Raw genomic sequence first — 72,089 nt, 5'->3', positions numbered from 1 at the left:
GTCGCCAGGTGTACAGTATTTCCTCCGACACATTGGTGTGTCTGGATTCCGGGATAAACAGGCATTGTGCCAAGAAGCAGTGCGGCTTGGTTGGATCGTGTTTCGGAGGACGCATGGCTCTTGACCTTCGTCCGTACTGGAGTTGCAGCGATTAGACAAGACTGTAACTACCAATTGGAGAGACAAAAACTATATATTTTTTAAAGAGAATGCTCTTCATTGCCTACAGCTCAGCGTTCAACACCGTAGTGCCCACAAAGCTCAACTCTAAGCTAAGGACCCTGGGACTAAACACTTCCCTTTGCAACTGGATCCTGGACTTCCTGATGGGCGGTAAGGGTAGGAATCTGCCACGCAGATCCTCAACACTAGGGCCCCTCAGCGGTGCGTGCTTAGTCCCCTCCTGTACTCCCAGTTCATCCACGACTGCGTGGCCAAGCACAACTCCCACACCATCATTAAGTTTGCTGATGACACAACAGTGGTAGGCCTGAACACAGACAGCGTTGAGACAGCCTATAGGGAGGAGGTCAGAGACCTGTCAGTGTGGTGCCAGGATAACAACCTCTCCCTCAATATGAGCAATAAAAAAGGAGCTGATTGTGGACTACAGGAAAAGGCCCCCATTGACATTGACGGGGCTGTAGTGGAGCGGGTCGAGAGTTTCAAGTTCCTTGTTGTCCACATCAACAACAAACTATCATGGTCCAAACACATCAAGACAGTCGTTAAGAGGGCACAACAACACATTTTCCCCCTCAGGAGATTTAAAAGATTTGGCATGGGTCCTCAGATACTCCAAAAGTTCTACAGCTGCACCATCGAGAGCATCCTGACCAGTTGCATCACCGCCTGGTATGGTAACTGCTCGGCATCTGACCGTAAGGCGCTACAGAGGCCCAGTACATCACTGTGGCCAAGCTTCCTTCCGTCCAGGACCTATATACTTGGCATGTCAGAGGAAGGGTCAAATAATTGTCAGACTCCAGTCAGCCAAGTCATAGCGTTGGGCCAGTAGCCAGAAGGTTGCTGGGTCGAATCCCCGAGCTGACAAGGTTAACAATCTGTTGTTCTGCCCCTGAGCAAGGCAGTTAACCCACTGTTCCCCGGGCGCTGAAGACGTGGATGTTGATTAAGGCAGCCCCCCGCAACTCTCTGATTCAGAGGGGTTGGGTTAAATGCAGAATAAACATTTCAGTTGAAGGCATTCAGTTGTACAACTGACTAGGTATCCCCCTTTCCCTTTCATGGACTGTTCTCCCTGCTACCGCACGGCAAGTGGTACCGGATCGCCAAGTCTAGGACCAAAAGGCTCCTTAACAGCTTCAAACCCCAAGCCAGAAGACTGCTGAACAACTAATCAAATGGCAAACCGGACTATTTACATTGACCCCCCCCCCTGTTTTTACACTGCTGCTACTCTCTGTTTATTATTTATGCGTAGTGCAAATGACCTCGACTAACCTGTACCCCTGCACATTGACTCGGTACCGGTACCCATTTGATATACAGTTGAAGTCGGAAGTTTACATACACTTAGGTTGGAGTCATTAAAACTTGTTTTTCAACCACTCCACAAATTTCTTGTTTTGGCAAGTCGGTTAGGACATCTACTTTGTAGTCATTTTTCCAACAATAGTTTACAGACAGATTATTTAACTTATAATTCACTGTATCACAATTCCAATGGGTCAGAAGTTTATATACACTTAGTTGACTGTGCCTTTAAACAGCTTGGAAAATTCCAGAAAATGATGTCATGGCTTTAGAAGCTTCTGAAAAGCTAATTGACATCATTTGAGTCAATTGGAGGTGTACCTGTGGATGTATTTCAAGGCCTACCTTCAAACTCAGTGTCTCTTTGCTTGACATCATGGAAAATCTAAAGAAATCTTTCAAGACCTCCACAAGTCTGGTTCATCCTTGGGAGCAATTTCCAAATGCCTGAAGGTACCAAATTCATCTGTACAAACAATAGTAACAATAAACACCATGGGACCACGCAGCCGTCATACCGGTCAGGAAGGAGGCGCGTTCTGTCTCCTAGAGATGAACATACTTTGGTGCAAAAAGTGCAAATCAATCCCAGAACAACAGCAAAGGACCTTGTGAAGATGCTGGAGGAAACAGGTACAAAAGTATCTATATCCACAGTAAAACGAGTCCTATATCAACATAATCTGAAAGGCCGCTCAGCAAGGAAGAAGCCACTGCTCCATAAAAAAAGACAGACTACGGTTTGCTCCTGCACATGGGGACGAAGATCGTACTTTTTGGAGAAAAGTCCTCTGGTCTGATGAAACAAAAATAGAACGGTCTGCCCATAATGACCATCGTTATGTTTGGAAGAAAAAGGGGGAGGCTTGCAAGCCAAAGAACACCATCCAACCGTGAAACACGGGGGTGGCAGCATCATGTTGTGGGGGACTGGTGCACTTCACAAAGATGGCATCATGAGGTAGGGAAAATGATGTGGATATATTGAAGCAACATCTCAAGACATCAGTCAGGAAGTTAAAGCTTGGTCGCAAATGGGTCTTCCAAATGGACAATGACCCCAAGCATACTTCCAACATTGTGGCAAAATGGCTTAAGGACAACAAAGTCAAGGTATTGGAGCTGCCATCACAAAGCCCTGACCTCAATCCTATAGAAAATTTGTGGGCAGACCTGAAAAAGCGTTTGCGAGCTAGGAGGCCTACAAACCTGACTCAGTTACACCAGCTCTCTCAGGAGGAATTGGCCAAAATTCACCCAACTTATTGTGGGAAGCTTGTGGAAGGCTACCCAAAACGTTTGATCCAAGTTAAACAATTTAAAGGCAATGCTACCAAATACTAATTGAGTGTATGTTAACTTCTGACCCACTGGGAATGTGATGAAAGAAATAAAAGCTCAAATAAATCATTCTCACTATTATTATTCTGACATTTCACATTGTTAAAATAAAGTGGTGATCCTAACTGACCTAAAACAGGGAATTTTTACTTTGATTAAATGCCAAGAATTGTGAAGAACTGAGTTTAAATGTATTTGGCTAAGGTGTATGTAAACTTCCGACATCTGCTGTAGCCTTGTTATTGTTATGTCATTTTCTTGTGTTACTTTTTGATTTGTTTATTTAGTAAATATTTTCTTAACTCTATTTCTTGAACTACATTGTTGGTTTAGGGCTAATAAGCATTTCCCAGTAAGGTCTACACGCTTTGTCTTTGGTGAATGTGACAAATATTTGATTTGATTTGACATTGTTTCGTGACAAGAGTCAGAGCACAAAATAAGAGCATGGTTTCTTCAATTCCTCCTATGTGATTGTTGGCACTTGTATTTCCTACTGCCACTGACTTTGCTGATAACTTCTTTATTGAGGGAAAATGTACAGTACTTACTACGACTGTGATATGTGGCTGTCTCACCTATCTATCTTAGCCCATAAGAGTCTAAGCCGGGGGGGGGGTTCTACTAAGCTATATGGAATTGTTTTAAGAAGGTCATACCAAGGATCATTTAGCTATTTGACTTTGAATTCTAAGACCTCTTGAAGTATCCTAATAATATTTTGTCCTTACTGCTATTAGCCCATACAAACGCATTGAATAACAGATTCACTACATGGAACAACAGGTAGTCCCAAAACAATATCATAACAAGGTTTGTTCTGAAGTGTCTGTCGTATATCTGAGAGATATAAGATCAGGATCATCCAAAAAGAAGATAAAAAAATAATGCACTAACTAAGTCACTCTGGGTACGAGCTTCTGCTAAATTAATTAAATGTCAATGTAAATGCTGGCTATATTTTGTGCTTCTCTCTCCAGTCCAGACACTGATGGAAAAAAAGCAAGACTTATTTCTGTAACCTGACGATGTGTAAAAAGTCAAGCAACAAGAGTGCTCTGAGAAGCTAGTCCTCTGGGAAACCATATGAATTGGCCATTACAGAGAACGCTTGAGTGAGGTTGATTGGCCAAAATGGCCTCTCTAGTTGGGTAACCCTTGAACTGATTCAGAGTACAAACTCTGATTTTGAGTACAGACTCAGTGTACAAATTCAAAGTACAAACTTGGTGCACTAAAAGCCACCCTCGGTTGACAACAAGATTATAATGTCATGTAATATATTTTCCATAAACCAAAATCACAATGTTTAGGGAATAAATACTGTGTAAATAAAGACCTTCCTCAATTGATAGTATACTGTATTCAGAACAGAGAGCAGTGAGATTATATAGGATCTTATAGTGACTTTACCTTATACCGTCTCTCTCTCTGTGTGTGTGTGTGTGTGTGTGTGTGTGTGTGTGTGTGTGTGTGTGTGTGTGTGTGTGTGTGTGTGTGTGTGTGTGTGTGTGTGTGTGTGTGTGTGTGTGTGTGTGTGTGTGTGTGTGTGTGTGTGTGTGTGTGTGTGTGTGTGTGTGTGTGTGTGTGTGTGTGTGTGTCTGCATGTGTGTGTCGTATACGCGTAACCTATCTCTCCAGAACAGCACTAACCCAGCCGCCCCCCCAAAGCTCTTTCCTCAGACTAATCTCTCTCTCTCAATCACCCCAAGCTATTATTGATAACAATCCCTCCCTCTCTGATAGTCGCTGCCATTGACGTCTGACCCCTTTAGTATTTTCCCTCTATTCAGTATCACTGATGCTATAACTGCCCTACACTTATGCCTCTGCAGATAGAGTCCTGCATTGATTGGCTGAGTGACTGAGAGCCGATAAGATAGCTGCAGGGAACACAGTGCATAACATATAATAGATGTGATATTTTCAAGCCATTTAAGAATAGACTACTTCACAGTTAAAATCAGTTCAACACTGAAGATCTTCCATGAAAAAGGAGGTCAATATGTATTTTGTGTAATTTGAGACACAGTTAGTTTTCCCAGCAAAATGAAAGGCACATGGTAATTGATGGCGCTCAGCTAAAGGTATGAATTGTTACAGCGAGGGCTTGTTGTGTACCTTCCTTTTTTAGGGGAGTATTTGTGTCTTAACTAATGAGTGAGCTTTGCATCAACATTTGACTGTATGTTTGTTTACTCCATGTGTAACTCTGTGTTATTGACTGTATGTTTGTTTTACTCCATGTGTAACTCTGTGTCGTTGACTGTATGTTTGTTTTACTCCATGTGTAACTCTGTGTTATTGACTGTATGTTTGTTTTACTCCATGTGTAACTCTGTGTTATTGACTGTATGTTTGTTTTACTCCATGTGTAACTCTGTGTTATTGACTGTATGTTTGTTTTACTCCATGTGTAACTCTGTGTTATTGACTGTATGTTTGTTTACTCCATGTGTAACTCTGTGTTGTTGTATGTGCCGAACTGCTTTGCTTTATCTTGACCAGGTCGCAATTGTAAATGAGAACTTGTTCTCAACTAGCCTACCTGGTTAAATAAAGGTGTTCTCAACTAGCCTACCTGGTTAAATAAAGGTGTTCTCAACTGGCCTACCTGGTTAAATAAAGGTGTTCTCAACTAGCCTACCTGGTTAAATAAAGGTGTTCTCAACTGGCCTACCTGGTTAAATAAAGGTGTTCTCAACTGGCCTACCTGGTTAAATAAAGGTGTTCTCAACTGGCCTACCTGGTTAAATAAAGGTGTTCTCAACTGGCCTACCTGGTTAAATAAATGTGTTCTCAACTGGCCACCTGGTTAAATAAAGGTGTTCTCAACTACCCTACCTGGTTAAATAAAGGTGTTCTCAACTGGCCTACCTGGTTAAATAAAGGTGTTCTCAACTGACCTACCTGGTTAAATAAAGGTGTTCTCAACTGGCCACCTGGTTAAATAAAGGTGTTCTCAACTGGCCTACCTGGTTAAATAAAGGTGTTCTCAACTGGCCTACCTGGTTAAATAAAGGTGTTCTCAACTGGCCTACCTGGTTAAATAAAGGTGTTCTCAACTGGCCTACCTGGTTAAATAAAGGTGTTCTCAACTAGCCTACCTGGTTAAATAAAGGTGTTCTCAACTGGCCTACCTGGTTAAATAAAGGTGTTCTCAACTGGCCTACCTGGTTAAATAAAGGTGTTCTCAACTAGCCTACCTGGTTAAATAAAGGTGTTCTCAACTGGCCTACCTGGTTAAATAAAGGTGTTCTCAACTGGCCTACCTGGTTAAATAAAGGTGTTCTCAACTGGCCTACCTGGTTAAATAAAGGTGTTCTCAACTGGCCTACCTGGTTAAATAAATGTGTTCTCAACTGGCCACCTGGTTAAATAAAGGTGTTCTCAACTGGCCTACCTGGTTAAATAAAGGTGTTCTCAACTAGCCTACCTGGTTAAATAAAGGTGTTCTCAACTGGCCTACCTGGTTAAATAAAGGTGTTCTCAACTAGCCTACCTGGTTAAATAAAGGTGTTCTCAACTAGCCTACCTGGTTAAATAAAGGTGTTCTCAACTGGCCTACCTGGTTAAATAAAGGTGTTCTCAACTACCCTACCTGGTTAAATAAAGGTGTTCTCAACTGGCCTACCTGGTTAAATAAAGGTGTTCTCAACTGACCTACCTGGTTAAATAAAGGTGTTCTCAACTGGCCACCTGGTTAAATAAAGGTGTTCTCAACTGGCCTACCTGGTTAAATAAAGGTGTTCTCAACTAGCCTACCTGGTTAAATAAAGGTGTTCTCAACTGGCCTACCTGGTTAAATAAAGGTGTTCTCAACTAGCCTACCTGGTTAAATAAAGGTGTTCTCAACTGGCCTACCTGGTTAAATAAAGGTGTTCTCAACTGGCCTACCTGGTTAAATAAAGGTGTTCTCAACTGGCCACCTGGTTAAATAAAGGTGTTCTCAACTGGCCTACCTGGTTAAATAAAGGTGTTCTCAACTGGCCTACCTGGTTAAATAAAGGTGTTCTCAACTGGCCTACCTGGTTAAATAAAGGTGTTCTCAACTAGCCTACCTGGTTAAATAAAGGTGTTCTCAACTGGCCTACCTGGTTAAATAAAGGTGTTCTCAACTAGCCTACCTGGTTAAATAAAGGTGTTCTCAACTAGCCACCTGGTTAAATAAAGGTGTTCTCAACTGGCCTACCTGGTTAAATAAAGGTGTTCTCAACTGGCCTACCTGGTTAAATAAAGGTGTTCTCAACTAGCCTACCTGGTTAAATAAAGGTGTTCTCAACTAGCCTACCTGGTTAAATAAAGGTGTTCTCAACTGGCCTACCTGGTTAAATAAAGGTGTTCTCAACTGGCCTACCTGGTTAAATAAAGGTGTTCTCAACTAGCCTACCTGGTTAAATAAAGGTGTTCTCAACTAGCCTACCTGGTTAAATAAAGGTGTTCTCAACTAGCCTACCTGGTTAAATAAAGGTGTTCTCAACTGGCCTACCTGGTTAAATAAAGGTGTTCTCAACTGGCCTACCTGGTTAAATAAAGGTGTTCTCAACTAGCCTACCTGGTTAAATAAAGGTGTTCTCAACTGGCCTACCTGGTTAAATAAAGGTGTTCTCAACTGGCCTACCTGGTTAAATAAAGGTGTTCTCAACTGGCCTACCTGGTTAAATAAAGGTGTTCTCAACTAGCCACCTGGTTAAATAAAGGTATTCTCAACTAGCCTACCTGGTTAAATAAAGGTGTTCTCAACTGGCCTACCTGGTTAAATAAAGGTGTTCTCAACTAGCCTACCTGGTTAAATAAAGGTGTTCTCAACTGGCCTACCTGGTTAAATAAAGGTGTTCTCAACTACCCTACCTGGTTAAATAAAGGTGTTCTCAACTAGCCTACCTGGTTAAATAAAGGTGTTCTCAACTGGCCACCTGGTTAAATAAAGGTGTTCTCAACTAGCCTACCTGGTTAAATAAAGGTGTTCTCAACTGGCCACCTGGTTAAATAAAGGTGTTCTCAACTGGCCACCTGGTTAAATAAAGGTGTTCTCAACTTGTTATGGTGCGTGAATGAGGACCCAAAAGCGAATTAACAAAACAGAGTTACTTTAATGACGAAACACACGTAGGCTCAGATGGACAGGCAGATTCCGACAGGACAGGACAAGGTTAGATGAACAGGCAGATTCCGACAGGACAGGACAAGGTTGCAGCAAACACGACGATAGTCTGGTTCAGGCATGAGTAACACAAACGAGAATCCGACAAAGACAGGAACAAAAACAGAGAGAGATATAGAGGACTAATCAGAGGGAAAAAGGGAACAGGTGGGAAAAGGGGTGACGAGGTAGTTAGGAGGAGACAAGGAACAGCTGGGGGAAAGAGGGGGAGAAAAGGTAACCTAATAACGACCAGCAGAGGGAGACAGGGTGAAGGGAAAGGACAGAAACAAGACACAACATGACAATACATGACAGTACCCCCCCACTCACCGAGCGCCTCCTGGCGCAGTCGAGGAGGAAACCTGGCGGCAACGGAGGAAATCATCGATCAGCGCACGGTCCAGCACGTCCCGAGAGGGAACCCAACTCCTCTCCTCAGGACCGTACCCCTCCCAATCTACTAGGTACTGATGACCACGGCCCCGAGGACGCATGTCCAAAATCCTACGGACCCTGTAGATGGGTGCGCCCTCGACAAGGATGGGGGGGGGGGGGGGGGGAAGACGAGCGGGGGCGCGAAGAACGGGCTTGACACAGGAGACATGGAAGACCGGGTGGACGCGACGAAGATATCGCGGAAGAAGAAGTCGAACTGCGACAGGATTGATGATCTGGGAAATACGGAACGGACCAATGAACCGCGGGGTCAACTTGCGAGAAGCGGTCTTAAGGGGAAGGTTCTGAGTGGAGAGCCAAACTCTCTGACCGCGACAATATCTAGGACTCTTAGTTCTATGCTTATTAGCAGCCCTCACAGTCTGCGCCCTATAACGGCAAAGTGCAGACCTGACCCTCTTCCAGGTGCGCTCGCAACGTTGGACAAAAGCCTGAGCGGAGGGAACGCTGGACTCGGCGAACTGAGATGAGAACAGCGGAGGCTGGTACCCGAGGCTACTCTGAAAAGGAGATAGCCCGGTCGCAGACGAAGGAAGCGAGTTGTGGGCGTATTCTGCCCAGGGGAGCTGTTCTGACCAAGACGCAGGGTTGCGAAAAGAAAGACTGCGTAAGATGCGACCAATAGTCTGATTGGCCCGTTCTGCTTGACCGTTAGACTGGGGGTGAAAGCCGGAAGAGAGACTGACGGAAGCCCCAATCAAACGGCAAAACTCCCTCCAAAATTGAGACGTGAATTGCGGACCTCTGTCCGAAACGACGTCTGACGGAAGGCCATGAATTCTGAAAACATTCTCGATGATGATTTGTGCCGTCTCTTTAGCAGAAGGAAGCTTAGCAAGGGGAATAAAATGAGCCGCCTTAGAGAACCTGTCGACAACCGTAAGAATAACAGTCTTCCCCGCTGACGAAGGCAGTCCGGTGACAAAATCTAAGGCGATGTGAGACCACGGTCGAGAGGGAATGGGAAGCGGCCTGAGACGGCCGGCAGGAGGGGAGTTACCGGACTTAGTCTGCGCGCAGACCGAACAAGCAGCCACGAAGCGACGCGTGTCATGCTCCCGGGTGGGCCACCAAAAACGCTGGCGAATGGAAGCAAGCGTACCCCGAACGCCAGGGTGGCCGGCTAACTTGGCAGAGTGAGCCCACTGAAGAACGGCCAGACGAGTAGGAACGGGAACGAAAAGAAGGTTCCTGGGACAAGCGCGCGGCGACGGAGTTTGAGTGAGTGCTTGCTTTACCTGCCTCTCAATTCCCCAGACAGTCAACCCGACAACACGCCCCTCAGGGAGAATCCCCTCGGGGTCAGTGGAGGCTACTGAAGAACTGAAGAGACGAGATAAAGCATCAGGCTTGGTGTTCTTAGAGCCCGGACGATAAGAAATCACGAACTCGAAACGAGCGAAAAACAGCGCCCAGCGCGCCTGACGCGCATTAAGTCGTTTGGCAGAACGGATGTACTCAAGGTTCCTATGGTCAGTCCAAACGACAAAAGGAACGGTCGCCCCCTCCAACCACTGTCGCCATTCGCCTAGGGCTAAGCGGATGGCGAGCAGTTCGCGGTTTCCCACATCATAGTTACGTTCCGACGGCGACAGGCGATGAGAAAAATACGCGCAAGGGTGGACCTTGTCGTCAGAGAGGGAGCGCTGAGAAAGAATGGCTCCCACGCCCACCTCTGACGCGTCAACCTCGACCACGAACTGTCTAGAGACGTCAGGTGTAACAAGGATAGGAGCGGATGTAAAACGATTCTTGAGGAGATCAAAAGCTCCCTGGGCGGAAACGGACCACTTAAAGCACGTCTTGACAGAAGTAAGGGCTGTGAGAGGAGCTGCCACCTGACCGAAATTACGGATGAAACGACGATAGAAGTTCGCGAAGCCGAGAAAGCGCTGCAGCTCGACGCGTGACTTAGGGACGGGCCAATCAATGACAGCCTGGACCTTAGCGGGATCCATCTTAATGCCTTCAGCGGAAATAACAGAACCGAGAAATGTGACGGAGGAGGCATGAAAAGTGCACTTCTCAGCCTTCACAAAAAGACAATTCTCTAAAAGGCGCTGGAGGACACGTCGAACGTGCTGAACATGAATCTGGAGTGACGGTGAAAAAATCAGGATATCGTCAAGGTAAACGAAAACAAAGATGTTCAGCATGTCTCTCAGGACATCATTGACTAATGCCTGAAAGACAGCTGGAGCGTTAGCGAGGCCGAAAGGAAGAACCCGGTATTCAAAGTGCCCTAACGGAGTGTTAAACGCCGTCTTCCACTCGTCCCCCTCCCTGATGCGCACGAGATGGTAAGCGTTACGAAGGTCCAACTTAGTGAAAAACCTGGCTCCCTGCAGGATCTCGAAGGCTGAAGACATAAGAGGAAGCGGATAACGATTCTTCACTGTTATGTCATTCAGCCCTCGATAATCTATGCAGGGGCGCAGGGACCCGTCCTTCTTCTTAACAAAAAAAAACCCCGCTCCGGCGGGAGAGGAGGAGGGGACTATGGTACCGGCGGCAAGAGCTACAGACAAATAATCTTCGAGAGCCTTACGTTCGGGAGCCGACAGAGAGTATAGTCTACCCCGGGGGGGAGTGGTTCCCGGAAGGAGATCAATACTACAATCATACGACCGGTGTGGAGGAAGAGAGGTGGCCCTGGACCGACTGAACACCGTGCGCAGATCGTGATATTCCTCCGGCACCCCTGTCAAATCACCAGGCTCCTCCTGTGAAGAAGAGACAGAGGAAACAGGAGGGATAGCAGACATTAAACATTTCACATGACAAGAGACGTTCCAGGAGAGGATAGAATTACTAGACCAATTAATAGAAGGATTATGACAAACTAGCCAGGGATGGCCCAAAACAACAGGTGTAAAAGGTGAACGAAAAATTAAAAAAGAAATGGTTTCGCTATGATTACCAGAGACAGTGAGGGTTAAAGGTAGCGTCTCACGCTGAATCCTGGGGAGAGGACTACCATCCAAGGCGAACAAGGCCGTGGGCTCCCTTAACTGTCTGAGAGGAATGTCATGTTCCCGAGCCCAGGTCTCGTCCATAAAACAGCCCTCCGCCCCAGAGTCTATTAAGGCACTGCAGGAAGCTGACGAACCGGTCCAGCGTAGATGGACCGACAAGGTAGTGCAGGATCTTGAAGGAGAGACAGGAGTAGTAGCGCTCACCAGTAGCCCTCCGCTTACTGATGAGCTCTGGCTTTTACTGGACAAGAAGTGACAAAATGACCAGCAGAACCGCAATAGAGACAGAGGCGGTTGGTGATTCTCCGTTCCCTCTCCTTAGTCGAGATGTGGATACCTCCCAGCTGCATAGGCTCAGCACCCGAGCCGGCAGAGGAAGATGGTAGTGATGCGGAGAGGGGGGCAACGGAGAACGCGAGCTCCTTTCCACGAGCTCGGTGACGAAGATCAACCCGTCGCTCAATGCGAATAGCGAGTTCAATCAAGGAATCCACGCTGGAAGGAACCTCCCGGGAGAGAATCTCATCCTTTACCTCTGCGCGGAGACCCTCCAGAAAACGAGCGAGCAAAGCCGGCTCGTTCCAGCCACTGGAGGCAGCAAGAGTGCGAAACTCAATAGAGTAGTCTGTTATGGATCGATTACCTTGACATAGGGAAGACAGGGCCCTGGAAGCCTCCTCCCCAAAAACAGATCGATCAAAAACCCGTATCATCTCCTCCTTAAAGTCCTGATACTGGTTAGTACACTCAGCCCTTGCCTCCCAGATTGCCGTGCCCCACTCACGAGCCCGTCCAGTAAGGAGAGATATGACGTAGGCGACACGAGCAGTGCTCCTGGAGTAAGTGTTGGGCTGGAGAGAAAACACAATATCACACTGGGTGAGGAACGAGCGGCATTCAGTGGGCTCCCCAGAGTAACACGGCGGGTTATTGATTCTGGGCTCCGGAGATTCGAAAGCCCTGGAAGTGGCCAGTGGATCGAGGCGGAGATGGTGAACCTGTTCTGTGAGGTTGGAGACTTGGGTGGCCAGGGTCTCAACGGCATGTCGAGCAGCAGACAATTCCTGCTCGTGTCTGCCTAGCATCGCTCCCTGGATCTCGACGGCAGAGTGGAGAGGATCCGAAGTCGCTGGGTCCATTCTTGGTCGGATTCTTCTGTTATGGTGCGTGAATGAGGACCCAAAAGCGAATTAACAAAACAGAGTTACTTTAATGACGAAACACACGTAGGCTCAGATGGACAGGCAGATTCCGACAGGACAGGACAAGGTTAGATGAACAGGCAGATTCCGACAGGACAGGACAAGGTTGCAGCAAACACGACGATAGTCTGGTTCAGGCATGAGTAACACAAACGAGAATCCGACAAAGACAGGAACAAAAACAGAGAGAGATATAGAGGACTAATCAGAGGGAAAAAGGGAACAGGTGGGAAAAGGGGTGACGAGGTAGTTAGGAGGAGACAAGGAACAGCTGGGGGAAAGAGGGGGAGAAAAGGTAACCTAATAACGACCAGCAGAGGGAGACAGGGTGAAGGGAAAGGACAGAAACAAGACACAACATGACAATACATGACACAACTGGCCTACCTGGTTAAATAAAGGTGTTCTCAACTAGCCTACCTGGTTAAATAAAGGTGTTCTCAACTAGCCTACCTGGTTAAATAAAGGTGTTCTCAACTGGCCTACCTGGTTAAATAAAGGTGTTCTCAACTAGCCTACCTGGTTAAATAAAGGTGTTCTCAACTGGCCTACCTGGTTAAATAAAGGTGTTCTCAACTAGCCTACCTGGTTAAATAAAGGTGTTCTCAACTAGCCTACCTGGTTAAATAAAGGTGTTCTCAACTGGCCTACCTGGTTAAATAAAGGTGTTCTCAACTGGCCTACCTGGTTAAATAAAGGTGTTCTCAACTAGCCTACCTGGTTAAATAAAGGTGTTCTCAACTAGCCTACCTGGTTAAATAAAGGTGTTCTCAACTAGCCTACCTGGTTAAATAAAGGTGTTCTCAACTGGCCTACCTGGTTAAATAAAGGTGTTCTCAACTGGCCTACCTGGTTAAATAAAGGTGTTCTCAACTAGCCTACCTGGTTAAATAAAGGTGTTCTCAACTAGCCTACCTGGTTAAATAAAGGTGTTCTCAACTAGCCTACCTGGTTAAATAAAGGTGTTCTCAACTAGCCTACCTGGTTAAATAAAGGTGAGAAAAAAACTAAAAAAACAAAACAACATGTGCAACACATTCATACTGTCAACAGGTAGACAGACACTAGCACATAGTTCACACTGTCAAACAACAGGCCTGATGAAAATCACTGCTACTCAGCTAAAAAGATATCATTGCCGGTCAGTGTACATTTACCATATAGTATATAGATGTTCTAAAGAAAACATTTCATTGAATGGACAAGTTATGATTTGAACTCAAATTACATAAATAATAACATTTTCTTCCTTTCAAAAATGATCTATTTTCTCAAAGAGTTCCCAAAGTTGACGACCACAAAGTAAGATGAAGAAAACATAGCAGCGACAGAGACATGGAGTGTAAATCCTTCGATACATGAAAATAACGGACCGACCGTCTTTTAGTCGGTCCGTTATTAAATGTAATAAATGCTATGTGTAGGTTGAGGTTAGTCACTGTCTGACCAACTTCACTGGGCCTCAGGGTTCACAAGCTGTAACAGGTGATTGCTCATACTAACAGCTCATTGTGAGAGGCAGGGAGACGTTCATATTTGATGAATGATTCATTTGCGTTTTAATTTCTTCTGCCCTCTGACCTGTAAGGCAGGCTAATGTCTTTGGGGTCAGTACACACACACACACACACACACACAGACACACACACACACACGCACAAACACCCCACAGAGTGAGCGAGAGAGAGAGGGGAGGGGGGGGGGAGTCACATTTAATGGGATTACCGGGGCAGAGCAGGGCCGTTCCTAACCTCCCAGCCCACCCCTCCCCTCCCTCCCAAGTCCCAGTGTGCCAATCAGCCCCAGCAGTTCAGGGATCGCCACCTCTCTCTACTCTCTATCGCATCATGGAGAGTGCTTGTGTTAGCCCGGTGTGGGGACCCGCTGCTCTCTAACCTCTTCACCACAGCAGCACTATGACTGGAGTGACCTCCGTTAGCAGAGAGAGCAGAGCTAACCGCTACCCCCCCCAGAGGAGACTTAAACACGGCACCCTACTGGGTCATAGGCTAGTGATCTAACTATTAACCCAAACCTCTCAGCTCAGTCTGGACTCAATATGAACTGCCTTGTTCAGACATCCCTCCTACCGCAATCACACTACCATCAGAGTCCTTTGGCTTGACCCCAAGATATGAATTACTCTGACGTCTGCAGGAAGCAGTAGGTGCAGACAGTAGATTTGTGACAGGAAGGTCAAAGGTTGACTTCTCTAATGGGCTCTGGACTTATAGCGTGTCGTGATCCAGGCCGTGGTTGACTAAAACGGCAGCTTTTTCCCCTGCTGTTTTGATACGTTCAACAACACAGCCTGGCCGGTAGGCTGGTCCTATAACACATTCCTTCCACCCTTCTCTCCTTTTCCGGATTCCCCCCGTCGCTGATCCCTCGGCGACGGCTTTGAAACGAAGCGGAAAATGGAAGCGATTTATTAACGAGACATTAGGGGCACTTTTTTTAATAACCTTCCCATCCTGCCCAGCGGGGTGCTGGGGGATTACACCACACAGGTTTCGGTGACACCAGAAAGGAAGTATCCCGCCAGGCGTGTGAAGAGTGCGGAGCAGGGCACAATGGCCGGCCCGGGGTTCTCACATCCCGCGCTGGGCCCTCACCCCGGGGGAAGGACAATGGGCTAAAAAGGCATGAATGTCCCTGCCCTTCCAGGACATAATGTAGGTGCTGCCACCAGGCTGAATGGGCTGACAGAGCAGCAGAGGAGGGAGAGAGAGGCACAAAGAAGGGCCATAATAAAGGAGATTCCTCGGGTCAGTAAAGCATTGCATTCACCTCTCCTCTAGGCCTCTACAGCTAGCTCTCTCTTCTGTTGGCTCTCTCTTTCTCCCTCTCTCTTTCTCTCCTGTCTTCGCTTTCTCTTTCTCACTCTCTCTCTTTACTGTCAGCTCTCTCGCTCACCTCTTTCTCGCTCACCTTTCTCTCTCACCTCTCTCTCTCTCTCTCTCTCTCTCACCTCTCTCTCTCTCTCTCTCTCTCACCTCTCTCTCTCTCTCCCTCTCGCTTTCTCCCTCTCTCTTTCTCTCCTGTCTTCGCTTTCTCTTTCTCACTCTCTCTCTTTACTGTCAGCTCTTGCTCACCTCTTTCTCGCTCACCTCTTTCTCGCTCACCTTTCTCTCTCACCTCTCTCTCTCTCTCTCTCTCTCCTCTCTCACACACACTAGGCTGCACTCTAAAGCTACTAGGTAGATGCTGGATAGAGACAGAGCCAATGAGGTGGACTTGCTGCCCTGAGATCAGTGGGCATGAGGATAAGTTATGGGCAGCAGTAAGATAAGTATGAGGGTAAACTACAGACAGAATTAGTCCTAATACATGTCAAATATCTCAGCCTTTGACTCCTGTTTATGACTTACCAAATATTTGTGATTCAGTCTGAATTTTGTTCACAGATTTGTTCGGATGTACATAACAGGCTAGTCAAGGAAAATCTATTTGTCATGAAATTGAACAGGAATTAGGTTGAAATCAAAAGTCTGTCTAGTGTTTCTGACAGATTATGGTCAGTCTCTGGAGAGAGGGTGTTTGACAAAGCACAGTTAGAGAGCTGCTCCACTCCCTTCAAAGCAGGAGGAAGGATTAGAGACATTCCTTCCTGGGTATCAGATGGCATATGTTCGTGCAGAGGTGTGAGAAATGAACAGCTTTACAACAACACATTACTTCCCCTGTTAGAGGCCTGTGCTTATTCACAACACTGTAATTACTAAGCCTTTGTCCGTGTCCATCTGTAGCTTACAGTTCAGTCAGTAGGTTATAGAATTCCCTATCAAAACTAAGTTGATTACATTTCAGTCAGTAGGTTATAGAATTCCCTATCAAAACTAAGTTGATTACATTTCAGTCAGGAGGTTATAGAATTCCCTATCAAAACTAAGTTGATTACATTTGCTTTACCTAGTTCAAAAATAGTACTGAACGTGTTATAACTTATAAATTATGCTTATAACTTTGTATATTTAAAAAAAAAAACAGCAATATGTTTATTATTTTCATTCTTCAACGTATTGAAAACATCAACCTAACCCTTGAATGGCATTGACCACCAATACGTGTCACTGAGACTGAGTGCGTAATCTTTCAAATGTTTAGCCATTGTCTGATTCACTGGCCGGATGGATCAGATAATGGAAGGAGACAAGGGAGCTGTTCTCAGACAGACGCATGCCTTTAGCTCACTTTAATCTAACTAAAGGAAATAAACTTACAACTGATCACCTTAGTGACAAAACGCTGCTGAGAAAGCTCATTTGCTTCCTCCCAATGGCTCCTGCAACAGATAATACAGTTTTATTACACAAAGGTCACTGGGGAAATTAACTTCTGGGCCAGCAAATAAAAGAAAGGCCCTGGCACTCAGAATAACAAGTATATACTGATTACATTGAATCAGGAGAATCCCAGTTCGATTGCGACACTGACCTTTCTGCCAACTCCAGAGAAGATCAGATACGTAGAAGGACAGGACAGCAGGATAGACCACAGCCACATTACGACCATATGTGTTGTATTGTGGGAATAATCAACCAGGGCAGCGACTACAAGGTAGATTCTACAAGTTATCAGTTTGAAAGTGGCTCGATTGTAATGCTTGGATTGAAAATGTGTGGTTTTTGGAGAGTCTTGAGAACACTAAATTGGATTAAGGATCATCAGTTGAATTCACAACAGGGAAAGTACAAAAAAGTGTACATTTTTGGTTGCTGTTTTTTGTTTTAAGTGTCGGTTGCATTGGACATGTTGCTGTTCCTGTTTTTCCAACAGTAATATCATGTATTTGACCACTACAACCAGGCTACCAAATTCATTATTTTTGATTAAGTGCAGTTTGTTTTTTAAACTTGAAACTAATACATCCCAGAATCATAGCACCCTTTAATTTAATCTTCTGGCTTTCATCGTGCAGATAGCAGTCAATCAATGTCTCCTTTGGTGTCTGTGATTCATGCTAACAGGTCATTGTAATACTCTTCACTCATTAGTTCGAAAGTAACAGAGGAGAGCACTTGCTGCAGTGAGGTATGGCTTGAAATAAAGGGAGTGATTTCACTGGAGAGAGAGGGGGAGAAAGAGAGTGAGAGGAGGGGGGAAAGAGAGAGAGAGGAGGCGGGGTGAGAGACGAAGGGGGGGAGGGGGAGAAAGAGAGAGAGAGAGGAGGATGGAGAGAGCGAGGGGGGGAGAGAGGGGGAGAAAGAGAGGGAGAGGAGGGGGGGAAGAGCGAGAGAGGAGGGGGGGAAAGAGAGAGAGAGGAGGCGGGGTGAGAGACGAAGTGGGGGAGAGGGGGGAGAAAGAGAGGAGGGGGAAAGAGAGAGGGGGGAGAAAGAGAGAGCGAGGGGGAGAGAGAGAGGGGGGAGGAAAAGAGAGAGAGAGAGGAGGATGGAGAGAGCGAGGGGGGGGGAGAGAGAGAGAGAGAGAGAGAGAGAGAAACGTAGCATCAGTGTGATAATAGCCCTCTGAACTATTGCATGTTTCAATCAATGGAGACAGAAGTGAATAAAAAAGCCGGGAGGGAAGATTCACAGACATCGATCCCGTCTCAACACAGAGAGAGCCGGCTGACAATCTAAGATCTGGCCCTGTTAATGCTCCCAGTCATCCACAAAATCAATAGAAACTCATCCTTTCAATAGCATCCAATTATTAGCACAAAGTAAAGGCAGGCTACCACAATAAATCAGCAAACTTTATTGAAAAGAGACACAGACAAGATAAATGTTGATTGGAATGCAAATAATGCACAATACTGTGCTAAAAGATACAGCCTCCGATTTATTACTTACCATTTATTTGAGATGGTTATGTTTGATGAGATGGTAGTACAATTCAGTGACAAGTAGTTCAAGATAAATGAACAGAATGAATATGATTGTTCATCAATCTCTCCAACTCTAAGTCATAAACTTAATGTCAACAAATGATTTAAAAAGGGAACAGGTTTACTCTAACACCATCTCCATGATACTGTACTGTCAGTGTGTCTTTAGAGGCTTCTCTAACACCATCTCCATGATACTGTACTGTCAGTGTGTCTTTAGAGGCTTCTCTAACACCATCTCCATGATACTGTACTGTCAGTGTGTCTTTAGAGGCTTCTCTAACACCATCTCCATGATACTGTACTGTCAGTGTGTCTTTAGAGACTTCTCTAACACCATCTCCATGATACTGCACTGTCAGTGTGTCTTTAGAGGCTTCTCTAACACCATCTCCATGATACTGTACTGTCAGTGTGTCTTTAGAGGCTTCTCTAACACCATCTCCATGATACTGTACTGTCAGTGTGTCTTTAGAGGCTTCTCTAACACCATCTCCATGATACTGTACTGTCAGTGTGTCTTTAGAGGCTTCTCTAACACCATCTCCATGATACTGTACTGTCAGTGTGTCTTTAGAGGCTTCTCTAACACCATCTCCATGATACTGTACTGTCAGTGTGTCTTTAGAGGCTTCTCTAACACCATCTCCATGATACTGCACTGTCAGTGTGTCTTTAGAGGCTTCTCTAACACCATCTCCATGATACTGTACTGTCAGTGTGTCTTTAGAGGCTTCTCTAACACCATCTCCATGATACTGTACTGTCAGTGTGTCTTTAGAGGCTTCTCTAACACCATCTCCATGATACTGTACTGTCAGTGTGTCTTTAGAGGCTTCTCTAACACCATCTCCATGATACTGCACTGTCAGTGTGTCTTTAGAGGCTTCTCTAACACCATCTCCATGATACTGTACTGTCAGTGTGTCTTTAGAGGCTTCTCTAACACCATCTCCATGATACTGCACTGTCAGTGTGTCTTTAGAGGCTTCTCTAACACCATCTCCATGATACTGCACTGTCAGTGTGTCTTTAGAGACTTCTCTAACACCATCTCCATGATACTGTACTGTCAGTGTGTCTTTAGAGGCTTCTCTAACACCATCTCCATGATACTGTACTGTCAGTGTGTCTTTAGAGGCTTCTCTAACACCATCTCCATGATACTGTACTGTCAGTGTGTCTTTAGAGGCTTCTCTAACACCATCTCCATGATACTGTACTGTCCTCTCTTTAAGTTGCTAATCATTCTCTCAGCGGATTGGACCTAAACAGATGACTGGATGCACATGAGTGGCTCTCGTCTGATTGGTCCCCAACAGCTATGAATTGAGGGAAAACGACAGTTATTCATGTTCACAGTATAGGCTTTGTAGTCATGGAGATGGATAATTACATTAAAGGTGGCCATTTGAAGTTGTCATAGAGAACTCTCACAAAGGATGGGACTAAATATGACACTATTAAATTATGTATGTTTGGATTTGCACACGCTCTCTTTGTCCTGTATGGGGGGTGGTGGGGTATAGGGGGAGGGGGGGGTGTCAACCCTTTGCTGCCCCCCCCTCTAATAATCATTAATATCTCATCATAGTTTGTGTTAATTAAAAAAGCTGCAAAGTGAATTGGCGTTAAATGTAATCATGTTGGATCTAATGTTCCTTTGTGAGGATCCCATCTATCATGGCTCTGGTTATTGAGACTTGGTTTAATCAAATAGAGAGGGAAGTCTTCTCCCCCTTTATGTGGAATGATCAGTTCTACTTCATCATCTCATCTCACGCCGAGACACAACACACCACAACACACCACTTTTCTACCATCGGCTAAGAGCTAAAGAAATGATTTAAGTTGACACCAACGAACACATCGTAGGTAGTAGACATTGGATGGGAGTTTAGCAGCCATGTTTTGCATATTGGGAATCTTGGTTTGTTTGCCAGTGAGGTATTGTTCATCAGGATATGTGTTTGAGTAGTTTTATTAGGATGTGTATGAGTTTGGAAGTTATAATGGTTTGGACAATTGTAGAGTGCATTCGGAAAGTATTCAGACACCTTGACTTTTTACACATTTTGTTATGTTACATCCTTATTCTAAAACTGATTATTAAATTAAATAAAAATCCTTACCAACACACAATACCCCATAGTGACAAAGCAAAAACAGTTTTTTAGACATTTTTGCAAATGTATTACAAACAAAAAATGGAAGTATCACATTTATATAAGTATTCAGACCCTTTACTCAGTACTTTGTTGAAGCATCTTTGTCACTGATTACAGCCTCAAGTCTTCTTGTGTATGATGCTACAAGCTTGGCACACCTGTATTTGGGGAGTTTCTCCCATTCTTGTCTGCAGATACTTTCAAGCTCTGCCAGGTTGGATGGGGAGCTTCGATGCACAGCTATTTTCAGGTCTCCCCAGAGATATTCGATTGGTCCAGGTTCTGGCTGGGCCACTCAAGTACATTCGGGGACTTGTCACGAAGCCACTCCTGCGTTGTCTTGGCTGTGTGCCCTGGGTCATTGTCCTTTTGTGCCAGGTTTCCTCCAGACGTGACGTTTGGCATTATGGCCAAAGAGTTCAATCTTGGTTTCATCAGACTAGAGAATCTTGTTTCTTATGGTCCGAGAGTCCGTTAGGTGCGTTTTGGCAAACTCCAAACGGGCTGTCATGTGCCTTTTACTGAGGAGTGGCTTCCGTTTGGCTACTCTACTATAAATCCCTGATTAGTGGAGTGCTGCAGAGATTGTCCTTCTGGAAGGTTCACCCATCTCCACAGATGAACTCTGGAGCTCTGTCAGTGTGACCATCGGGTTCTTGGTCACCTCCCTGACCAAGGCCCCGATTGCTCAGTTTGGCCGGGCGGCCAGCGATAGGAAGAGTCTTGGTGGTTCAAAACTTCTGCCATTTAAGAATGATGGAGGCCACGGTGTTCTTGGGGACCTTCAATGCTGCAGAAATGTTTTGGTCCCTTCCCCAGATCTGTGCCTCGACACAATCCTGTCTCGGAGCTCTACGGACAATTTCTTCAACCTCATGGCTTGGTTTTTGCTCTGATATGCAATGTCAGCTGTGGGACCTTGTATAGACAGGTATGTTTCTTTCAAAATCATGTCCAATCAAGTTGTAGAAACATCTCAAGGGTGATCAATGGAAACATGATGCACCTGAGCTAAATTTAGAGTCTCATAGCAACGGGTCTGAATACTTGTGTAAGTATGGTATATGTTTTTTACTTTTTTTTAAATTTGCTCAAATTTCTAAAAATGTGTTTTTTTTTGGCATTATTTAAGACATTTTTGAATAAGGCTGTAACGTAACAAAATGTGGAAAAAGTCAAGGGGTCTGAATACTTTCCAACTGCACTTTGTGCCAGACCATTTTTAATAAAGAGTAGGGAAGGGTTATCCCCAAGGGGTTCAGGAGTGTTTGGTCTAACAATAATGGCTCCCACTGTAGGATGGTCAGCCTACCAGCAACCAGCCAGCCACTCACTCTCTTTGATCCCCTACTGTCAGAGCTCCAGATAGATATGTATATATTGGCCTGGGTGGGACACAGTAATGTTGAGAAGCAACCAGATGAAGAGTGACAACTCCCAAATAAGTCAATTGAGTCATCTGGACACTCATCACAAGGTAACAAATGGTTATGTTATCGTAGCCTTGTAAAAAGTAAAGACATTGGACTGACACTGCATAATGACATTGGCAATGTGCAAGATTGATGCTCATAGCATAACGTGCTTGGTGCTTTTTTCATATACATCATTTGGCTATTTTAATGATGTAATGTGTTTTCAAACTAAGTTTGTTGCTCGTTTGTTCCTATGTCCTTCACTTACTGTATGTCAATCAAGTCAATCATCGGCCTACTCCAGAATATTAGGCTAGCAAGCTAACAGAGATGCTAAGTGACTATACTAAGTGGCTATGCTACTATTATGATTAATCTGGTTCTTCTGGCTAATGGGGCGTTCACATGCTGTCGGGGTTAACGGAAGTTCGGAGTTCTCCACTGGGAAGTTTCACTTGATCAACCTTCATAGTCGTAACTACAAGTGGGACACCCTGAGAAAATGTTGTTACTGGAGTTGCCGAGTTGTGATGTTTTCACCACTGACCTTTCATCTTTTCAATGTGGATAATTTCGCTAGTTTAACCATATTGTCAATGTTAAGTAAGCTAGCTAACTTTATTATTAGCAATGTTAGCTAGCTTATCAAGCTAGCTAAAATCGTATTGGTTGAAGAATTGGTCCGACTTCAAAAGCACTTGAACACAATCAAGTCATACTAATGACTTCCCAATTCCAAGTTTCCCACTTCCCAAAAGCACACGAATGCAACATACAGGCTATAGCTCTGTAATAATGAGGTGTCTTCTCAATACCCACTCTCGTGGCATAGCATGAAATATATCAGAAATATATCCATTGTCCTTCATCCTCAATAACCAGGTGTCAAATCCCATATTCTTAGTGTTTTCAAGTCCTGTATTTATCAAAACAACAGTCCTGAGGGTTTCTGTACTTACTACCCAGACGATAAAGATCATGTCATTCACTTATAGGATAGAAGGAGAATGCTGTAATACTGTATACCATAGAATCTCTATGACCCATATACTGTATGGGTAGAGTTGACATGATTGCCAACATCCCTTCACAACATAGCCTAGTCTCTGTTGTGGTAGCCTAGTCTCCGTTGTGATAGCCTAGTCTCCGTCCTAATATTTTTGGTTAATGAGCCATAAAATGTGTTCCTTTACTGTAATGTTGACCCCTTAATTATAAAGTATTGCTGCTATTAAAAACCAGTATATGTCATTCAGACAAAATAGTGGAGGAGGGGAGGAGGAGGGGATTAACATTGTTCATTTATAAGCCTTCTCTCAATGCGATAAATCAACTACAGATGTAGGATCTAAATTTGATCAGTCTTTTCTTACTGATCTTTTTTTTTTAGATAAGAAAATGGGATGATTATACAGTGCATTAGGGAACTATTCAGACCCCTTGACTTTTTCCACATTTTATTACGTTACAGCCTTATTCTAAAATTAATTAAATAAAAAAAAATCTTTATCAATCTATACACAACACCCCACAATGACAACGGAAAAACAGACTTTTAGAAATTTGTGCAAATAAAAAATTACAAATAAATGAAAAACCACATTTACTTAACTATTCAGACCCTTTGCAGTGAGACTCAATATTGAGCTCAGGTGCATCCTGTTTCCAGTATTCATCCATGAGATGTTTCTAGAACCTGATTGGAGTCCACTTGTGCTACATTCAATTGATTGGACATGATTTGGAAAGGCACACACCTGTCTGTACAAGGTCCCACAGTTGACAGTACATGTCAGAGCAAAAACCAAGCCATGAGGTCAAAGGAATTGTTTGTAGAGCACAGAGACAGGATTGTGTCGAGGCACAGATCTAGGGAAGGGTACCAAAACATTTCTGCAGCATTGAAGGTCCTCAAGAACACAGTGGCCTCCATCATTCTTAAATGGAAGAAGTTTTGAACCACCAAGACTCTTCTTAGAGCTGGCCGCCCAGCCTAACTGAGCAATAGGGAGAGAAAGGCCTTGGTCAGGGAGGTGACCAACAACCCGATGGTCACTCTGACAGAGCTCCAGAGTTTCTCTGTGGAGATGGAAGACACTTCCAGAAGGACAACCATCTCTGCAGCACTCCACCAATCAGAGCTTTATGGTAGAGTGGCCAGATGGAAGCCACTCCTCAGTAAAACTGCCCGCTTGGAGTTTGCCAAAAGTTTGCCAAAAGGTACCTAAAGGCCTCAGACAATGAGAAAAAATGTCTGGTCTGATGAAACCAAGATTGAACTCTTTGGCCTGAATGCCAAGTTTCACATCTGGAGGAAACATAGCACCATCCCTACGGTGAAGCATGGGGGTGGCAGCATCATGCTTTGGGGATGTTTTTCAGCAGCAGGGACTGGGAGACTAGTCAGGATCGAGGGAAAGATGAAAGAAGCAAAGTACAGAGAGATCCTTGATGAAAACCTGCTTCAGAGCGCTCAGGACCTCAGACTGGGGCGAAGGTTCACCTTCCAACAGGACAACAACCCTAAGCACACAGCCAAGACAACGCAGGAGTTGCCCGGAATTGAAACCCATCGAACATCTCTGGAGAGTCCTGAAAATAGCCGTGCAGCTACGCTCCTCATCCAACCTGACAGAGCTTGAAAGTATCTGCAGATAAGAATGGGAGAAACTCCCCAAATACAGGTGTGCCAAGCCTGTAGCATCATACCAAGGAAGACTTGAGGCTGTAATCGCTGAATAAAGGGTCTGAATACTTAGGTAAATGTCATATTTTAGTTTTTTATTTAGAATAAATTAGCAAACATTTTTTATTTTTTAAAATTGTACCCCTTTTTCTCCCCAATTTCGTGGTATCCAATTGTTTTTTAGTAGCTACTATCTTGTCTCATCGCTACAACTCCCGTACGGGCTCGGGAGAGACGAAGGTTGAAAGTCATGCGTCCTCCGATACACAACCCAACCAAGCCGCACTGCTTCTTAACACAGCGCGCATCCAACCCGGAAGCCAGCCGCACCAATGTGTCGGCGGAAACACCGTGCACCTGGCAACCTTGGTTAGCGCACGCTGCGCCCGGCCCGCCACAGGAGTCACTGGTGCGCGATGAGACAAGGACATCCCTACCGGCCAAGCCCTCCCTAACCCGGACGACGCTAAGCCAATTGTGCATCACCCCACGGACCTCCCGGTTGCGGCCGGTTACGACAGAGCCTGGGCGCGAACCCAGTCTCTCTGATGGCACAGCTGGCGCTGCAGTACAGAGCCCTTAACCACTGTGCCACCCAGGAGTAGCAAACATTTCTAAATACCTGTTTTTGCTTTGTCATTATGGGCTATTATGTGTAGATTGATGAGAGGGGAAAAACTATTTCATACATTATAGAATGAGGCTGTGATGTAACAAAATGTGGAAAAAGTCAAGGGGTCTGAATACTTTCCGAATGAACAGTACATCATGATCTGATCCACCTTCTATCTCACTCACCCCCCCCCCCCCCCAAAACACCACCTATCATCATAACACAGTGATTGTGTCCCAAATTGCACCCTATTCCCTATATAGTGCACTACTTTTGACAAGAAACTTGACAAAATAGGTGCATAATATAGGGAATAGGGTTCCCCACTGTGTGAGCCTCTGCTGTATTCATGCACAGTGCTGTGGATGAGTGCACAAGAGAGTGGCCTGACTTTTAGTTAACGGTGTTGTGAGGGGGAAAAAATCAGATTAAACAATTAGTGTCAATTAGCCGGCGGCCAAATCATTCTGCAAACAATTGGTCTCTAGTGCCCTGCTTAATTACGGACGACTTTCAGCTCCTTATCATGAGGCGCGTCGCCCCGTGATTCATGTCCAACTCACGCCTGTCCCTCAAGCACCATCAATTATCCGCCAGTAAACAAATCCCCCAGAAGAAAAAATCACAACCACACCGGGTGGGAGGCCTGATTAGCATAGCACCGTTTGCATCCTAAATGGCACCCTATTCCCTGGAGACCCTGGTCAAAAGTAGTGCACTATATGGGGAATATGGAGCAATTAGGGACCTAACCTCTGTTATTTATGCAGGTCTGGCTGTCCTGTCTCCTGGCTGTCCTGTCTCCTGGCTGTCCTGTCTCCTGCCTGTCCTGTCTCCTGACTGTCCTGTCTCCTGGCTGTCCTGTCTCATGCCTGTCCTGTCTCCTGGCTGTCCTGTCTTCTGCCTGTCCTGTCTCCTGCCTGTCCTCTCTCCTGCCTGTCCTGTCTCCTGGCTGTCCTGTCTCCTGCATGTCCTGACTCCTGCCTGTCCTGTCTCCTGCCTGTCCTGTCTCCTGCCTGTCCTGTCTCCTGCCTGTCCTGTCTCCTGCCTGTCCTGTCTCCTGCCTGTCCTGTCTCCTGGCTTTCCTGTCTCCTGACTGTCCTGTCTCCTGGCTGTCCTGTCTCCTGGCTGTCCTGTCTCCTGGCTGTCCTGTCTCCTGCCTGTCCTGTCTCCTGGTAGTCCTGTCTCCTGGCTGTCCTGTCTCCTGCCTGTCCTGTCTCCTGCAGCTACAGTAGAGAAAACCCAAGTGATCAAAACCCTACCTGCCCTGATGACAGAGATGGACAGTATATGTAGTTAGGGACCATCCTGCCCTGATGACAGAGATGGACAGTGAATGTAGTTAGAGTCCATCCTGCCCTGATGACAGAGATGGACAGTGGATGTAGTTAGAGTCCATCCTGCCCTGATGACAGAGATGGACAGTGGATGTAGTTAGAGTCCATCCTGCCCTGATGACAGAGATGGACAGTGGATGTAGTTAGAGTCCATCCTGCCCTGATGACAGAGATGGACAGTGGATGTAGTTAGAGTCCATCCTGCCCTGATGACAGAGATGGACAGTGGATGTAGTTAGAGACCATGACAGATAAGAAAGGAGTCCATGACACGGAGGAGGAATGTGGCCTGGTTCTGGTTCTGGTTCTGGTTCTGAATATGTATTGTACCGTGTGCATTTAGTCTGGGTTACAGCAATAAAGATGCACCTTAAATGGAGTTAATTACTGTTTAATCAAGTGTCCCAAAATGTTATGCATTTGGCATTGCATCTGAAAATGTGTGAACGTAATGGAAAATAACATGTCAAACCAAATCACATTTGATTTATCACATGTGCCGAATACAACCTTACCGTGAAATGCTTACTTACAAGCCCTAAACCAACCATGCAGTTAAAAAAATAAATAAGAGTTAAGACAAATATTTACTGGATAAACAATAATGTAAAAAATTAAATAACAACAATAAAATAACAATAACGAGGCTATATACAGGAGGTACCGGTACCGAGTCAGTGTGTGGGGTAGAGGTTAGTAGAGGTAATTGAGGTAATATGTACATGTAGGTACAGTTGGGGTAAAGTGACTATGCATAGACAATAAAATAATAAACAGCGAGTAGCAGCAGCGTAAAAAGGGGGTCGGGGGTTAATGCATATAGTCCGGGTAGCCATTTGGTTTGCTGTCCTACAGTCTTATGGCTTGGTAGTAGAAGCTAAGTAGCCTTTTGGACCTAGACTTGGGGCTCCGGTACCGCTTGCCGTGCGGTAGTAGAGAGATCCGTCTATGACTGGGGTGGCTGGAGTCTTTTTGGGGTGGCTGGAGTCTTTTTAGGGCCCTCCTCTGACACCGCCTGGTATAGAGGTCCTGGATGGCAGGAAGCTTGGCCCCAGTGATGTACTGGGCCAGTATGCACTACCCTCTGTAGCGCTTTGTGGTCGGAGGCCGAGCAGTTGCCATACCAGGCACTGATGCAACCATGCTCTCGATGGTGCAGCTGTATAACTTTGAGGATCTGAGGACCCATGCCAAATAATTTCAGTCTTGTGAGAGGGAATAGGCGTTGTCGTGCCCTCTTTACGACTGTCTTGGTGTGTTTGGACCATGATAGTTTGTTGGTGATGTGGACACCAAGGAACTTGAAGCTCTCAACCTGCTCCACTACAGCCCTGTCGATGAGAATGGGGGCGTGGTTGGCCCTCCTTTTCCTGTAATCCACGATCATCTCCTTTGTCTTGATCACGTTGAGGGAGAGGTTGTTGTCCTGGCACCACACTGCCAGGTCTGTGACCTCCTCCCTATAGGCTGTCTCATTGTTATTTGTGATCAGGCCTACCACAATTGTGTTGTCTGCAAACTTAATGATGGTGTGGTGACTTATGACTATAATACTATCTCTGTCTTCTATATTGATATGCACTGCACTAAGTTATGTGTATTTCTGCACTAAGCTATGTGCATTACTGCACTAATTCATGTGTATTGCTTCACTAAGTCATATGTATTTCTTCACTAAGTCATGTATATTACTTCACTAAGTCATGTGTATTACTGCACCAAGTCATGTGTACTACTGCCATATACAGTATAAATAAAGTTTCTGATATGTTATTCTGTAATGCTGCCGTCAGACTCTAGTCTTTATCCCAGTAGTTGTCAACATTGATAACTGGGGGTTAGGTTGGTTTGGAGATTATACAGACTGTCACAAAGGGGGGCGACGGGCCGCATCCTCGTCCATACCCTCTGAGACTGTGGCTGCATGTGTCATCTGTTGCAAACGACCATGGGGTGCACCTCAGACACACACACACACCACACACACGCGCAAAACATGTTGCGGGAAGAGACCGCAGCAGGCGTGATGACATGTTAAATTACCCCGGTGATGTATAGCTTAATGAACCCCTTGTGTTGATCAGGCTCCACATTAATCAACAGCCATGAACAGATTCCCTTATTTTCTCAACGCTGCCTTGATAAACTGCAATTTCATTTAACCTTGGACAGCAACTTTAATAGCTTCCACAGGACAACTGTCAATACTTTCCTGGGTGTACAGTGATTAAATTGCAGGGCGAGAAGTGGGTCCCAGCTTCCTCCTCATACTCATCCCTCTATCCTCTTCCCTTCCTCGCTCCCCACCCCCCTTTACTTCAAATCACAGTTTGTACTTCCACACTTGCACAGTCTGCATGTGTAGGTGCCACGTGAAGTGAAAACAGAAAACAGACATTTCGTGAAATCATCAAAATAATCCAAAGATATGCATTGTGGGTTTCTCTTTGACACATAAATGACGTTGTCATTCTAGCAACAGCCCATGAACATGACATGAATGTATTGCGCCCAAAGGAGTGAAAGAAAGCCAGCGAAACCTGTTAATGTTTTGGCAACCTACAAGACTGTGTTGCTGGGGTTACAAACCAACCTCACAGTTTATGTTTCTCTCAGCAAAGCAAAACATTGCTCCAAAATACCCCACACCACTTTGCTATTCTTCAAAGACGAAACAACACCAGAGACGTATTGGCTGCCACGGCAACACATATCCTTGTAGAGAAAATATAGATGTGCACCAGGATATGCTGTTTAAAAAGCACTGAAGCCAAAGATATTGACGCCAGTGGCCTTAGCCCAGTGGCCTTACCCCAGTAGCCTAAGCCCAGTAGCCTTAGCCCAGTGGCCTTAGCCCAGTGGCCTTAGCCCAGTAGCCTTAGCCCAGTGGCCTTAGCCCAGTGGCCTTAGCCCAGTAGCCTTAGCCCAGTGGCCTTAGCCCAGTGGCCTTAGCCCAGTAGCCTTAGCCCAGTGGCCTTAGCCCAGTAGCCTTAGCCCAGTGGCCTTAGCACAGTAGCCTTAGCACAGTAGCCTTAGCCCAGTGGCCTTAGCCCAGTGGCCTTAGCCCAGTAGCCTTAGCCCAGTGGCCTTAGCCCAGTGGCCTTAGCCCAGTGGCCTTAGCCCAGTAGCCTTAGCCCAGTGGCCTTAGCCCAGTAGCCTTAGCCCAGTGGCCTTAGCCCAGTAGCCTTAGCCCAGTGACCTTAGCCCAGTGGCCTTAGCCCTGTCATAGTGATTTTCAGAGGCATCCACCACCCTTGTCAATTGAGCAGAAATGATCAGCCTGGAGAGGCATGCTAGCTGATTAAAACCAATTGTCAGGGAAGGGAAGGACAAGGCAACCTCTTTACTGCATGATGAACTAACTACATGGAAGCAGACAATCTCCCCCCTCAGGGAAATCACTCCAGGTCTTAATTAAAGCATTGTGTTTTCGCTCAGCTTTCTGTATTATCACCACGTGTACGTACTTGAGAGAAGAATAAGGACGTTACCAGGAAACTAAGACATCAGATGAAGAGAGATGACAGCAGAGGACCGGCCATGTTGTCTGTCAATGTAGGATAATAGAGAGGTGAAATGTTTAGTACACATTCAGTAACTAAAACTGAATAATGTTCTCCAAATGTGATAATTGTGTCACTGCTCACTCCCTCATACTAGAATATGTTCACAGGTTGTAACAATTGATCCTCCGTCACAATAGAATATGTTCACAGATTGGAAACTTTCATCCAATGTTCTGGAAAGATTGACTTACCTGAAACGTGTGTGACATGGCGTTTCACAAGTCTATTATCACGTCCACAACATTGTTTCCCTGCCGTGCTGCAGCTCTAAAGTCACCACTAAGGCAATGTGAACATCACTGTTTCCCTGCCGTGCTGCAGCTCTAAAGTCACCACTAAGGCAATGTGAACATCACTGTTTCCCTGCCGTGCTGCAGCTCTAAAGTCACCACTAAGGCAATGTGAACATCACTGTTTCCCTGCCGTGCTGCAGCTCTAAAGTCACCACTAAGGCAATGTGAACATCACTGTTTCCCTGCCGTGCTGCAGCTCTAAAGTCACCACTAAGGCAATGTGAACATCACTGTTTCCCTGCCGTGCTGCAGCTCTAAAGTCACCACTAAGGCAATGTGAACATCACTGTTTCCCTGCCGTGCTGCAGCTCTAAAGTCACCACTAAGGCAATGTGAACATCACTGTTTCCCTGCCGTGCTGCAGCTCTAAAGTCACCACTAAGGCAATGTGAACATCACTGTTTCCCTGCCGTGCTGCAGCTCTAAAGTCACCACTAAGGCAATGTGAACATCACTGTTTCCCTGCCGTGCTGCAGCTCTAAAGTCACCACTAAGGCAATGTGAACATCACTGTTTCCCTGCCGTGCTGCAGCTCTAAAGTCACCACTAAGGCAATGTGAACACTACTGTTTCCCTGCCGTGCTGCAGCTCTAAAGTCACCACTAAGGCAATGTGAACATCACTGTTTCCCTGCCGTGCTGCAGCTCTAAAGTCACCACTAAGGCAATGTGAACATCACTGTTTCCCTGCCGTGCTGCAGCTCTAAAGTCACCACTAAGGCAATGTGAACATCACTGTTTCCCTGCCGTGCTGCAGCTCTAAAGTCACCACTAAGGCAATGTGAACATCACTGTTTCCCTGCCTTTTGTAGCTCTAAAGTCACCACTAAGGCAATGTGAACATCACTGTTTCCCTGCCGTGCTGCAGCTCTAAAGTCACCACTAAGGCAATGTGAACATCACTGTTTCCCTGCCTTTTGTAGCTCTAAAGTCACCACTAAGGCAATGTGAACATCACTGTTTCCCTGCCGTGCTGCAGCTCTAAAGTCACCACTAAGGCAATGTGAACATCACTGTTTCCCTGCCGTGCTGCAGCTCTAAAGTCACCACTAAGGCAATGTGAACATCACTGTTTCCCTGCCGTGCTGCAGCTCTAAAGTCACCACTAAGGCAATGTGAACATCACTGTTGATATCGATTCATTGGCTACAGTTCACAAGTATAAAGAACCTACCCATTGGGGCAAAAACTGGTTGAATCAATGTTGTTTCCACATCATTTCAACAAACATTTTATGTGATGACGTAAGGTAATTTCGTATGTTTTTCACCCAACTTTTAACCTAAATCCAACAGCGTGACATTTTTGGTTGTTTTTTTGGGTTGTTTTTGTGTCAACTAATGTTTCATTAGTTGACAACTCAAGCAAATGTAAATCAAAACTAAACATTGATGTCTGTGCCCAGTGGGTAGCTAAGTACTTTCTAAGCGAGCCATACTTCAGCCCCCATCCGTTCCGTTCAGTGAACTAACAAAACAAAGTCATGTGTATCTATTGTGTTCCATGGGTGACGTAACAAGGAAAGCAAACATTTCTCTCCTCTCGCTCGCCTTCTCCACCCACACTTGAGAGGTGATGGGCGAACACACAGACTTCCATTATAATCCCACTCGGCCAGAATGCCTGCAGGAGGATAATTAGAGAAAGTTGAAGGGCCAGGGCTAATCCTAGGTACTTGACTCTGTATGCCTGCCTGCCTCCCTCTCCTCCAGCCCGCCTGTCTCTTAGGCTGCCGCTCACACAGACAAAGTGTAACGCTTCGGCTCGCTGAATGCCAATAAGAGGACCTCGTGGCCTGCAGACGCACTAGTCAAACCAAATGGCAGCACAATATACTGTAAACTGCCTTATTCCTGGACGCGCCTCAGACACAGCAATCTATCGCTCCAGTCATGTACCAAACACACAGCTACTAGACATAGAAAAGAGTGAACGAGGCGTTATCAGCTAGGCCAACTGTTAATCAGGACTCGCTATAGGGATAACGCAACCACTTTGTATCTATCGTAGATGGCCAGTCATTTGCGTGAACTGTGAAGCGTATGTCAAATCAGAAGAAAACAGTAACTTCACGCTGAACACACTACTGAAGAAGCTGTCTGAGTGTCTCCCAACAATGATACTTATTGATCCCAAAGTGAGAGTGAAACACACAGGCAGCTTGGGGGATCAACAGCACGTGGCTTCATAGATAACAATTATTATTATATCATATACTGTATGTATGGACCATACAGCCAACATTAAAGCCTAAATACGACCTAAAAGTAGCAACTAAACTTCCATAATGCCTCTTTTGTTCCTTCTGTTCCGTTTCCCTTGGTTCCTACAGTTGGATCTGGGCCTACATGCCTAACAGCCCAAGCAGCTGGAGACGTGCATCTAGGCTGATGTACATAGTCCCAGTGACAGACAGGTGTTAAGAGTGATCATTAGCACACCATCACTGCCATCATGGTCTTACAGCCAGCCTCCCCCAGCCTTCACTTCAGCCTCTGGGGACATGTGTTGTTTAGCGTACAATTAGCTTGATATTATACATAGGACCAATTATGTCCATGTAAATTACCCAGTAGCTCTCTTGGTGTTGAATCTTTTCCCTGTAAACTTAGAAACGCACTGCGTTGCGTCAGCAACACCTGTGCAGGGAACAGAGAATAAGGTTCTGTTGTGGCTTGTTAAAACTCTAAAAATAGAACCATGGAGCTAACTAGGACATGGTCCACAAGGAAGTAAAGCATTTATTAACTATCAACTATATTCCATTACCTAACTATTACATTGCCAAAGAAAAGCTATTTTTTTAAATGAAACCTAAAACATTTTATTACACTATTTCCCCCTCCAAAAAAAGCTAAGATAAAAGGAGGATAAAAAGCCTTTGGAGGCCCCAGCCCCAATCCATTCATCCCTGAACCAAAGAGGTCCCGCTAGACAACACCGCCAGCAGCTGGCTGATCGATATGTCACAAAAGATCAGAGGTTAAGGCAGTCAAAAGATTGTTAACTAGCCATTTTATCTGCCAGACATTTATATCATTGTTTATGGTCCAGTGCTTCTCTTCAGTACCGGCCATGCTGCACACCTGTGCCTGGAACACTATGAGGGAACACTATTTTCCCACTGTTGATGACCTCCTGGCCTGGCCCAGAAAGCCTGCCTGCCACACCACATCCCAGATAAAGTAGATTACTTCAAAACGTGTAAAAAATAAATAAAGAGAGTTGCACGCTCTCTAAAATCTCCCAATACTGTAATGGATAAACACCAGAGTTTCAGCACACAGTGTCTTGTTCAGAGTTTGTTTACATGAAAACAAACATGTTGCATGTCTTTGAGAGCTTTTAAAAATAGAATCATTATGATAGCTTTGCTTTTAAAAATAGAATCATTATGATAGCTTTGCTTTTAAAAATAGAATCATTATGATAGCTTTGCTTTTAAAAATAGAATCATTATGATAGCTTTGCTTAGTTTTTGAGAATTCTAGCTATAGTTTCAATGTTATTTCTTAACAATGTCTTCAAGTTGTCTGATGTCTGTAATGGCTATATGTAGGTAAATCTAGCCAACTCACCGTGATAAGATATTTAGGAGCTTTTAAATCTCTTCTGAGCGGAGCACCACCCACTGATACTAATTTACTGACACAGAGTTGGATGGGATGTGAAAGCCACTGAAATAAACTCAATTACACTGTATGTTGCATTGTTGCATGACACTGTGATTATAAAGTATATTTACTCTCAATCAAAATATGGTCATCTTCGTCACCCATTGGTGTGTGTGTGTGTGTGTGTGTGTGTGTGTGTGTGTGTGTGTGTGTGTGTGTGTGTGTGTGTGTGTGTGTGTGTGTGTGTGTGTGTGTGTGTGTGTGTGTGTGTGTGTGTGTGTGTGTGTGTGTGTGTGTGATACTTGAGTGCTCGAGTGCAACTGTCTATACATGCATGTGAGTATCTCTGTGCATGTGTGTATGTGTTTCTATGTGTTTATGTGTGCATGCATCTCTGAACCACAACAGTATGCTGTGTAACACATGGGTTTGTTTGCTGCCCCGTCTCTGTCTCTCTGTGTCTCTGTCTCTCTGTGTCCCTGGCTCTCTGTGTCCCTGGCTCTCTGTGTCCCTGGCTCTCTGTGTCCCTGGCTCTCTGTGTCCCTGGCTCTCTGTGTCCCTGGCTCTCTGTGTCCCTGGCTCTCTGTGTCCCTGGCTCTCTGTGTCCCTGGCTCTCTGTGTCCCTGGCTCTCTGTGTCCCTGGCTCTCTGTGTCCCTGGCTCTCTGTGTCCCTGGCTCTCTGTGTCCCTGGCTCTCTGTGTCCCTGGCTCTCTGTGTCCCTGGCTCTCTGTGTCCCTGGCTCTCTGTGTCCCTGGCTCTGTCCATCTGTACGCATTCCAAATGGCATCCTTTTCCCTATAGGGCTCTGGTCAAAAGTAGTGCACTATATAGGGAATAGGGTGCTATTTGGAACACACAACCTCTGTGTCCCTGCTGGCTTGCTGGGAGAGGGGAGGCCCTCAGTGAGTGTGGCTCACCCAGGCGGAGACAAGCTTCCTGCACATCCTTTGTCACACCATTTGGGCCCTTGTGTCTGTGGCTCCCCTGCTTCAGACCTACTTGGCAGCTCACAGGGCAGACAGACATCTGCTCCTCCTAACCTCCTGCATGGTGAACAGAGAGAGAGGAGAGGAGAGGAGAGGAGAGGAGAGGAGAGGAGAGGAGAGGAGAGGAGGGAACCACCACTAGCCCACACCAGCAGTCAGTCAGTCAAAAACACTTGTGTCCCCATATCCTGTTCTGTCACTTGAGTTAACACCATGCTCTATATATGATCACATCTATGGGCAGAGTGAGTAACAATAGTGGAATAGTGGAGCCACTCAAACACACTCTCCTGAAATCCTATTATGTCACTTGAGATATATTGCATAAAACAACATATCATAGGCTAAGTATGGCAGGGTTGAAACATGGGTTTGATAGGCTACCCTAGGACACTCAACTCTATATTTCTCTTCATTTAACATGAGGTGGTGCCCCTAAACCCACAAACAATGGTTTCGTTTTTGTCATTCTTCCAAGACAATTATTTGCATGGTTTTATGCAAAGATCTAATTTCACCATGATAAGTCGACTAATTGCTGTGGCAAGCCTGAACCTGCAGTTTACTTGCGAGCATGGATCTTCAGCAGTAAGACCCTGAGATGATCAAGTTGCTTTGTAAAACACCACATTTAGAGCAGAGTTCTCCATCCCTTTCATCCGGCTACTTCCCCCTCAGACTCCTTCCCTTCATTTTCTATGCAGAATAATTGTAAAGAAGACAATATTGAGCACATTTTGTTCGTGCTCAGCGGCCCTGAATAACGCGGTCATTATGGCGGTGAAAGCGACAGGTTTGGAGTTTGATTTCATGACGGTAATATAGTCCATGCGTGTAGGAGAAAGAAAGCCCTAAATGGGGACATCTGTTCAATGTGACGTACAGTTAGTGGGGAGACAGGCGATCAGAAAGAACAACCTGGGCCCAGCCTCACCATATGAACTCAGGCCAACCCACCCTCACTGTGACTGGAAGGTTTATGGGAGAGAGTCTGTGCACACAAATTGCCGACAAAGGGAATTGTTTTAATTGTAAAATCCGGATGGGTAAAACCACCCTAGTAAACATGTGAAAGTCAACTGACCATTTGGAAGTGTCCAATCTCTCTCTACCATCAATGATGTAGTTGTCCATCAGTGACATGTTGAAACATGTTGCATGGGGAACTGTGATCTTGCCGACCTATCAAATCAGCCTGCTTGATAATACAACCCAGCAATTTGTCAATGTGACATAGCATGGTTTCCACACATGGGGACTTGTTTATAAAGATAACCTCTCCATCTTTCCACATCATAGAAAAATACAGCATCACATGTTTGCATCCCTTATGTTAGCTACCTGGGATATTTAGGTAAGCACGTGACTGCGCAACCTTGTCAGTTGGCTTGAACACATGTTGTGATTAGACCACCGGTGGACGAGCAAGCCTCTCTCTCCTCAGTTATTCCTAATTAAACGCAATTCCCAAAGTACCATTTATCTTGCAGGAGACAGGGTCTACTGTTGTACCGCCTGCGGGTGGAGGGGATGCAGCGCTGCGCTCAGCCTCGTGCACTACAGACAGAAACATCGAGGGTCAATCGATATCAATATGGCGCCGAGTGGAGCACGGTATGTAAGCCTCTATCTAGGCTACACATTGTATTTTTCAAATAATTTGGTGTATCTCTTTAACGTTTTTGGACTTTTTGTTGTTGTTGTCATTTGACCTAAATTGTTTAGGAAGAAATGACGTCAACTAATCAACTGATTGAGTTCTAGTATAGCGTGTACTTCTATTCTTATGGAAACTCTGTATTGTTTTTTTATGGTTATCATAAATGTTAAATAGCATATTAGTGAGTTTTAAGTTTAATATTGGAGACCCAGTTTTCCCGAAATTATAAGCTAAATGAATGGGTTGCATTAATTAAGCCACGGGCAAGTTTTACAAATCTAAAGTTTGATTTATTTTCAAAGAAGGTTTCTATTTCAATATTTGCAGAAATCACAGTCAATAATAACCAATGATAAAATGTAAAACTGAGATGTGAAGAACTCAAAAGACGTGTTTTTAACGTAGGCCTACTACAATTGTTAAACTGTCTCTACAGTTATTGAATGAACACGAGAAATGATTACGTCAATATTAGACTGGTGCATAGACATGACACTGTTACTTAGGCGATATCAACGACATGTATAGTAATCATTTTTAGTCCAATGCTCTCTGTTACTTAGCCTAGATATTTATTTATTTCATATTTTGTTTTTCCAGCACTATGGACACATTTTGACTGCACCTTGTTCGCTCTAGCAGCGTAAATTAAATCCAAAAAGCTGTTGTCCAATCGAAGAAACAGAGGAATTAATCAGATAGTCCATCTATCACACAGTGTAATAAAGGAAGCGACATGGGTTAGGCAGATGATGTGATGAATAATCCCTGGTCGTTTTAATTAACTTTTCGCTGTCTTGTAATGGCCAAGCTGGTCAACAGACCCGGTCAATAAGCATGTTAATATCAAACATATAAAACTACGCATGATTAAAAACCTCCTGCGTTATTAAATTTGAAATTCAAATGAAATTTATGCTGCCAATGCACATTGCATGCTAATATAGCGAGGGGAAGAGAGAGAGAGAATGATAGAGAGAGAGAGAGAGAGAGGGAGAGTGACAGGGAAAAGGAGAGAGAGAGTCCCCGGGTTGTTATGGCCTTCAAGTCCCTGTTATGTAACGAACGGAAGCTATTATTATTATTATGTACATGATGCTACATGGGCTCATAACAGTTGAGATGTGATGGAACATATTCGATATTATCAAAATAGCTTTTAATTTTATATTTGATCGAATGTGTAAGATCCGCAAAGGCTGTACGAAAACAGACAGAAATGTGCATTGTATCGTTGTAATGCGCCTGTAGGCTACACTGTTTAATCTATGATCCCATTGATTAATTATCAACGATATAATGAGGCTACACAGACCTCACCTGGACACACAAGAAGGGAAAGGTAAGAATGATTACATTAAATGAAGCTAATTTCCTTTTATTTGAGATGTGGTCTGTTCTCCTTTATGCCTCCTCTATCTCTCTTTCTACCCGCACACACACACACACACACACACACACACACACACACACACACACACACACACACACACACACACACACACACACACACACACACACACACACACACACACACACACACACACACACTGTAACTCCGTGGACTGATGTACCAATGTAAACGAACTAGCTAAATGAAGTGTATAATTATTTTGTCATACTATGAAGTTAATGATAAAGTCAGTCATCTATTTTCTGGAATGCAGTGCATTGTAGTTTTAATCAAAATTGTCAAAATAATTGAATGCAATTACAGTAAAGTGACATTTTCAAAAAAGGTAATATTGGTCCTGCCTGTGAAAACAGTGGAGTCTTTTGTAGGCTTCATAATCGTTGTTCGCATGAATTACTTAAAAGTAATGACAACAACATTAATGTAAAACTTCGAAGGGAAATACGCCACAGAAGGTTAGCTAAAACATCTGTGTCCTCAATGTAACACTGGTAGAAAGTGAAGCAAAAGCTTTGAAAAAAAGGGATTGAAAATCTCCTAAATAGTCATAAACAAATGTTTGATACCACTGTAATAACCACAAAATATAAATAACAATAACAGCAACAACGAATAGTAACCTCATAACTATAATTACGATAACGATAAATAATAGCACAAGTAGTCTCATTTTAATCGTAAATGAATACAATTCCCAAATTTCCTCTTTCAAATTTGAATAAGTAATTATTTTCACTCTCATTTAACTTTACCTTCTTCCGTTCTTTTATTATGAAGAGGGTGGTGAAGGGGTGGAGAGCTGTCTGAAGTAGTCTACTGATGACCTCACGTTAGAATGTGGCAGTGTGGTGGAACAGAGGCGCTGATTGGTCGCCCGTGTCACAGCGGTACTTCAAAGCCGGAGAGGACCTACAATTGTGGTGGAATGGGCGGAACACATCATTGTATTGCACACCTCTAAAAAAACACTGCTGTGATTCATAAATATAAAAAGATCCTCTGAGGAGGGCACTTTTTGTGATGGCAACTTCACTTCTAGGGGTGAGTCTAAGGGGTTTCTTGCTGGTTTAATTAGTTATTTTATTGTCCAGCGGAGGGGATTAACATTGCTTCCGTCACACTAGGAAAGACAGTTCGTTGATTATGTTTTAAGCAAGTGGGTCACGAGTAAAACGCTGAGATTCATTTCGCAACGACAGAGAGACGCGCGCGGGATATAACTTTCTACTGATGTGCACAAGACGCGCATGTTGTTGTACATGTCATATGTAACGTCATTTAATAGTTTTGTTATAGCTACATTTTGGTGCGTTCTATTTCATCTCAGTGTACAGGTATGTTATGACTCTGTTATGACTTGGAAAAGATGCCTGTTTAAACTGTCCCGATAGTTGGCCTATTGCAAATGGAAATAGTTTACAAAGTAGCTTTTGCATTAGCACGGAATTAACTTTTCACCGACCAAAATAATAATTGTTATTGTAGCCTACTATAGGAAAGGCTATTAGGCACCAACTGACCAAGCAAACTGAAAGGTTATCGATATCAACATGTTGTTTCTTGTCATTTCAGGAGGAGCCGAGGCTAGGATCGACTCCTTTAGCCATGTTGGCTGCGACATGCAACAAGATAGGGAGTCCGAGCCCATCACCATCCTCCATTTCGGATAATTCTTCATCTTTTGGGAAAGGCTTCCACCCGTGGAAGCGAGCCACCGCCAGCAGCTGCAGCCTTGGGTCCGGCCTGTCCGGTTTTGGAGTGTCCCGTAACGGAGCTGGTCTATCGGACTCGTTTGGCACCAACAGCTCTCCCGGATCCAGTGCCTTCTCCCTAACGTCCGGCAACTCATCCACGCCCCACTTTGGAAACGACTATTCTGTATTTCAGGCCTCCGTTACAAACAGTTCTCAAGAACCTAGCCATCAGCCCGTCTTCATTTCCAAGGTGCACTCCTCAGTGGACAGTCTGCAAGGCATCTACCCGAGAATGAGCGTTGCACATCCGTACGAGTCCTGGTTCAAGTCGTCCCATCATGGTATCCCCACAGGAGAGGTTGGCACCACCGGCGCGTCTGCATGGTGGGATGTGGGAGCGGGTTGGATTGATGTTCAGAACCCGAGTGGAGCAGCTCTACAGTCCTCGTTGCACTCCGGTGGACTCCAGACATCGTTACACTCTCCTTTAGGGGGCTACAACTCCGATTACTCCAGCCTAAGTCACTCAGCCTTCAGTACAAGTCCCTCTCCACACCTTTTGACAACCGGACAACACCTGATGGACGGTTACAAGCCGGTGTTATCCTCTTATCCGGACTCCAGTCCGTCTCCATTAGGCGGAGCAGGGGGGAATATGTTATCTGGGGGGCCAACGGCCTCTCTAGCGGGGTCTCCCCGGTCCTCCGCACGGCGCTACTCTGGCAGAGCCACCTGCGACTGTCCCAACTGTCAGGAGTCGGAAAGGCTGGGGCCGGCAGGAGCAAGTCTGCGGAGGAAAGGGCTCCATAGCTGTCACATTCCGGGCTGTGGAAAGGTTTACGGCAAAACGTCGCACCTCAAGGCGCACTTGAGGTGGCACACCGGAGAGAGACCGTTTGTGTGTAACTGGCTGTTTTGCGGGAAGAGGTTTACGCGCTCTGATGAGCTCCAGCGACACTTGCGCACGCACACCGGGGAGAAAAGATTCGCCTGTCCGGTCTGCAACAAGAGGTTTATGCGGAGCGACCATCTGAGTAAACACGTAAAGACTCACAGCGCCGGGGGCTCTGCCGGGTCTGGCTCTGGCAGCGGGGGAAAGAGGGGAAGCGATACCGACAGTGAGCACAGTGCACCGGGGAGCCCTCGATGCCATTCCCCCGACCTGTTGCAAGCTCCCGAATCTACCCCGGGAACGGGAAACGAACGGCCTTTCTAAACTCTCTCGACTAAGTATAATATCTGAGAAAAACATATGATCTGAGGGAAATGGCTAAACTACAGTGGACATACGTCGAGTATGCGAAATTATGCTAATGTGTGCAAGTTGAGTTAATCAAGTGATTTAGACTACTGATCAAATGATATCTCCTAGTAGCCTATTGATGACGTGGGGTGTACAGGTCAAATACAGTACTGGTAAAGTAATCCTGAAGGCACACTGGAACACTGGGGCACAATGTAAACACATCAGTGTTCTTCTAACGCACAGACTGATCCAACCGGGGACGCCTGTACTTTGGTGTATGTACCCTTTTGAGTGTTTTTACGCAACATGGTTATTACATGGGTATTACAATAAGCAAGAAATAGACAACGTTGTTCTATCACTTGGTGATAATATGTGTCCTGCAATATCGTGTTACTGCTGTGCTGACGTACTTTTATTCAAAACCAAACTGTGGCACTTTATTAGCCTGTTGAACACTGAAATGATCAGTACGCGTCCTTTTCGACGGCTCCTTTGTAAGAACAAATCACTGTAGCTGTTTATGTGCGGTGATCCACGTTTTCTTTATGTCCTGATCTACCCTATCGAACACATCGCCTGTTTATTATTAATAATGGAGGAAAAGTTGTGTCACCCGTTGGTTAAACGCTTCACGGATACTATCAGAAAGAGCCTGTCCAAGTTTGTAATGAATACTTACATTTCACGTCACTGCAAGGCTGTATATAATGAGAAATGTAATAGCCTAGAAAATGATCCCGCACCAATGTAAAGGGGAGTTATGTATTTGTCCATGAGACGATTTTGTATAGTCATTTCTAGTTGTACATTTGGCTCTAGTAGATATCTGAACATGTACGGAAGTGTATTTTGACATTATTGTTTTATTTTGTTTTGTTTGTTTGTCAGGATATAAAAAATGTTATTGTGGGGAGTTATATTTAACCACGAGTTTTACTTGTATTTCTGAGTCTTTTAATAGACGCACTTTGAATTTATTTGTAAGAAGATTTCGAAATCATTCACTGTTTATTATTCTCATCTTTTAATTTAAGTAAGCATGTTGTAAAGTGACGTTAAATTCACAAGCATCATTTCTCAGAGACTGGCTTTCTAATTTAAGCCACTCAATAAAGTCGGTATGGATTCAGAATCAATTCGTTTAGACTGAGTTTGTTTGCTTCCTAATTGAAATTGAACACGTCATTGGCACAGTCGACAATGCTATTCTCTGCAATTTAGAAGTAGGCTAAAATTGTTACTGGTAGAGCCCACCCAAAATGTTGCTATGCTGTGGCAATTTCATAAATAGTTGACATAGGCCGATGCTGCACATTAATTTTTTTATGTACAATTACAAGTTCATTCAATCAAATGTCTTTGATTCTCCGATCTGCTGCTTCTTAAACAAATAAGAACGTTCAAACAAACGATTTAATAGAACATATTCGTTCATCAGAATTTCATAGCCTAAACCATAGGTTTAGTTTTTCTTAATAAATTAGTAACAAATTAGTATTAGCGCTGAACTTTCTTTCTGTGACGTTTTACATCCAGATGCGCAAAACATTTTATATAAAAACAAATACAATTCTATATTTGAATGTATGTAATGAAATTGTTATTACCGATGGGCAATTATAATAAAAGTATATAGTATATATGACGTTTCCACGCCAAGATACGTGTCTGACAGTTTGGGTAGTTTGAGTAAACGAACATCCACATTAAAAACAAACATTTCAGCTGGATTGCATGACCATGTTTGAAAAATTTATTACTGTAACTACTATTTGAAGTATTATAATTTTCTTGTGGTCCCATCTCATTTTCTGAACATAAAAGCTCGCGTCCAGATAAAGAAAATGCTGCGTGCTTAAAACCTGTTCCATATTTGGTTGCGAATGTAGCGTGTCACTTTTAGAAATAGACAGAAGTAGTTTTTCTTTCTAATATGTATAAGTTTACAGCACTTGTTAATTTGCCATAAGGTAATATGTATAGGATGTTATTAATATCAGCATTATTCAAACAAAACCAAATATAAAATGGGCAAAAGTCGGATGAAAAAGTTGAGGCGCAAAACTTTTGTAGATCCGTCAAATAATTTCCATCATAATACTTAGTATATTTATTGTAGTGCAAAACTTCTCTAGAGCCACAAAATTATATATTATATTTATTGCTTAAATATAGCCTATAGCCTGTCTATAGTATATATTTGAGTAATCTCGGCAGTAGCACCCAGAACCAAATCAGCTACTGGATTTGGGAAACAGTGCAGCCGTGCATGTTTCACCTGCTGTGGGAAAAATGTAGGCTACGTTAATATATAAAACTCTTAGAACTCTTAATAAAACACATATGTATCGAAGTGAATACATTGGCAAAGAATAATACATGTCTCCCAAAATGTTTTAGGTTGACTTGACTGAGAAGGGCATGTACGATAGGGATAACTGGTTCATCGCTTCACATTGGGCCTTTTGAAATAGGCCGACATCGTTTAACAGCAAGCCTGGGACTATCGCGATTTTATCATTTTACGATTTTGATAACAAAAATATTTTAACGTGTTTTTAAAATAATTTTCTTATGGCCAACTGTAGACTATTATTTCTGATTTAATTCGGGAGGTCGAAATACAATTAATGTTGCCGGCGTGCAAGATAAAATTGTTTACCTTTACACCATTTTTTGGGGAATGTAAACCAAATAAGATCATTTCCATAACACTAGACTAAAACGACGTGGTCAAATATTTCTACAATTATGCCACCTAGTGCTATTTAAACCTTATTTTACAGTTGGAAAACAAGTGGCATTTTTACCGAAGTTAGCCGTGGTTGGAGATAGGCTACATTTAGCGGCATTTGAAATAGGCCTCAATCGAATTGAAGTATTTTCAAAGTTCTACTACCCCACTAACGGGCGCCATCTTGTGTCCACCCGCCCTCTGTAGACTTCAGTAGCCTATTTAGGCTCATTTAAAATGAACGAGTTCCAAGTTTATTTGAAAATGTATTGACATATTCCCCACAATCTAATTTAGATTGTAGATTAATCATTATGTCACTTTAGAATCAGGTTAAAAATGACATGTTATGGGATGTAATGTTTTATTTGAATGCATATTTACAAACAAGTAACAGCCTTACATAGTGTACTCATTTAAATATATAGATATTCTTCAAATGCATACTTTGCCTTTTAGAGCATAGTGTCCCTGTTTAAAATCATCAAAATATCACAGTATACAATAACATACAACAGTCTTCTGAACATCAACCTCTCATATTTACAGGTATACAACCTTTCCCAAACACTGCTTTTATCCAGTCATTTAACTGTGATAATGTGTCTTTCTGTTTTTCTTATAGAAATACATACTGTACCTGTTGTCTTTAGACAATGAAAGGTGCCATGGTCAAGAACAGTTCATTCATTCGTGGCAGCTTATCAAAACATATTTGCACTGATGTCCGTGCTCCAGCATTACTGCTAAAGTGAGTAATACAGTGAGTAACCAATAGCACAGTAACCCAATAGGCTACATTTCAGTGCACCACCTACATGTGATCAAACCAATTGACACTGAGACAGTTTGTATCATGCAATTGAACATCATTTTAGCGGTCCGTTCAAAGTGAGTTATGGCTGCCATATCATTATCCATATAGATTCCTTATTCTTTATACATTTTTATAAATAACCTTCATTAAACCAGGAAGTCCCATTATGGACAGGAGACCTCTTTCTCAAGGGGGACCTGGCTAAGAAGTGCAGCTCAATAAAAAGAGCTCACAAAACAACATTCAACAGAACAGTACATACGCTGCAAAACATCAATCTGAATATGAGTTAGTGGTTGACCTGTGCGTTGACCAGGGCATAGTAAGCCCCTCCTTTAGCCATGAGGTCAGTATGTGTACCCTGCTCTGTCACCTGACCATACTGAATTACCGCTATCTGGTCTGCGTTCTGGATGGTAGACAGGCGGTGGGCGATCACGATGCAGGTGCGGCCCTGCCGGGCGGCGTCTAAAGCCTGTTGGACAATCTGGGGGAGGGAGGGATAGGGAGAGAGAGAAGGAGGGAGGAAACAGAAAGACAGAGAGGTTATTTGGGAAGGAGGGAGAGGACATACTGTGTGAAGATAAGCTTTTGTGTGTGACCAGGCCATTAAGTAATTAATGAATTAATGAATAGGTAGAAAATGAGATGGCCGGCACTCAATGTCCATGTGACTTACCTTCTCACTCTCTGTGTCCAGGGCGGAAGTGGCTTCATCCAGCAGCAGTACTTTAGGCTGCCTGACCAGTGCTCTGGCGATGGCTATCCTCTGTTTCTGACCTCCAGACATCTGGGTCCCCTTGTCCCCAACCCTGGTATTGTATTTCTGACAAAAACAACACAAATTATAGTGTTTGTCTATATTGAACACTTTTAAAATATAAATTAAAATATAAAGTCATAACAGCCCGTCTTGGGCTAGTCAATAGCTATTCTATATGAATATCTGTAGAGAAATTAGTTTAAGTTCTACTGTGACCTCACCAGTGACATTTTTTGGATCCCCTTTGAGAAGACTTCAAATATCATCCTACAGCTACAGCCTATCCTGTCTCCTCCAATCTCCCTCACTATACTGTTACTATACCTCTGGCAGGCCCATGATGAAGTCATGGATGTTGGCGTTCTTGGCTGCCTCCTCTATCTCATCCTGAGAGACCTCTCTGCTGTTGTCCCCATACTGGATGTTCTCTGAGATGCTGCAGTCGAACAGGATGGGCTCCTGGGACACCAGGCCCAGCTGAGACCTCAGCCACGACAGGTTCAGGGTCTTAGTATCCAACCCATCCACTAACTGAGACACCACAATAATACCACAGAGTTAGGTCAACCCCTTCATTAACTGAGACACCACAATAATACCACAGATTTAGGCCAACCTTCACAAATATTAAATATTAAAATGCTAAAAAGTGGCCTAACAGTTTTACTATATTTGTTGCATTCCAATTCACAGTATACTGGTTTAGCACTTTGAAATAGTTTTGAAAGCGTGCTTTATATTACATTTATGATTTGATTATTTTTGGTGTTGGTCTCACCACTTGTCCTTCAGCAGGGCTATAGAAGCGCTCCAGTAGTTGTATGGAGGTGCTTTTACCACAGCCACTCTCCCCGACCAGGGCCAGGGTCTGACCAGGCCCCACTGACACGTTCAACCCCTGGAGAACCCTCACGTTCTGACGGGTCGGGTACGCAAAGTGGATCCCTCGGAACTCAATGTCCCCGACAAAGTCCGTCTGGAAAAGACAACATTGTCCCAGACAAAACACAATGTTATATCATTGTCCCAGACAAAACACAATGTTATATCATTGTCCCAGACAAAACACAATCATTGTCCCAGACAAAACACAATGTTATATCATTGTCCCAGACAAAACACAATGTTATACCATTGTCCCAGACAAAACACAATGTTATATCATTGTCCCAGACAAAACACAATGTTATATCATTGTCCCAGACAAAACACAATGTTATATCATTGTCCCAGACAAAACACAATGTTCTCATTGTATTTATGTTTATATTGGAGTAAGACACATTATATCTCACTCACTGGCTTCTCTCCCTCCTCACTGTAAATGTCAATCTCTGGTTTCTTCTCCAACAAGCCAAGAATTCTCCCCGCAGCTGCTTTCGCTTTGGCAAAGTCAGGAGCAAAAGATGCTGATTCTCCTATGTTCATGGCAGCAAATATGATCACAGAAAACACACTGCGAAAGAAAAGGACAATGTTGTACTATCACTGCCACTATATCGGCAGACCCTGGTCATGACCCAACTCAACGAGGCTGTCTCAGGGAGATTTGGGATATGCAAAAAACACACATGTGCATTAATACACATGTGTGAAATAGGACAAATATAAGCACCCACCAAATGAATGTTATAATTATATTATTACTATAATTTTTATATTACCGTGTAGTGACAATGTGGCAGCCAAGGGTTCTAGTCAGGGTTGGGGTACATTCCATTTCAATTGCAGTCAATTCAAAACCCAATTCCAACACCACATTTTCCTCAATGAAAAGCATTGAAGACAACTGGAATTGGAATTTCAGTGTACTTCCTGAATTGACTGGAATGTAAATGGAATGTACCCCAACCCTGGTGTGAATGTATTCATTTGAGATATAACAGTACCAGAATGTATACTCACAGGAAAACATTTTCATATTCTGTGTGACAGTGAGCAATAAGCCAGGACCCAAAGCGGAAGATTGCAGCATTGACCATGTAAGGGATTGCTTGGGCAACGGCAAATGTTAGTCCGTAGATGGGAGCCTTCACCAAACCGTTCCTGATGTATTCAGTTGAAATCTAATCAGTACTTGACTGTAGGTTATAAGGTCAAACAATCCAAAAGCTGAGTCTATAACAAAGTGAATAACTGTACTCTTACTGGTATGGTCTTTCTAGACTGTCCATGAACTTGTGAAAGAAGACGTCCTCCCGTGTCAATCCAACAACTGTCTTGAAGTTTTCAACGGTCTCTGTAGATATCTACAAAAGATGAATAAAGATTTATTAACGTTTTATTTGAACACATGGTGTCACACACTGATATAGCCCACTGTCTCAAAGTGCATTGCAATTAGGGTTGCATAATAGCAGTAACCTTCCTGAAATTCCCTGGTTATCCAGATATCCTGTTTTAAGGTTTCCCCGATTTTCTGCTTATTCCCTCCTGATTCTGGAAAACCTATAACTGGGATTACTGGAAAATCTGGGAATTTTGGAAACATTTTGCAACCCCAATTGCAATAGAAAGTTGATGTTAACCTTCCCAGACTGCTCCAGGGCACCCTGGTCTTTGGAGGCGTGGCCTGCCATGGCCCTCATCTGAATGAAGTTGGCTCCAATGAGGAAGGGCACACAGGCGAGGATGAGGAGGGTGAGCTGCCAGCTGTGGATGAAGGCCACCACAATGGCGATGGTGAGAGCACAGACTGTGTTGGTGGCCAGACCCAACCTAGACCCAGTCGCCTGGTGGTGAGGAGAGAGGAAACAAGTAGGTTCCATCCATTATCAGACATTGCAACTCTAAAGAACGCAACTGTAAATACATGGAAGCATATGTACAGGTAGACATTTTTAAAGATTTGTACAGTAGAATGATTCTGAATTGACATCGACTTGATGTGATAGATTTTGATCGGTATCTCAATGTGTAAATCAGAGCATTGTGCTTACCCCTTTAACCAGAGATGCATCTGTGGCCAATCTGGTGGTTAGAACTCCCACTGCATTGTTGTTGTCATCAAACCATCCAATCTCCTGTAAGGAATGCATTTTAGCAAGGTTCTGAGGCAGAACACTGCAAAGTGGCAGTTCAGAATCGTAATTTTAGCAAGGTTCTGAGGCAGAACACTGCAAAGTGGCAGTTCGGAATCGTAATTTTAGCAAGGTTCTGAGGCAGAACACTGCAAAGTGGCAGTTCGGAATCGTAATTTTAGCAAGGTTCTGAGGCAGAACACTGCAAAGTGGCAGTTCGGAATCGTAATTTTAGCAAGGTTCTAAGGCAGAACACTGCAAAGTGGCAGTTCAGAATCGTAATTTTAGCAAGGTTCTGAGGCAGAACACTGCAAAGTGGCAGTTCGGAATCGTAATTTTAGCAAGGTTCTGAGGCAGAACACTGCAAAGTGGCAGTTCGGAATCGTAATTTTAGCAAGGTTCTGAGGCAGAACACTGCAAAGTGGCAGTTCAGAATCGTAATTTTAGCAAGGTTCTGAGGCAGAACACTGCAAAGTGGTAGTTCAGAATCGTAATTTTAGCAAGGTTCTGAGGCAGAACACTGCAAAGTGGCAGTTCAGAATCGTAATTTTAGCAAGGTTCTGAGGCAGAACACTGCAAAGTGGCAGTTCAGAATCGTAATTTTAGCAAGGTTCTGAGGCAGAACACTGCAAAGTGGCAGTTCAGAATCGTAATTTTAGCAAGGTTCTGAGGCAGAACACTGCAAAGTGGCAGTTCAGAATCGTAATTTTAGCAAGGTTCTGAGGCAGAACACTGCAAAGTGGCAGTTCAGAATCGTAATTTTAGCAAGGTTCTGAGGCAGAACACTGCAAAGTGGCAGTTCAGAATCGTAATTTTAGCAAGGTTCTGAGGCAGAACACTGCAAAGTGGCAGTTCAGAATCGTAATTTTAGCAAGGTTCTGAGGCAGAACACTGCAAAGTGGCAGTTCAGAATCGTAATTTTAGCAAGGTTCTGAGGCAGAACACTGCAAAGTGGCAGTTCAGAATCGTAATTTTAGCAAGGTTCTGAGGCAGAACACTGCAAAGTGGCAGTTCGGAATCGTAATTTTAGCAAGGTTCTGAGGCAGAACACTTGGCAGTTCGGAGTAATTTTAGCAAGGTTCTGAGGCAGAACACTGCAAAGTGGCAGTTCAGAATCGTAATTTTAGCAAGGTTCTGAGGCAGAACACTGCAAAGTGGCAGTTCAGAATCGTAATTTTAGCAAGGTTCTGAGGCAGAACACTGCAAAGTGGCAGTTCAGAATCGTAATTTTAGCAAGGTTCTGAGGCAGAACACTGCAAAGTGGCAGTTCAGAATCGTAATTTTAGCAAGGTTCTGATGCAAAGTGGCAGTTCAGCAATCAAGGTCCTGCAAAGTGTCAGTTCAGAATCGTAATTTTAGCAAGGTTCTGATGCAAAGTGGCAGTTCAGAATCGTAATTTTAGCAAGGTTCTGAAAACACTGTGGCAAATTAGCAAGGTTCTGAGGCAGAACACTGAAAGTGGCAGTTCAGTCAATTTTAGTCTTGCAAAGTGGCAGTTCAGAATTAATTTTAGCAAGGTTCTGTGGCACAATTCCTTCTGCTGGTATTATCAATACAGTAAAGTAAATTAGCAATGACAAGTCAGTCTTTTTACATTTATGTACAATTGCTGAAGTATATATTTTCCCGCACAGTTTGTCCTACCTGTCTCATCATGGCATGGAATACCTGCCTCCTCAGCCTCATGGTAAGAAGCTCTCCTGATTTTCCAAACATGTAACCCTGAAACATAGAACATACAGCAGAAATGTACCCAACCAGACATACCCACAACATATTAAATGTTTGAGATAGTGCACTGTATAGGGCATAGGTTGCCATTTTGGACACAGTTTAGATCTATAAATTAGAAAACCTTTAGGAAGTAGGTGACAAAAGCCACTCCTCCGATGAGAAGGAAGAGCAGGGAAAACATCATGGTTTTCTGTCGTTTGACTTCCGGGTCAACCTCGGAAAACACCTAGAGAAGGTCACGGGGTGGAGAGAAACCCGCCCAAAATAGATAACAACAGAAAATGAAAAGGCTGCTTTGGAAAATAAGAGCCAAAACCCACCAACCAACGACCATCAAATAAATGATGTGGAAAAATAAGACCACCTCGTTTAAATCAAACTCAATGAAGACACCTAGGACATGTGAATAGTCTCTGCAGTATTTAACAATGCTTCATATTATGAAGACAAGGAGGTGGTCTTGTGAAACACTTACTCCAATGATCTTGGCGAAGATGATGGCGACACAGGGATAAACGGCTCCCCCCACCAAGCTAGACAGGGTTCCTACCAACATGTACGGCCACTCGGGCTTGTTCAAGGCCAGGATTCTGGTGAAGGGGATGTCTGGAGCTTCATCTGGTTTCTTTTCCTTCTGTCATCAAACATTGTCATCAATGACAAAACTAAATGACCAAGGACCAACATGATGTAACAGATCTTATTTCTGAAGACAATGAACTACCACTATATACAGTAGGGTGGCAGGTTCGAATCTCCGAGCCGACTAGGTGAAAAATCTGTCGATATGCCCTTGAGCAAGGCACTTAAACCTAATTGCTTCTGTAAGTCGCTCAAGATAAGAGCTTCTGCTAAATAACTAAAATGTAAATGAATGCAACCATACATCATATACCATTCATTATATTCACCATACATTATATACCATTCATTATATACCATACATTATATAATAGGTATGATGATAGTTTAGCAATAGCACTATAACAAAGCCATGTTCCTATATAGCACATGAAGGACGTCATAAAGGATTATCTATGTAATAGTACCTTCTTGTCCTTCTTGGACTTCTTAGATTTCCTCCTGGTCGGTTTCATTTCCACACGGCCACTGCTGATTGAGTTCTTTTCAAAGCCGCCGTTTTCTATTCCTTCCTCGTTTCCCACTTCCAGCTCATCCATGTCAGATGAGTCATATAGGACATAATCCAGATCCTCATATTTAGGAGGGTTATCCTCTTCCACAGGGTCCTCTTCATCTTCCTCTGGCTTCCCTTGACTCTGAACAACAGACAAGGTGTGATAGTGGATTTGAACATGTTACACACAGAGCCTGTTTATTACTGATCATATAGAAACAGGCTTGATAAGGTATATTGCTCTGATACTGATGATATACATCTCTAAATATGACTCTGATCAACATGATTTAGACGTTGGCTGATTCTACTGTTGAGGCAGAGTTGGGGCCCTGGTGGTCAAAAGCAGTGCACTATAAAGGGAATAGGGTGCCATTTGGGATGCAGTGAGCGTGATACAGTACCTGCTGCATGACCAGAGAGTAGTAAACCCCCTTCTTGGCCATGAGTTCCCTGTGTGTTCCCTGCTCCACCACCTCTCCGTTGCTGAAGCCAGCGATCACGTCAGCTGTTCTGATGGTGGACAGGCGGTGGGCGATCACTATTGTGGTGCGGCCCGCTCTGGCCTATGGGAATGGGAGGAGACAATATTGCCATCATTTGTTCCAAATCATTTTTTTTATTACGTCTTCATTTTCGCTGAGATGGATTCCAACAGGATCTCATGGATTCACTCTGATTCTTGACGTTTGTCAACTGCTGCAAACGTGAACTTGCAAGGCTGCAGTCAAACAAATCGAGTCAGGCTATTAGGTTGCGCAAAAGCAGGTTTGAGAACAACCTTAACCATGGGTCTGGTACTCAGGGAGGGTACTGACCTTATCCAGAGCGGCCTGAACGACCGACTCACTCTGGGTGTCCAGGGCGGAGGTGGCCTCGTCCAGCAGGAGGATCTTCGGGTTTTTGACCAGGGCCCGGGCGATAGCTATCCTCTGCTTCTGTCCTCCACTGAGCTGGGCTCCCCGCTCCCCCACCATGGTGTTCAGCTTCTGTTAACGCCACATGAAATGGGATGGAGATGAAATAATCATGTTTAAATTTGTCCATTGGGATAACATCATCACTATTTGGCCATTTCCTTACACTGTATACAATTTCAAAACAAAAAAACATTTCAATTCAACACAGTCGCCATAGAAACAACAGAATATCTGCTGTCCTACTCACTTCAAATCATTTGTACACCATAGATAATTTATTGTATAACACATGTGAAACACTGAAGCCATTGTATGTACTCATTTGTCAGTATCCCCACGTACATCGGGGAGTTTGGAGATGAAGTCGTACGCGTTGGCCTCCCTCACGGCCCGTTCGATGTCCTCATCTGTGGCATCCTCTCTGCCATAGCGGATGTTTTCTGCAATGGTTGTTCCGAACAGCACAGGTTCCTGACTGACGATACCCATATTCTCCCTCAGCCACTTCACATTCAGGGTCCGGATGTCCCGACCATCCAGGGTAATCTGACAACAAACCAGGGTCATATTCATTAGGCATGCAAATGTCTCTGCTTTGCTGACAAGTACTTTCTATGCTCATACAGGAGTAATAAAGGTGGGAATGTTGTTTATTATTATTGTTGTTATTTATTTCTTATTTTGATTTATCAGGGGGTGCTGCAGCAGCCTTAGCTCCCCTACCACCCTCAGCTATACAAACAAAACCAACAGCGTTTCTGACAAATGATATATCAACATTCCACAAGAGGGCACTACAATACTATTTTACTTTTTACTGAACTGAATTCAACACTAAACCTGATAAACCAAAACTTGGGAATGAGTGTACGTGAGTGAATGTACATTACACGTGTGTGTGCATGTGAGTCTCTGTATGCACTATGGGTCAGGTGTTTGAACTTTAATGCGCTCGTGTACTGCATACCTCTCCTGAGGTTGGATCATAAAGCATGTGAGTCCTTCACTGGAGGCTGGTGGGTGGAGCTATTGGAGGACGGGCTCATCAAATGCACTTTAAACACACTTTGAATAAGCCTTGATCAGATTTGTTCATACCTCTCCTGAGTCTGGATCATAAAAGCGCTGAAGCAGCTGAATGGTGGTGCTCTTCCCACATCCACTGGCTCCAACCAGAGCTATGGTCTTCCCACGAGGCACTGTCAGATTCACTCCTTCAAGAATCTACAGCGACAGGGAACACATCCCACAACGTATTTAACATGTATTTTTACCTGTCATTTTACAATTGTACAGCTTGTCATTTTGTTTTTGCTAATCCAACTGGAAACTGAAAATTCAACTTAGCTTCTTCCTTATTGTGCATTTTTCAAATCATTTGGAGACAGGTTAGTGTCTGGATCTGGTTCGATTCAAATCCACTACTTACTTTGACATCTTTCCTGGAGGGGTAGCTGAAGTGGATGTTCTTGAATTCAATGTCTCCTTTCACACAGTCTGGTTTGTGACCTTCCTTTGAACTGCTGTCTATGGGCCGCGGCTATGACAAACAAATCAACTCATCAACCGCGGCAGTAGGACAAATGTCTAAATTCGACTTGAGTTCTTGAGATCATGTTGTTCTGAGTGAGTTAGAGTGAGTTCATACGGAGTGAGTGCTATGGTGATTTAGGGGTTAAACTGAATACTTCCGGTACCTGGTCAATGGTATTGTAGACTTCATAGGCAGCACCCCGGGCTTTGGCGATGGCTTCCAAGTTAGGCGCACCCTGGCCCAAAGAGAACGCCCCAATCATCACCGAGAAGAAGACCTAAAAATAGCAGCAACAAAGAATGTAATGAAGAAAGGAATTATATTAATATCAGACAGAGTAACAGGTGTAAAGACATTGTAGAGGCCTCTTCACAATAAAATGTAAATGCATCTATTGGAAAATAGTAAATTCCTACTTAAAATCTTCCATAAAAGCTTACTGTAATGGTTTTTCCAATGGTGTAGTTTTCAGGCTCGTCTACAGAGAGCTTGGTCCCGTACCAGAAAGCCAAGGCGTACGTCCCAAATATGACAAACTGGGTGAAGCCCATGGACACATTAGTGGTGATGGCTTTCTTTATCCCAAAGTTTTTAGCATCCTCCAAGTTTCTTTCATACCTAAAATATATAGAACACATGCCTAAATAGGGGAATGTGTCTTGATTTTGGTAAATCATATTAATAATTATGGAAAGATCCACTGTTTTATGCAACACATTAATTAGTTAGTAACTGACTAACCTTTCCACAGCTTTCTTCTGTCCATTGAAAGCCACAACTGTCCTGATAGCCACCAGTATCTCTTCAGCTACCGCCCCTGCTTTGGCATAGGCAGACAGCTCCTTACTGGTCAGGGTGGCAAGTATCTGAAATCAAATAGAAACTGTTCATGAATACGGTATCTTACAATGCTGATGTAAAAATGTCTTTATAAAAGAAATGTGATTGTGGAAAACTGAGAGGATTGGATAAGTATAAACTAGGGGTGGATTTGGGATTGGGCACGAGAGTAGTGATGCGACCACTGTTTAGTGACACATATGAAAACAATATGGCACCTTATTCCCTATATAGTCTACTACTTTCAAGTAGTGCACTATATAGGAAATAGGGTACCATTTGGGATAAAGCTTTTGTCTTTGCAGATCATTGGTAGTCTTACTTTGGACCAGACGGCAGCTGATCCTGCCAGGAGAGGACTGACGGTCAGGATGACGAGGGTTAGCTTCCAGCCGAAGATGAAACCAATGATGAACCCTGACAAGAAGGTGCAGAAGAACTGCACGAACACACAGATCTTGTCTCCAAGGCCTTCGTTGATTGTGTTGATGTCACTGTAGAAAGTAAAAGTATTACATTAATTATATTATAATAATTTACATTATTGAAACAATCTGTAGTTGCTCAATGTGATCATATATGCTAAAATATGACATTGTCTTTGATTTTAAAAAAAAATCCCGAACATTCATCCAATGTTTCAAACTCACTCTGTTAACCTGACGTTGAGAACTCCTATCTGGTGTGTATCAAACCAGGACATCTGTTGGTGGAGGATGGCATGGAAGTATTTCTCCCGGATCCGTTTGGTCTGTTTGGTGGCTGTCAACAAGAACAACATCACCTGAAAGGTCCCCAGCAGGAACACAGCACAACCGATCCCAATGAAGTAATAGGCATGTCTGGAAATTCAAATGTATGTATCACACAGTATGTTTTTAAGCAATAAGCAATGGGGGTGGAGGGGGGGGGTATATGGCCTGTTCTTATGCACGATGCAATGCAGAGTGCCTGGATACAGCCCTTAGCCGTGGTATATTGGCCATATACCACAAACCCCAGTGCCTTATTGCTTTTATAAAATGGTTACCAATGTAATTAGATAAGTAAAAAAAAAATGTTTTGTCATACCCGTGGTATACGGTCTAATATACCACGGCTGTCGGGCCAATCAGCATTCAGGGCTCAAACCACCCAGTTTATAATCAGAAATAAAAGCCACATTGTATTAATATATTGATAATGTGTGTCTGTTATCTACTGTACTTATTATCACTTGCCGAGTCATTAGAGCCTCTATATCAACTCCAGGAATTTGAATACATCCGTCAGTTGAGTTCAATATAGCGCTGATCTCCTCCACAGTGAAATTGGCTATGGAGAAATGACAATACCAGTAGTCAATGTTCACAATCTGGCGTGCCTAACATATGATATGTGTAGTATAAAACATAATCCACAAATCACCATTGTACATGGTGAAGATATGCATAAACAATGCAACCCATAATAGAAATAATCACATATGTAGCTCACCGTAATGCATGGCCACAAAGGATCCCTGCACTTTATAGCCAATACACAGATGTAAAATCTTAATTTGAGCCAGTTGGCAACAGCAGGAAAATAATCCTGCAGCAACAGGACAGATGGATTATAATGAATGGGCATTGAATGGTGCTGGATTGGATAGCGGCCGTTTGACTAGTTCCTGACCAATTCTGCTGTTTAGTGTGGTTTTTTGTGTGTGTGTTTTGTTGTTGCATATCCCCTGTGTTTGATGCTCTTTTTTGTTAGGCTACATATACATTTTACACACGTTTTACATACATGGCACTTTTTAATGATCAAAAAACTATTTACATACCGTCAGGAGTCAATTATTTGAGTACACAATGACATTTCGTAGGAAGGAAGTAGAGTTTATAATACAATATGTTCTATATTATTCTCAGAAAATAAAATGTCGTCCCACCACTCACATTGTAGGTCTGTTGCTTGGTCAAGAGTTGTTGATATCTGATACAGTTTTACATAATACATCCCATGCATCAACTGTATTTGTCCGAGCATTGTTTATCACAGCCACGGATCGCTCTATACAAACATTATCTTGAAAATATGATAACCATGTTTGTGGTGAGAGGATTGCAGGGGTAATCGAAGCACTAAGGATAACTTGTTTTGTTGCTGTTAACTCTGCATAAATGAAATGGTCATTTTCTGAACCAGCTGCAGTCATACATGGTACTTTTATACACAGTAATTACACAACAAATATATCTGTTTCTGGATTATACACATTACATTTTGGATAGATACTGGATATGTACTCAGACATCTATATATAGATAGTGTTTTCAGTAATAACTATCACTGATCATAAGCGTTTTAATCTCACCCCTCTGCTACTCTCAGTCCAGCCCACCTACAGTAAATGTATCTCCGTAAGACCATCCTCTTTTGATTTCAACGAGCCATATATCTTTCGACTGTGCTGTGATGTTTTATATGAATTTTGAACCTTTCTAATGACATAGTATCCAAAGATTGTAAGTTTTAAAGATTTAAAGAATATTTTCACTAAAATTATTATAATATTGTTGAATGATTGACTTTCCAAATCTCCCAACAGTGCAAATAGCCGAGTTAAATTATTACATTTACCTAAAATTTTCAGCCATTCCTGAAACTGAGACCAGAAACAAACTCCATTGTGCTGATCTAAACTTTTTTGTACATAATGTTTCCCCCATGGTTTGCTATGACCAAAAAGAGCTTCTGGACATCAGAACAGCAATAAATAATCTTGTATTGGATGAGGATTTCTACTTCAACCAGTTGGCGGTGCAGGACATACTTTTCACCCCGGACCAGACCCTAATCCTCTGCACTCGGAGGAGAAAGTGCAAGAGAGGCCGACGTGCGGGCACCCTGACAAAACTACAGTCGTGGCCAAAAGTTGAGAATGACACAAATATTAATTTTCACAAAGTCTGTTGCCTCAGTTTGTATGATGGCAATTTGCATATACTCCAGAATGTTATGAAGAGTGATCAGATGAATTGTAATTCATTCCAAAGTCCCTCTTTGCCATGCAAATGAACGGAATCCCCAAAAAACATTTCCACTGCATTTTCAGCCCTGCCACAAAAGGACCAGCTGACATCATGTCAGGGATTCAGTGATTCGTTAACACAGGTGTGAGTGTTGACGAGGACAAGGCTGGAGATCCCTCTGTCATGCTGATTGAGTTCAAATAACAGACGTTTCAAAAGGAGGGTGGTGCTTGGAATCATTGTTCTTCCTCGGTCAACCATGGTTACCTGCAAGGAAACATTGCCATCATCATTGCTTTGCACAAAAAAGGCTTCACAGGCAAGGATATTGCTGCCAGTAAGATTGCACCTAAATCAACCATTTATCGGATCATCAAGAATTTCAAGGAGAGCGGTTAAATTGTTGTGAAGAAGGCTTCAGGACGCCCAAGAAAGTCCAGCAAGCGCCAGGACTGTCTCCTAAAGTTGATTCAGCTGCGGGATAGGGGCACCACCAGTACAGAGCTTGCTTAAAGAATGGTACCAACACATCCTCCGAGAGCAACTTCTCCCAACCATCCAGGAACAGTTTGGTGACGAACAATACCTTTTCAAGCATGATGAAGCACCTTGCCATAAGGCAAAACTGATGACTAATTGGCTGGGGGAACAAAACATCGATATTTTGGGTCCATGGCCAGGAAACTCCCCAGACCTTAATCCCATTGAGAACTTGTGGTCAATCCTCAAGAGGCAGGTGGACAAACAAAAACCCACAAATTCTGACAAACTCCAAGCATTGATTATGCAAGAATGGGCTGCCATCAGTCAGGATGTAGCCACAAACTTAATTGACAGCATGCCAGGGCGGATTGCAGAGGTCTTGAAAAAGAAGGGTCAACACTGCAAATATTGACTCTTTGCATCAACTTCATGTAATTGTCAATAAAAGCCTTTGACACTTATGAAATGCTTGTAATTATACTTCAGTATTCCATAGTAACATCTGACAAAAATATCTAAAGACACTGAAGCAGCAAACTTTGTGAAAATTAACATTTGTGTCATTCTCAAATCTTTTGGCCACAATTGTACATAGATGAATACATAAACTGCCTCTACCCTCTGTTCAATTAGCGAACGTTCAAGAGAACAAACTGGACAAGCTCTTTTCGAGACTATCCTATCAATGGAACCTGAAGAACTGTAATATCCTATGTTTCTTAGAGTCGTGGCTGAACAAGGACACGGATAATATACATCTAGCTCAGGTAAGATCAAGGGGGGAGGTGAGTGTCTCTGTTAACAACAGCTGGTGAGTGATATTAAGGAAGTCTCAAGGTTCTGCTCACCTGAGTAAGAATACCTCGTGATAAGCTGTAGACTATACTATTTACCAAGATAGCTGTGGATTTAACACCACAAGCCTAGAAGACGATGTGTGCCCTCAGACATGGAGGGAGGCAAAGGTAATTCCGCTACCCAAGAATAGAAGAGCACCCTTTAATGGTTAAAACACCTGACAAGTCAGCCTGTTACAAGTGCTTAGCAAACTTTTGGAGAGAAAAAAATAGTTTGATCAAAAACAAAGTTATTTTACAGAGTTAACAACAGACTTTCAGCATGCTTATAGGGATGGGCACTCAACATGCTCAGCACTGACAAATGGCTGATGATTGGATGAAAGAAATGAATAGTAAGAAGATGGTGGGAGGTGTTTTGTTAGACTTCAGAGCAGCTTTTGATGTAGTGATCCTAACCTATTGCCGAGGATTTTCATCCGCTGCCTTATTATGGATTGAGAGTTACCTATCTAATAGAACACAGAGGGTTTTCGTTAATGGAAGCCTCTCTCATGCAAATTCCGTTGAGTGTGATGTACCGCAGGGCAGCCGGCTAGGGCCACTATTGTTTTCTGTTTTTACAAATGACCTTCCACTGAACTTGAATAAAACCTGTTTGTCTATGTACGCAGACAAAATCAACAGCATACACGTCTTCTGCAACAGTAACATAAATAACTGACACCCTTAATATAGAGCTCCAGTCAGTTTTAGAATGGGTAACTAGCAATAGTCTGGTGATAAATATCTCAAAACAAAAAGCATTATTTATTTAACAAATCAATCAGTCAACGTTAAACCTTGATTAGATCTATTACTGAATAATGTGGCTATTGAGCAAGTTGATGAGACTAAATGTGAAAATTAGCGATGTAACCCTAGGTAGTAAGCTGTCATGGTCAAAACATATAGACTCAATGGTTGCTAAAATGGGAAGAGATCTGTCCATGATAGGGCATTGCTCTGCCTTCTTGATATCTCAGTCAACCAGACAGGTCCTACAGGCCCTAGTTTTGTCGCTTCTGGACTACTGTGGTCATGTGCAGCAAAGAAGGACATAGGTAAATTGCAGTTGGTCCAGAACAAAGGAGCACATATCGCACTTAGATGTACAGTACATGGAGGGTAAGTGTCAGTAACATGCATATCAGTCTCTCCTGGCTCAAAGTTGAGGAAAGATTGACTGAACCTCTATTGGTCTTTGTGCAAGGTATTGATGTGTTGAAGATACCGAACTGTTTGTTCAAGCAGTTGGAACACAGTTCGGACACTCATCGGTACAGCACAAGACATGAACCAGAGGTTTCTTCACAGTCCCCAGGTCCAGAACAGAGGCTGGGAAACGTACAGTATTAAATAGAGCTGTGACTACATGGAACTCTATCACTCCAGGTAACTCAAGCAATAAAATCAGTTTAAAAATCAGGTAAAAGAACACCTTGCTGCACAGCCATTTTATATATTTTGTATTGTAATGCTAATTGCACTGTTTAGATCTAGATATTGTGTGTATGTACTGATACGTAGGCTATGTGTGATGTTTCAAATGTATGCATTTCAGTGCTTAACTAATAATGTGCTGTACTATGTATGATGTTAGTATGTTTCATGTGGACCCCAGGAAGAGTAGCTGATGCTTCTGCAGCGGCTAATGGAGATCCTAATAAATGTCAAATACCAAAACGATGCTGGCACTAAGACCGCACTCAACAAGCTGTATAGGACCATAAGCAAACAAGAAAATGCTCACCCAGAGGCAGCGCTCCTAGTGGATGGTGATTTTAATGCTGGAAAACTGAAATCCTACCAGCATGTCACCTGTGCAACTAGAGGTGAAAAAAACTCTAAATCACCTTTACTCTACAAAGAGAGATACATACAAAGCTCTCCCTTTCCCTCCATTTCTGCAAATATGACCATAACGCTATCCTTCTATGTTCGCTTCGAGGAAAGCAACACTGAACCATGTATGAGAGCACCGCCTGTTCTGGATGACTGTGTGATCACACTCTCCGTAGCCAGTCTGAGTAAGACCTGAAGGGCTCTTTTGCTCTCAAAAAAGCCTGAATTCATCGGGGCATGGACTCTACAAGGTGTCGACAGCGTTCCACAGGGATGCTGGCCCATGTTGACTCCAATGCTTCCCACAGTTGTGTCAAATTGGCTGGATGTCATTTGGGTGGTGGGCCAATCTTGATACACATGGGATACCAGCAGCGTTTCAGTTCTTGACACAAACCGGTGTGCCTGACACCTACTACCATACCCTGTTCAAAGGCACTTAAATATCTTGTCTTGCCCACTGACTGCTCCCCGAGAGACAATGACATCGATTAAGGCAGCCCCCCGCACCTCTGATTCAGAAGGGTTGGGTTAAATGCAGAAGACAACAGTTGTGCAACTGACTAGAGATCCCCTTTCCCTTTCCTTGGCTGAGATGGGAGAAGCTGCCAGAAGGACAACAGTCTCTACAGCACTTCACCAATCTAGGCTTTATGGGAAAGTGGCCAGATGGAAGCCACTCCTGAGAAAAAAGAACATGACAGTTGGAGTTTGCAAAAAAAATGCACGTGAAAGACTGAGATCATAAGAGAAAAACATGCACAGCTCATCACCTATTTAACACCATCCCTACCGTGAAGCTTTTAAGTGGCAGGGACTGTGAGACTGGATAGAGGGAACAATAAATAGAGCCAAATCCTTGTTGTGAACATGCTTCAGAGTGTAAATTATCTTAGACTGGGGCGAAGATATTTTTGGGGTTGTACTTTTTACCCCAATTTTGTGATATCCAATTGGTAGTTACAGTGTAACTCGTTGCAACTCCCGTATGGACTCGGGAGAGGCGAAGGTCAAGAGCCATGCATCCTTCAAAATACAACCCTGCCAAGCCGCACTGCTTCCTGACCCACTGCTTCCTTAACCCGGAAGCCAGCCGCACCAATGTGTCAGAGGAAACACCGTACAATTAGCGACACGAGTCAGCGTGCATGCGCCCGGCCCGCCACAAGGAGTCACTAGAGCACAATGGGACAAGGACATCCTGGCTGGCCGGCCAAACCCTCTCCTAACCCGGACAACGCTGGGCCAATTGTGCGCCACCTCATGGGTCTCCCGGTATCGAACCCGGTTCTGTAGTGATGCATCTATCACGGCAATGCAGTGCCTTAGACCGCTGTGTCACTCGGGGGGCTGGGGCAAAGATTTACATTCCAAAAGGACAATGACTGCTGACAGAACCAGGAAGTGCTGGAGTCAGTCAACATTCTCAGTGGGGAGGGGTGAAGTACAGTGCCTTGCGAAAGTATTCGGCCCCCTTGAACTTTGCGACCTTTTGCCACATTTCAGGCTTCAAACATAAAGGTATAAAACTGTATTTTTTGTGAAGAATCAACAACAAGTGGGACACAATCATGAAGTGGAACGACATTTATTGGATATTTCAAACTTTTTTAACAAATCAAAAACTGAAATTGGGCGTGCAAAATTATTCAGCCCCTTTACTTTCAGTGCAGCAAACTCTCTCCAGAAGTTCAGTGAGGATCTCTGAATGATCCAATGTTGACCTAAATGACTGATGATGATAAATACAATCCACCTGTGTGTAATCAAGTCTCCGTATAAATGCACCTGCACTGTGATAGTCTCAGAGGTCCGTTAAAAGCGCAGAGAGCATCATGAAGAACAAGGAACACACCAGGCACACCAGGCTGAGATACTGTTGTGAAGAAGTTTAAAGCCGGATTTGGATACAAAAAGATTTCCCAAGCTTTAAACATCCCAAGGAGCACTGTGCAAGCGATAATATTGAAATGGAAGGAGTATCAGACCACTGCAAATCTACCAAGACCTGGCCGTCCCTCTAAACTTTCAGCTCATACAAGGAGAAGACTGATCAGAGATGCAGCCAAGAGGCCCATGATCACTCTGGATGAACTGCAGAGATCTACAGCTGAGGTGGGAGACTCTGTCCATAGGACAACAATCAGTCGTATATTGCACACATCTGGCCTTTATGGAAGAGTGGCAAGAAGAAAGCCATTTCTTAAAGATATCCATAAAAAGTGTTGTTTAAAGTTTGCCACAAGCCACCTGGGAGACACACCAAACATGTGGAAGAAGGTGCTCTGGTCAGATGAAACCAAAATTGAACTTTTTGGCAACAATGTGTAACGGATGTGAAACGGCTAACTTAGTTAGCGGTGTGCGCTAAATAGCGTTTCAATCAGTGACGTCACTTGCTCTGAGACCTTGAAGTAGTTGTTCCCCTTGCTCTGCAGAAGGTCCCTGGTTCGCGCCCGGGAATGGGCGAGGGGACGGTATAAATTTATACTGTTACAAATGCAAAACGTTATGTTTGGCGTAAAAGCAACACAGCTGAATACACCATCCCCACTGCCAAACATGGTGGTGGCAGCATCATGGTTTGGGCCTGCTTTTCTTCAGCAGGGACAGGGAAGATGGTTAAAATTGATGGGAAGATGGATGGAGCCAAATACAGGGCCATTCTGGAAGAAAACCTGATGGAGTCTGCAAAAGACCTGAGACTGGGACGGAGATTTGTCTTCCAACAAGACAATGATCCAAAACATAAAGCAAAATCTACAATGGAATGGTTCAAAAATAAACATATCCAGGTGTTAGAATGGCCAAGTCAAAGTCCAGACCTGAATCCAATCGAGAATCTGTGGAAAGAACTGAAAACTGCTGTTCACAAATGCTCTCCATCCAACCTCACTGAGATCGAGCTGTTTTGCAAGGAGGAATGGGAAAAAATGTCAGTCTCTCGATGTGCAAAACTGATAGAGACATACCCCAAGCGACTTACAGCTGTAATCGCAGCAAAAGGTGGCGCTACAAAGTATTAACTTAAGGGGGCTGAATAATTTTGCACGCCCAATTTTTCAGTTTTTGATTTGTTAAAAAAGTTTGAAATATCCAATAAATGTCGTTCCACTTCATGATTGTGTCCCACTTGTTGTTGATTCTTCACAAAAAAATACAGTTTTATATCTTTATGTTTGAAGCCTGAAATGTGGCAAAAGGTCGCAAAGTTCAAGGGGGCCGAATACTTTCGCAAGGCACTGTATATACAGTAAACATTCACAAGCAGGGGGGACAGGGTGAAGTATATACACTAAACATTCACGAAGTGGGATACTCTGGCAGTGGGGACAGGGTGAAGTATATACACTAAACATTCACGAAGTGGGATACTCTGGCAGTGGGGACAGGGTGAAGTATAAACAGTAAACATTCTCTGCGTTGTTGGGAAGGACCCGCTCTATTTTTGGCTGGCGTTATGGCAGGGCTAGTGTCAAACTCACTTTCATTTGCAATTTCGACCTCTTAAAACCAGCGCTCTGCTATTGTTAAACTATTGCACAAGGATTGGTCATTTCCCTGTCTTGTTCCAGCTTGCTTGCGCTCAGATGGGAGGAAATATTTGAGGTGCGTCCTTAAAAACATGATCAAAGTGCTAATTTCAGGGAGTGCTGGCAGGGATATTTAATACCAAACAGAAGATGGTTTTACCGATTTATACAGCGGATATCCAGCTGTGACTCACATTGCCCATATGAACATGGAACAAGAGTAATGGGCTTTTGGTGCCTGTATAGGCCTTCATAGTATTTAAAAACATAAAACACTATATTCCCCCCCCCCCCCCATTTCATTTTATTTGATTAAAAACCAAGCATAGCCTCCGATTCTGTCAATGAAGGCTGTTTTCTTTTTGTCCTGTCCAATGCAATCAAGTAGGCTAGTCAAGATTGTAAAAAGGGTTGGAAACAAATCTTAATCACCAAAGCTTTATTAAAAGATCATGTTTGAGAGGAGTAATTATGGAGCCTGTAACTGTATTTAGACATAGCCTATTTAATACAAGTGGTTTTGTTTCAAATGTGATTAGCTCTCTTTTTAGACCTTAGCTTATTGACAACTATTGGCATGTCCAAGCTCAGCCATAATGCAATTTACAGTAGGCCTAGCCCCTATATCAGTGTGAATGCTATGTATTTATGTCCACATTGAAACCATGCAATTACTTAGAACAATGAAGACTGGAAACAGGTTCAAGTTGACCTATTTAGCAAAGAGAGGATAGGTCTACATTGTGTTATTTAATTTCTGTAAGCTGTTTAAACTATAATGGACTAACTTTGGAATTGGAGTTAATTCCAAGGTGATACATAAAAGACCATAAATACACAACTTGAATAAACCATATATTTAGCCATTGAGCACTTTCTGAATGGCCAGTGAGGGGCCAAGCCTGACACACCCACAACTAGTTTAATCGTGAAAACTATGCCCTTTCTCGCCACCGTCAGCACTGCGCCAATCATTTTTGGTTCTGAAAATAGACAAATATTTTCTGACAAACCCCCAACCTAAAGCCCTACCGCCAGCATTTAGATTTACCATTGCATTAGGTTTGTTAAAATAGAGCCCTTGTCCTGCGACAGAGTGATCAAATTAAGATTCTACATCTGTACCTTGTCAAACAGAATATGTACCTGTAAAGTTGAGCTGCTGTCCACTTTGTACAAAGCTGTCGGTCATCTGTCCAAACACAACACACATAAGGGGCAGGGCTATCCCGTGGAGGGCAGCACATAGCAGGCCGATTATCATCAGGAGCACCTCACAACCAGTAGCGTAGCGGAACTGCATCCACAACACACATAAAACCACAGTCAAATGCAGCAGACATTGGAATGACTGGAGAATATGAATCTTGATCACTTGTAACAAATTATCCCATTTTGACATATACTACATGTACTACAGTGTATGTGCAGATTGCCAAAATATTATTGTGTATTTCCTACTATTTCTGAAACCAAAATCAGGACATACCAACTGGAAAAATCCCACTGCTTTGGCTGGTTCTTTTTTCTTCCTTCTTGAAAATGAAACATAGATTCATGAGCAAACCAAAATATATTTAACAGTAATAGCACACTGTAATAGGAGTTAAGTAGGAATGGCAATGTTGCTTACCCGAGGCCCTTCTTTGGCTTGCGCTCCGTGTCAACGGTTGGCTGCCCCTCTGTCATCCGCTCCTGAGGCTTCTTATCCTCATGGAAGGCCAGGTTGGGGTAGCCTTTTGCAAATACCTCTGAATCAATTACCAATGATCAATTAAACATAGACATCATTTAGAAGACACTCTTTGTCCAGCGCGATTTAAAGGGAGGTTAATTGCCATGCTAAAGGACACATTTATCACCTAGTCAGCTTGGGGATTCAAACCAACGACCTTTCATTTACTAGTCCATTGCTCTTAACCACTAGGCTACCTGGCATCCAATGATACTGCCTGGTCTCATTGATTAGACATAACATAGTACATGTACATTCGGGACACTCAAATTAGTATGTTAGCTAATCCTTCCCCTAACACTAAATGTAATCCTTTTAGTTAACCCTTCCCCTAACCATTATCCTTTTAGCTAACCCTTCCCCTAACCATAACCCCTTTAGTTACCCTTCCTATAACCATAACTCTAACCTTAACCCTTTAACCTCATTTCAAACTTAACCCTAACCTTAACCCTAACCCCTAAACCTTACCCCTAGCCTAGCTAACGCTAGCAAGCTAGCTAAAGTTAGCCACCTAGCTACCTAGCTAGAATTCGTAACATATCATACTTTTAGCAAATTCGGGAACATATTGATATTTTTCTAATTCGCAACATATAATACAAATTGTAATTCCTAACATGTCATACAAAATGGGTGATGGACATCCACAAAGTAATACATACCATACAAAACTTAACATATCATACTAAATTGATTTTAGAATTTACATAGAGAATAATATGAAGTGCTCTGAAACCAGGTTGAACGACACCTCTCACTTTGGTGTACTGACTGTACAGAATTATTTAATTTCACTTACTGATTATATCAGTCAACCACAACTCCTTCTACTCTACTCTTAACTTGGAATTCTATGCCAATAAATACGACCTTAAATGATGTGAGACAGACAATACCCTCAGGGATGGTTGGTAGAGAGTCTGGCATGTCCCCATCCTCTCTCCCCATGGTGAATGAACTCTGACGCTACGTTCCTGCAATTCAGAGAAAGCGATTTTAAACTGTAATTTCAATATAGTAAATATGAGGATATTTGCGGACCCTAAATAAACGAGTTAATGTACATTTTGAAAAGTGAATAATGATTTCTGTACTAAACAATCTGAATGCTATGCTAGGGCGAATTGAGGTTTGCCTTCATGTATGTATGCATGTTGTAGTACATGTTTTTAAGCTGCTTTGAACTAGACAAACTTGATTTACATACAAGTTAACTTGTGTAACGTCTATAAACTGTGATGTCATTTAGCAAATAATTACAGTAATGTATTTTAATGGAGGGTTCTTTCCAGAACCGGGAGGCCAGGGAGCCAGGGAGGCTGTACAAGGGTAATGCTCATCAACACTTGCTTTTCTTACAGCATCTCAAATTATTTTATATTTTCAATATTCATTATGGGAGCATTAAATTGCAAATATTGGCAAATGTAGTATTATAGTAATAATATCTTTACATTTCTAATACCGTGTTAAGCTACATATCAAAAAGTGCATATTGGCTTTTATATCTTGTGGAACTAAGTTCAACATTTAAAATGAATGAATCACAATAAGAGGGGTTTTTGTCAACAACAACAACAAAATTAAAGCTATGTAATATTTTTTTTTAAAGCATGTTGTACCAAATATTGTAGTCTACAAACATAATGTGTACAGATGTGGGCTACTTACCTTCAGAGAATCCAGTATGAGGCTTTTAGACAATCCACAACCTATTCTCTCAACATAATACCACCCTTACTAATTGTCAGGTGAATGTAATCATTCTTTTGGGAGCTGGGAGATTTTATATCGCTATGCAGGACAGCATCATCATCAGGTGTCAGGTGTCAGGTTACCTCAAGTTCAGGATCCTATTGACATTCCACACGGCTGGGGGAGGTGCTTCATGACACATTATACAATTCATCAATAATGACACTTCATGTCACTGATGCCATATTTCATAGACAGGAAATTTGATAATGATTTATTCTGCCTTCGAATTATGTGATAAGTGTATGAACTTATGAATTGAAGTTCTTCTGACAGGTGCACTGTCACACCTCAAAGTCATGTGGTTGGCATCATAGTTCTGCTTCTGTGGGTGTGACAAGCAACTTTCATAACCTTTGAAATGCATCCAAGTGCTAATCTGAAATTGTCCTCAACTAGGATCCTGAAATCTCAAAGGAAAAGAGAGACACATCGTCATTGTAAGTTATTTATTTCATTAATGAATATTCAGCATACACATTTGTACCATTGTTCTAATGGCATGATGCATTCATTCAAATTATATTTGCCATGGCCTGCCAAGTGAATATTAGGGTAATCAACAACCTGTTTGAATATTCCACTTATTTTTTAACCTTTATTTAATTAGGCAAGTCAGTTAAGAACAAATTCTTATTTTCAATGATTGCCTAGGAACAGTGGGTTTATCTGCCTTGTTCAGGGGTAGAACAACAGATTTTTAGCTTGTCAGCTCGGGATTTGATCTAGCAACCTTTTGGTTACAAGTTCAACACTCTAACCACTAGGCTAACTGCCACCCCACCATGTTAAAATATTAGGATGATCAATAACATGTCTTAATATTAGGCTAATCATACCAATGTCCGAATATCATGAGGATCAATACAATGTTTGAATATTAGGATGATCATGTTTGGCCCCACTATGGTTCTTCTTCAGGACTATGGTTGCCCAAAACACTGGCCCCTCAAAGCCAATGGTAATGTCGTACTTCATACATTCATCCCATCACATATCAGTAAAAGTGGAATAAATATAATCCTTATAAGTGGAATAAGACCACTCTTACCAGCAGATAGTCTCCCATCAGACAATGATGTTTTTCATTTTCAGAATAAAACGTATGATTAAATTAGATGCCAACCTAAGAATCTTGTTTCTTGTTATTTTATGTCCAGAATAATATCTGGACCAAGACTTTAATTTGAATGAGCATTTAAATGTTTAATTGTATTAATATTAATAATCTCGACCCAGTGATCAAGTCAGATTAATCAACCTGACATTGATCTGATTTTCCTTACTGATTTTTTCCTCTACTTAATTGCGCATCTCATGAAAATGTCATTACTTTCATGACATGTTAGTGATCGTGCTACTTAAGATAAACGAACTCTCCTAACACCATGTTGTTGAGGAACTACAGTATGATCTGGTTTCGGCACTAAGATATACCTGATATGTGCGTGTGTGTGCACAACAGTGTGCGTGTGTTTGAATAATGCACAGGTCATGGCGAGAATGCAGAAGATGCTATCTGCAATGCATGAGATGCTATCTAGAAAAAACAGGTTTGTCTGAGTATTTGGAGAACTGTATTGTTCAACATGTATGAACTCTGAACACACTGGCTTGTACAACCATTCATTCCAGATAGATTGAATTACGTAAACTACTACCATACTGTTTAATCTAGAAAAAGGGTTCAGGCCAACTATGTTCTCAACAACTGTTGGTCCCACTCTAGACAAAATGTAACTGTTAAGGCTTAATTGAAGCCCATGGACAGTAGATGCTGTGTTCATATTGCATTCAAATGCAACATTTGGAAAAGCATAAGAAGTAAAGACCTTTTTATATCACAATGAACGTTTGCATATCAATTGTTTGTGAATCAGTATAGCTTAAAATATGAACATACTGTAAGACTGTGAGAGTCAATACTAGCCTACACATGTGTAGGGCTAACATAGCACACAGTAAATGAACTTTCTTCACATTAAATGAACCTGCTATGGCATTTGAAGCACCAGGAACCTGCATCCACTAGGTTCCCTGGAGGTAAACAGTCCCACTGATATAATCTATAGGTGTAGGATCTTAATTTGATCACTCTTTTGTTGCTCAGAATGTATGGCCTAAACGTTTAAATCCTTATTTTGCTGTGACAGTATAGGTCAAATTAAGATTCTACATCTGTACAAACTTTTAACTTTTAACCAGGTGAGAGGGCTTAACCCCTTGCCACTGTCACGTCTACTCCCGCTCATGAGACTCACCTGGACTCCATCACCTTCCTGATTACCTTCCCTATATCTGTCACTCCCTTTGGTTCTTTCCCCAGACGTTATTGATTCTGATTTTGTTTCATGTCTACACTAATCGTATTTCATGTTTTGTTACGGTATTTATTAAATTCACTACCTGTACTTGCTTCCCGATTCTTAGCGTACACGTTACAGCCACGTGCAGGAGCAGTCAAGTTTGGACACATACTCATTCAGGTTTATTGACTGTGTGAATAAAGCCTTCATGGTCGAATTGCTGCAAAGAAACCAATACTAAAGAACACCAAATAGAAGAGACTTATCACATTTAAGCTATAACCCAGATGCAGACAGTTTTGAAGAAACAAAAGTTTATTCCTTAAACAGGGGCCGGCAAATGACAGGGCAAGGCAGGCAAGGGTCAATAATACAGAGAGGGTGTAAGGGTTGATGACTAACACGTGAAACATAAGCATGCAATGCATAAATTATTTTCTTCTCATCTCAGAGCTAGTTCACGCCCACTAACGCTCATATCTGCTTTTGGTTAGGTTGTAATGATGGTAGAACTCTTTCCATGTTCTAAAAATAATGTATGCATTGCCTGCTTATGTTTCACGTGTTAGTCATCAGTTATCTTGCTTCTATCTTTCTTTATGTATCCTGCTGACCATAGTATGTCCAGCTGTCATAAATGTTCGTATGGTCTTGGTTAATGTACTCTTTCAAAAATAGAGTATAGCCTGGGTGTCATAAGGCCTGGGTGTCATCTTCTCTTAATGTGCATGTCCTTGCTATTTCAGCCTGGCAACTAGACCTATTTAATGCTCAGCTCTCTCCTTAATGGTTCGCTCCAACACGGTCCAGAACGCAAGACAGTCTCAGGGTCAGGGCAGGCAGTGGTCAAAAACAGGGAAAGACAAAACAGGAGCAAAAAACAGGCAGGAGCAGGGAAACAAATGCTGGTAGGTTCTACGAACGAAACAAACTGGCAACAGACAAACAGAGAACACAGGTATAAATACACAGGGGATAACAGGAAAGATGGGCGACACATGGAGAAGGGTGGAGACAAACACCAAGACAGGTGAAACAGATCAGGGTGTGACAGTACCCCCCCCCCCCCCTCCCCCTAGGGGCGCCACCTGGCGTCCTACCTGGGCGCATACCTGATTGACCCAGGGTTTGGGCGTTGGAACTCAGAGATGAGACCCAGAAACAGGCGACAAAGGGCTGCGAGACATGGGTTTAACTCTAGATATATGAAAAGTAGGATGTATACGGGAGGGTACGGGGCAACAGAAGACGAACAGCAGAGGGGCTAATGATCTTGGAGCATGGGAGAATGGTCTCGGCTCCTGGGGGTGTACTCCGCGGAAATGGCGAAGAGGTCCGGGGCAAGTCAATAGAGAGACCAGTCAATAGAGAGATTGTGTCGCTGGAGCCAAAAGAATCCCAATACCACGGGAACCTGCAGAAACTTAACTAGCAGGAACTGGAGCGTCTCGCTGTGGTTCCCTGACACTCTTAGGTTGATGGGGGTGGTATGGTGGGTAACCCGGCCTATGGAGAACCCATCCAGCGCTCTAACATTCATGGGAATTCTATTTATTTTATCTTTATTTAACCAGTTAAGAACAAAATCTTATTTTCAATAACAGCCTAGGAACAGTGGGTTAACTGCCTGTTCAGGGGCAGAACGACAGAGGTTTGAACTTGCAACCTTCCGGTTACTAGTCCAACGCTCTAACCACTAGGCTACCCTGCCGCCACGGAATGGGGTGATTGAATATGTCCGTAAACACACCAGCCAGCTGGTCTGCGCATGCTTTGAGGATGTGGCTGGGGATACCGTCTGGGAGTGCAGCCTTGCAAGGGTTAACATGTTTTGTAATCCGTGATTGACTGTAGACCCTGCCAGATACCTCTTGTGTCTGAGCAGTTGAATTGTGACTCTACTTTGTCTCCATACTGACACTTAGCTTGTTTGATTGCCTTGCGGAGGGAATA

General features: G+C 43.3%; 2 protein-coding genes across 5 annotated transcripts; one reads left to right on the top strand and one right to left on the bottom strand.

The window, feature by feature from the left end:
- The first annotated feature begins 39,218 nt into the window (after window positions 1–39,218).
- LOC139378912 (transcription factor Sp8) lies at window positions 39,219–42,266 on the top strand. Its single transcript, XM_071121518.1, has 2 exons — window positions 39,219–39,239; window positions 39,771–42,266. Exons 1-2 carry the CDS (start codon window positions 39,219–39,221, stop codon window positions 41,106–41,108), a joined length of 1,359 nt encoding a protein of 452 aa, XP_070977619.1. The 3' UTR covers window positions 41,109–42,266.
- A 2,499-nt stretch (window positions 42,267–44,765) lies between these two features.
- On the bottom strand, window positions 44,766–67,775 carry LOC139419588 (ATP-dependent translocase ABCB1-like). 4 transcript variants are annotated; one of them, XM_071169562.1, is made up of 29 exons: window positions 67,747–67,775; window positions 66,972–67,049; window positions 65,971–66,088; window positions 65,827–65,872; window positions 65,484–65,634; window positions 55,862–55,955; window positions 55,292–55,483; window positions 54,964–55,135; window positions 54,543–54,667; window positions 54,242–54,419; window positions 53,965–54,078; window positions 53,697–53,807; window positions 53,366–53,491; window positions 52,610–52,813; window positions 52,166–52,336; window positions 51,752–51,913; window positions 51,259–51,489; window positions 50,685–50,843; window positions 50,331–50,435; window positions 50,120–50,197; window positions 48,395–48,478; window positions 47,984–48,187; window positions 47,604–47,704; window positions 47,361–47,501; window positions 46,755–46,911; window positions 46,234–46,431; window positions 45,780–45,986; window positions 45,372–45,518; window positions 44,766–45,179 (listed from the first exon to the last, which is right to left on the bottom strand). In XM_071169562.1, the coding sequence occupies exons 2-29, from the start codon at window positions 67,021–67,023 to the stop codon at window positions 44,982–44,984; spliced, it is 4,026 nt and encodes a 1,341-aa protein (XP_071025663.1). In that variant the 5' UTR covers window positions 67,024–67,049; window positions 67,747–67,775; the 3' UTR covers window positions 44,766–44,981. The 4 variants fall into 4 exon arrangements, with proteins under 4 accessions (XP_071025663.1, XP_071025669.1, XP_071025676.1 ...); XM_071169568.1 differs by having other exon boundaries at window positions 65,971–66,073; XM_071169575.1 differs by having other exon boundaries at window positions 65,827–65,869; window positions 65,971–66,073.
- Between the last annotated feature and the right edge of the window lie 4,314 nt (window positions 67,776–72,089).

Source organism: Oncorhynchus clarkii, chromosome 2, assembly GCF_045791955.1.
Source record: "Oncorhynchus clarkii lewisi isolate Uvic-CL-2024 chromosome 2, UVic_Ocla_1.0, whole genome shotgun sequence".
Taxonomy (NCBI): domain Eukaryota; kingdom Metazoa; phylum Chordata; class Actinopteri; order Salmoniformes; family Salmonidae; genus Oncorhynchus; species Oncorhynchus clarkii.
Note: the sequence above shows the minus strand (reverse complement) of the source record. Positions and strands in the feature narration are given on the sequence as shown.

Excerpts from the sequence above, each read along its gene's own strand:
- LOC139419588 (XM_071169562.1), bottom strand. The coding sequence starts at position 67,023 with ATGGGGAGAGAGGATGGGGACATGCCAGACTCTCTACCAACCATCCCT. Across the intron at positions 66,089-66,971 it reads TCTACCAACCATCCCTGAGG|AGGTATTTGCAAAAGGCTAC; the intron begins GTATTGTCTGTC and ends TAATTGATTCAG. Across the intron at positions 53,808-53,964 it reads TCTACAATACCATTGACCAG|CCGCGGCCCATAGACAGCAG; the intron begins GTACCGGAAGTA and ends TGTTTGTCATAG.
- LOC139378912 (XM_071121518.1), top strand. The coding sequence starts at position 39,219 with ATGGCAACTTCACTTCTAGGG. Across the intron at positions 39,240-39,770 it reads TGGCAACTTCACTTCTAGGG|GAGGAGCCGAGGCTAGGATC; the intron begins GTGAGTCTAAGG and ends TTGTCATTTCAG.